Source organism: Carya illinoinensis, chromosome 12 (assembly GCF_018687715.1).
Source record: "Carya illinoinensis cultivar Pawnee chromosome 12, C.illinoinensisPawnee_v1, whole genome shotgun sequence".
NCBI lineage: Eukaryota > Viridiplantae > Streptophyta > Magnoliopsida > Fagales > Juglandaceae > Carya > Carya illinoinensis.
This window is the reverse complement of record NC_056763.1, coordinates 23,990,865-24,062,953: the sequence shown is the minus strand read 5'-3', so window position 1 is coordinate 24,062,953 and position 72,089 is coordinate 23,990,865. Positions and strand designations below refer to the sequence as shown.

The window sequence follows — 72,089 nt, the reverse complement described above, 5'->3', positions numbered from 1 at the left end:
TTTGAGAAAATTCGTTTTGGTTTTCTTTGATGATATATTGATCTATAGCAAGTCTTTGGAAGAACATGTGAAGCATTTGCAAACTGTTTTAAACACACTGAGATCCCAACAGCTTTAAGCAAAGGAGTCTAAGTGCAAGTTTGGCTGCTGTGATGCGGAATATTTAGGTCACCTAATCTCTAAGGATGGAGTTAAAGCTTATCCCCATAAGATATCAGCTATGCAACAGTGGCAACTGCCTAGGAACTTGAAGGCCGTAAGGGGATTTATAGGTCTCATAGGGTATTACAGGAAATTTGTGAAAAATTATGGAGCCATTGCAGCCCCCTTAATGGCTCTTTTAAGGAAAAATGCTTTTGTGTGGACCGATAAGGCACAAGAAGCCTTTGAAAGGCTGAAGGCATCAATTGTAAGCCCCTCAGTGTTAAATTTATCTGGTTTTTCTAAAAAATGTGTTGTTGAGTGTAATGCATCAAGAAAATTGTTGGAAGCTGTGTTAATGTAAGAAGGGAAACCAATAGCTTATCTTAGCCAAAGACTAAAGGGGAGGAGCCTATCACTGTCTACTTATGAAAACGAGATCTTGGCCCTAATAATGGCCATCAGAAAATGGATGCATTATTTATTGGGGTAACATTTCAAAGTTCGTACGGATCAACAAACTTTGAAATATTTATTAGAGTAAAGAGTGGGAACCCCTAAACATCATAAATGGGTTTCCAAGCTGTTGGGGTATGACTTTGTAGTAGAGTACAAAAGCGGGAAGACCAATTAGGTGGCTGATGCACTATCCAGGTTACCCTTCACTGATAAACTCAAGACACTTAACCAATTCCCCACCCTAGAACCCCATCCAGATAAACAAAACCCAACCAAACAATCCAATTCTATTACCAACTAGATATAGTCCAACCCAGCACACATCCAAGCCATAAGTCTTCTTCAAACAAACTGGATAGAGGAGTTAAAGAGAGCTTACCTGTAGGATTCCCAATTATAGGAGCTAATTAGCCACTACCATTAGGAAACCCTGGAATCCCAATCTCTGTATCAAGTCGGAGATGGCCTGCTCTTCTACAAAGACAGGTTGCACCTTGAAAACCTGGTGGCCTTCCAGCGTGAGATCCTGCAAAAGTTCCATAGTAGCCCATTAGCAGGTCACACAGGGGTATACAAAACATATGTAAGAGTGAAAAAAGAGTTTTTCTGGTCTGATTTGAGAAAAGATGTAAGAACTTTGTTCGGGAATGCGATGTTTGCCAAAGAAATAAATTGGAAAATATTCACCTAGCAGGCTTGCTCCAGCCTTTACCCATACCTACGAGGAATTGCGTTGATATCAGTATGGATTTCATTGAATGATTGCTGCCTTCAGGAGGGTGAACTGTAATACTGGTGGTAGTAGACAGATTGAGCAAATACACTCACTTCATATCTCTATCACACCCATACACAACAGCCACGGTGGCAAGGGTATTCATTGACAATGTTTTTAAATTAAACGGTTTTCCTTTAACAATTGTGAGTGACAGATATCCAGTGTTCACAAGCCAATTCTGAAGAGAACTTTTCAAGACGAGTGGCACTAACTTCATGCTTAGCTCAGCTTATCATCCCCAAATAGATAGCCAAATAGAGATAGTCAACAAAGGGTTAAAAGGCTACCTCAAGAGTTTCATGGAGACAGATCCCGTGACTGGGCACGATGGTTGCCCTTGGCCGAATACGCTTACATTACCTCAGAACATACTTCCACAAAGATTTCGCCTTATGAAGTGATCTACAAACAACCACCTTTGAGGATGATGCCATTTGAACCAAGAACAACTAAGGTTCAAGTTGTTGAGGAAGAACTAAGAAGCAGAGAACTCATCAACAGGTTAGTTCGACAAAATTCAAAGGAAGCTCAAAAAAAGACGAAACTTTATGTGGATAAGCACATGACAGATCACGAGTTCCTAGTTAGAGACAAAGTTTACCTTCGTCTTCATCCCTACCATCAAATGCCAGTAGTTATGAGGAGGAATCTCAAGTTAGCAATGTGATATTATGGACTGTACGCCATAACTCAGAGGATCGGTAAAGTATCATACTGGTTAGATCTACCACTAGATTCACATATCTTTCCAACATTCCATGTTTCGTGTCTCAAAAAGACTTTGGGAGAACAAATGCAACCATCTATGAAGTTGCCGAGGCTTACCTCTGAGGGACATCTCGAACCCAAACCAGAAATCATTCTCAGTAAATGCATCATTAAAAAGGGGCAGAAAGCTGGTGTTAAAATGTTAGTGAAATGGAAAGGCTTGGAGGAAGATGATGCGATGTGAGTGGAGCACGATGATCTCAGGCAGCAATTCCCTGGCCTTAAGGGCAAGGTCTTCTGAAGAGGGGGCATGTGTCATGAGCTGCCGAACAAGAAACCCTAATATTAGGGTTAATGTTTGAAACATATTGGGCCGAGTCTGGGCCTAAGCATTCGGGCCTTATCTTAATTGTTGTGGGTCTTATTATTGTTGCTTTGAGTCTCTTGTTTTAACAGTTTTGAGTCCAGGTATTAAGTCCAGAAGAAATCTCACAGGCCATGTTATTTGGTGGTTCCAACTTGTATTTTCATGGGCCATGTTTTATTCAATTATCTATTATTTAGTCCATGCTTGAGTCCGTGTGTAAGTGGGTCAGTTAAGTTCTTACAGTCAGTTTGTTATTTGACTAAGTCCATATAAAGCTTTATTTATGTGGCAAGTTATTAATGCATAAGGTATCGATTTCCATAAATATTGTGTTTACACATTTAGAGGTTACGCAAGTCGAATTGCCTACCAAAATTCTCTAATCTTCAAATACAAAAATTACAAAAAGTATAACATTAAAATACTCCTAAAAACTTAAATTGCATTTTTTTCATTATCATTCAAAGAGACTTATAAGCCGTACATTATAACTAGATACAATTTTAGGGATTGCGCACATTCTTTTTTAGAAAAAAATAAGATTTTTTTCTTTTCTATTTTTTATTACAAGAAAAGAGTATGCAAAACTTGCACGCATACGATTGCAAGTACCATTTTTTAAGATTATAAATAAATGATGCCACGCAACCAATAGATTGTTTGAAATTAACGCGAGTTTGACCGAAGATTCTAAAATTAAAATAAAAACTAGAGAACTGATATAAATTTAATTCATTAGTGGAGTAGGATCAAGATCAGTTAATCCATTATGATTTGAACATCCTTTTAAGGTTTTAAAAAGAGTTTGCTACATATAATCACTTTTGCATACTCTTTGCATATTCTATTAATGTGATTGGATAAATTAGTTATTTTATATTATAAAAATGATGCAGCCAATCGCATTAATAAAGTGCGCAAGGAGTATGTAAAAGTAACTGCACATAAAGTTTTTGTTTTAAAATAATCAGATTTTAACATATTACAAACTTATATCCTCCATACTAACTTACAAATGTAATTTCTTTATAAAAATGATCACTTCTAATACATCTCATACATTATATCAAATTAAAATAACAAAATAACGAAAATATTTCATCCTTTTTAATCTCTATATAAATAGTCCACTAAAATTAGTAATCAAAGGAGAAAGAGGCTAAAATAACTCCACAATCAAGTTAATATCATAGAATTAATAATTAATAACTTCACGCTAGGTAATAACACCCTCTTTTTTCAGTAGCAAGCATATATTCTTGACACTAAAGTGTACGATCAGCATGCATGATCTTGTCGCGTAGGAATATCCTGCACAGCTTATGGCACTATCCTTGGAAAGGGCTTTCTTACAAGCTGCAAAGCCATTGGAGAATGGAGAGGATCCGCATCCATACATCAGAAAGAATCATATATCCGAGAAATTCAATTCATCTTGCTAAAAGTACGAAGCTCCAATATCTGTAGGACTAGGCTATTCTACGAATCATGCATAAGGAAAATTCTATTCATAAGCCGATGTATAGTACACACACTGCATTCTGCTGATGTGGCTTGATTTAATTTGCAAGAAAAATTTACAGATTTAATTAAATCATGCCACATTAATAATATGGATGGTGTATTCTATACATTGGCTTGTGAATAGAATGGCTCCATGCAGAAATTTTCCAATGTCTGATTGCACTTTGAACAGTACCTTCCTGTCAAATTTTAGGCATGGGTAAAGTCCGATTCTATGTTCAGTTAACCTTTGACAACGTTTTCTAACCTAAAGCTTCCAAATTTAATCACCCACAGGTTTCAGTAGAAGTATCATTTCCACAAATATCATTTAAAGTTGAAGATGGATTTTACTTGGACTGCTTATGACTATCCATATTAGGTCCCTATGACCCTAAAGATATCAGACATACATGTGCTCCCTTTAGGATAATTGTTTCAACAATTGTCCCTCAACCAAATAACTCCAACCTCCAGTAGTATGTTCCAGAATGTACATCCACCAGGTCAAATTTTAGAAGGAGCATATATTTACTGCCAATGTTTAAGATAACTATGAACATGAATGTGTATTTTACAGAAGGGAAATGTACTCCAGTAAAATAATCTGAAAGTGGATTATAAGACTCAATTATTATTTTTTTGGGCAAAGCATCCATTACCATTCATTCTTTCAAACAAAGGCCATGCCTAGCTAGAGCAGGACATCAACTCGTATAAAGGAACATAAAATCAGAGCTATAGCCAGTTACACTACTTATCCCATCGAGTCACTCGAGTCACTGCACACACCATCAACATGAGGCAAAGGAGGATTCAGAGAAAAGAACCAAAAAAAAAAAGTATCTCCATATGAGCAAAACAAAGCAGGGGTGAACAGAGACATGGGGCATTAGCTGCTCTTCCAAAGACCAAAACAAGAGGATTGCATGATTAAAAAGACGATTGGTGTTACCTCATCCGATGAGTGAAACTAATGTACATGTAGTAACCAATATCAGGCCTCTTTCATATCTGATGTAAGAAGGCCCATTTGTTTTGTAAGCTTGTCCAGATGCTGAACATTGTCCCATCCGTTCTCCATTGGCTGTGCTTCATTTTCCTTGGACATACCATGCACAGAATTTGATTCAATATCTTCCGGCACTGGACTTTGCACAAGGTCATCCCAAAAGTTGGGATCACTTAGAAAGAGATCAATGTCAGGATCTGGGGAGATATCATCCATTTCTATGGGAAGAGACCCATTAACTTCCAATGTGGGATCTAAAAATCCCCCATTGCCTGTCTCAGGTCCCATGTAATTTTCCTTGGGAATGTCCACAATACTTTCGGGCATCATTTCAGGTATTTGAGAAAGCTCAGGCATGATTACATTGGCCTCAGGAACAGAAATGGAAGGTGCATCTTGTGCTCCAACCAGTAGACTCATATCTGGGACTGGGAATGGAGTTGCAACTTTCTCAGAAGTTGGTGAGACCTCTTGCAGAGTCACTCCTGATACATGGCTTGTAGAGCTCCCACTGTCCATTGCACTGGTTGATGATGGACCATCGGCAATCAGTAAACCATCTTCATCATTAAAAGATTCCAGCCTGGAGGAAGCATCCATTTTCATAATCTGCCTGAGCATTGCCTTTGCTGCCTCATTCTTTAGTGGTTGATACTTAACAATCTGTCCATCAGGAGCAGGAGAATCTTCCCTCTCGGAAATATCTTCTTGCTTAAGCCTCCGTTTTTTGCTGCCTTCAGTTATGCGCTTGTTGCCCTCATTTTGCTGTTGCATAAACTGGGCCAAGAAGCCAGGACTCTGCACAGCCTTTGCCAGGAATGACATCACCTGTTGCTGCCTCTGCTCCATCCCCTGAAGACGCTGCACCATGGTTTGCAGCTGACTATCAGTTGCCTGTTGCTGCTGCCTCAACCTGACAAGTTCCTGCATAAGCACATTCTTGTCCCTCTTAAGCCTCTCAACCTCTTCCTCCAGGCCAAACTTCCCAACCTCTACACAAACTGCCGGTGATGAACTCTGTTCATGTGATTGCTGTGGCTGTTGATGACTATGTCCATGAGCAGGTTTTCGCCGACTAATACTCTTAAGCAGGTGTTTTTGGCCCCTCAAGAAGCCCTCATTTGCAAATTCCCAGCGGTCTGGATCAACCTTCCTGAAACCCTGTTCAACAAAAGGTGACAAAAAAATGAAAAACGAAACTGGGTGGGGGCAAAGCACGATTCAATCAGCAGAATAAACAACGATAAAAAAGTTAATATATCTCATTTTAGCAATTTAACGAAATATAAACAAGAGAAAGAAATTACCAGTAGAATCCATGAACATAAAAACATGTTCTATATCAAAATTAAAAAAATTAAAAAAGCAACTATAAAAAATGCACGTAGTTACATTAAAATAATAAAGCAGAAAATGTATGTAAACTTTTCCTAAATATCAAAATGTTATGGAGTAATTCAATTCCATACATAATAATCATCAAGTTCATAAACTAGAAGCAACGAACTCATTTGAAAAACCACATTCACTTGTTGTGGTGCCATAGAAACGGTCGAACTACTGCAATGTTCAAGTATGGGGACCAAATATGAGATACTTCAACAAAGACAAAATCAGCGCCACTCAGGGCAGTGCTTAAATAGCGTGAGATAAAATGCTGAATAAGAATCCCAATCCATCCCGGGGTTTTGCAAGCAGGAATAATCAAGGGGACATGACCCAAATGAAAGGAACAAAATCACATAGATCTTCCATAAAATTCTGAGTAACTACCATCAGTTATACACAATGGTAGTTTTTGAATGCTCAATTCAAACGTAAATTACATAACCTAGCTGCAAAAACAAAACAAAAAAATCATGGCTTGTATCAAATTCTACCCTTTTTGCATGGCCAAATTCCTGATATGCCCAAAAATCACTTTTAAGTTAAATGGAAAATCCATCACAACATTTCATCCCACAGGAACCAGCATGGCCTATGCTCTATTGATCTCTGATATTTGGTTGCACTCCTATTATATTGTTCCATTTTTTTTATCAATTATATTGTTCCATTTTTTTTATCGGTAAATAATATTATATTGATCAAAATAATAGGAAAAAGCCCAAGTATATGGGACATATAAAAGAGAAACGCCTAGGTGTGCTTAGTTTAGAGATACAAGGAATTCATGAAACAACAAGCCATGAAAATCAATTACAATCAGCCAATGGAGTAAAGTATTGAAATATAAACTTCTAAGCTCATCCATTGACCGCGCTTGATCTTCAAAACTTCTTTCGTTCCTCTCCCTCCAAATACACCACCATAAACATATTGGAACCATCTTTCAAATAGAGGTGATCTGAGAGTTACCCTGAATGGCTTTCCAAGAATCTAGGAGGTCCACCACCTGTCTTGGCATCACCCAAGTTAATCCCACCATAAGTATATGAACCTCATATCTTTAAGCCAATATCCCACAGAAATCTTATTGCTCTTAACTGATAAACCTTACAAAAATATGAATGCATTGTAAACTTCAAAAGTCAACATCTTCACATTCTTGTTTACAAGCTTTCTCCTTGTATTATGATATACTAAAGAAATCAACATTTCTCTTACCTTCATTGGTTTGAAATACATTTTTCAACACACTACCAATTTAAGCCACCTACTGAATCGGAATGCAAAGAACATGAATTTCTTCACAACTCAACTCACTTCCCAAAACATCTAAACTTTTTTTTTTTTTTTTTTTTTATATATATATATATAATTAAAACATCTAAACTTCAAGGGCCTCAGTCTTACGTAGAGGGTACAAGCCCCATCTAAGCTGGATGAAACAATATGCCAGGGCACCGATGATGACAACCAGTTTGAATGGAGAGCCAACATACTCCTTGGCATTTAAAAAGAAATGTATATCCACTGCATTATGATGGGCTTTGAACAAAAAGAAAAATCATACACCAAAATTTGTAACACTGTCCTTATGCCCTAGAAAGTGGCTTTGGAGAAAACATGCAACTTTACTCATTAAAAAATTAAGTAAAAAGAATGCTTTTATCATAAAAAGAAAAAAGAGTTTCCACAACCCATCTGTTAGTAATCTCTCTCAGGCTTTTTCAAATACTTCACGAGGTATATCTAAATCCTCTCCAATCGATTAATGTGTTTGCCTTGCATTCAGCTATACCTTGACTACAACTGAAACAACAAGATCATATGACAAGATTAAACCATTGTTAACCATGTGATCAGGTCGTGATCGACCTGAGACTCGCTTCCTTTTCCCTTTCTCCCACTTTTGCTCCATTTGATTGCTGATAAAAATGCAGGAAGACGAGATATCAAAACTCTAAATTAGACAAACTTTTCAATGTTTTGGAGACAAAGAAGCAATACTATCAAATCATCGACAAGATCTTTGCACTTTCTGCAAGTACATAAGTTTCTAAACAAGTCGTAGGAAAAACAAAAGACCATAATCCATTCATTCATTTTCTTATCTTCTCTTTTTTCATCAAATATTCAACAACACAACAGTGGGAATGACCATGTGTAATACCCCAAAGAAGGCACCGGTCACATCTAGGCCCACACTCCAAAAGTAATACTCAATTGTATAATTGGAGCCCTTTGGAACCATTGTAAAGAGCACGAATTTCTCTCTCACAAATAATGTGGGATCCCATTCATCACCTAGAAAAATTATAATCATCATCCCCACACCACACATCGCACATAATTTTTTAATTTTTAATTTTTTTTCCCTTACCAAATGTGTAGTGTATGGATTGTGAGTAGAAGAACTCAATTAATTTAAAAAGAAGGGCTTCAAAAAGAAATAGAAAGAATGAAACCAACAAAAATTAAAAAAAATAAATAAAAATTGTGGTGTGTGGGATGATGAGTAGCAAAACTCCACCACCTATACGTACTCGATATAGGGTATTGCAATCTCCACCGCTTAAATTCTTGACATCCTCATTGCATCATTCCATCATAGGTAGCACAACTCAAATCCCACATTTTTTGTTGGGACTGGCTCTAATACCATTTGTAATGACCCAAGTACTGCCCAAGTCACATATGGGGTCATACTCCAAAAGCACTAGTGAATGATACAATCGGAGTCCATTGGAATCACTGTAAAGAGCAAAAAGTTTTCCGACCCAAGCAAGCAGTGTGAGCCACTTATACTCGCTACCGGGGATCACAAGAATTCCTTGATTTTTATGAGATTCCAATGGGTTCCCATTGTACTGTTGACTTGTAACTTGAGCCTTCCTTAGGTCATTACAACGTGCAAAAAAACCTAGCCCTAAATCGTAGCTCAAATATACTTGGACTGAGCTTTTTAATGGAATTCTGGTTACCAAGTTACTTAGAAAAATATATCGCTGCTCCAGAACCTCAAACACCAAAAAGAAAACAAACCATTTTGAATTCAAAGCTCATGTTCCAGCCCCCAGCTCGCTCTCTCGTTTTTTGGATAAGTAGATCCATCGGCCTTCCCAGCAACCAAACAAAGGCTTCTATAATAGAGCTAATCGTTCTCATTTTAACCGGATGATCTCTACTCCACTGCTGAAACTAATTCTTAATTACACTAGTGTACTCATCACAATCAACATCGACACGGTAATCTTTAATCTATAAGAAACCAGAATTCTCAAACAAACCACACACACACACACACACCTTTCAAAGCAATAAAAAGAAGAGCAAGAAGAAGTTGAGGACAGCAATGGACATATAGGGAAAGGCATATACGTAGGTGTTGAGCTGCCTGACGAAGCTGGAGAAATTGTTGTGCTTGAAGTACTTGGGCAGGAGGTCCCTGGCGAACTCGGGCGGGTTCCACACCACGAAGCTGTTGTTCGTGGGGCTCCACGACACTATTGGGTCGGTTGCCGGGTCATCGACCATATCGTACGTCTTACTCAAGAACGGCGGCGGCGCATTTGCGCTCGGCATCGGAGCTGGGGCCGGATGATCACCGCCGCTAGAACCGGACGCCTCGCCTCCATTATCGACTCCGTCCATAATTTATTATTGAGAAACAGAGAGCGTATTGGGGAATTTGCTTTCTTTAGGGTTTGAGGAGGGTCAAAATGTACGCTGTCATCGGCGGGGTAAACTTAAACCCTAGATTGTAGAGAGAGAGAAAGAGAAGGGACAGGATACGGGTACGTTGGAAGCGGTGACGACGGTAGCATATGCCCTTTTCTGGGTACGGGTACGTTGGAAGCATATGCCCTTTTCTGGGTGATTGTTTGTGACGACGGGGTAAGGTTGTGAATTTACCAAATTAGGGCTACTTTGTTTTTCCGATGAGATGAGTTATTATAAAAATTAAAATTAAATAAAATATTATTATAATATTTTTTAAAAATATTATTTTTATTTTAAAATTTAAAAAAGTTAAATTATTTATTTTCTTTTATGTAAAAATTTAAAAAAACTATAATAATTTAATGAGATGAGAATAATTATAAAAATAATGAGACCGTCAGTCAATTTGTCTCAAGAGCATCCACATTGGTTTCATCAAAGTCATCTTCAAAATTTGATGAAAAATACAAAATTTTCATGTATTTTTCATCAAATCTAAAATCTTCCTATCCATAATCTCACATTAAATTAGTAATTAGATTTATTAAAATAATAATATAATATTATTTTTTTAATAATAATATAATTTTTTTTTTCATATTTTGCAATTAAACTAACTATATGTATATTAATAATTCAACAAACACACATATATATAATTTAAGGAACCAACAAATACATATACTCTGCTTCTATATATTTTTGCCTTTTATTAACTTATATGGATATATATATTTATTTTTATTGAGCTCGTTGCTCTAGAACGTATAATATGCAGTAAATGCTCGTTGCTCTAGTATGTATAATATGCAATAAAGCATTTGATGAATTAAAATGCAGTAAAACAGTTGATGAATTAAAATATAGTAAAATATTCAAATAATGAGTGTACAGTAGCCTTTCATATTTGAAAGAAACCAGACAAACACTGTAGGTCAAAACTTCCTATTATTTGGTTCGACTAATCCAATGCAGCTCTTTCCCATTCATATTCATCATTTTATGCATTTGACTTGACTTTTGATGAAGCCAATGCCAATACCAATGCTCTTACTTAATGATAAGGTATCATGCCATTGTTAATTTGTTTGAGTGAATCCCTATAAGATTATATAAATTTATTTTAACAATAATGTTATTCATCATTTCGATTTTTATTATTTATTTATCATCTTATGATGTGATATTGAATAATTAAAAATTATTTTTTATATTTTATTTATGAGTCTATAATTTAATACTACGTCATAAATTGTTAAGAATGATAACAAAATAGATAATAAATAAATTTGTTCTTATTTCATACGTGTCATAGTAATAAAAGTGCTTAAGGCTAACAAAATACAGAGATAAAGAGTATCACTTATTGTACAAAATTGATTTATGAATTTTTTTATTTGCAAAGAGTTTTTGAGTTTTGAATTTTTATGTATTGCTTATTTTGATTTTTTTTATTGATATCGATTTAGTCCTGACTAATTTTCAGAGTGCACAAACTTTCAACAAAAAATTTCATGCAAGTCCACGTCGATTAATTTAAAGCAAAAGTACTCTAACTCGATGGTCTATAAAAATTATTTACACCCAAAACGATTCGAATTTTATATTTAAAAAGAGCATACAACTAAAATCAAAACTTTTACCAATTAAGCCAACATAAGAGTTTATTTATTAGGTTTTCTGAAGCTAACAATACGAAAGAAACAAAAAAAAAAATAGTTCAATTTAATTATTTATTATTTTTAAAATTGTATTTTTATTAATTATAATGGATGATATTTATTGTCTTAAAATATATAAATTTTATATATTATTTTTAAAAAAATAATTAAATACGAGATTCACGTAAATAAATTAATTTTTTAATAATAAATTTTATATTTTTTAAATTGAATATTTAAAATTTACAAACTCTCAACTGTATCCTGTATCCGCCGTTCCTTTTATTATTTTCGTTAAACCGCGGCAAACGACATTGGGAGAAAGCAATGTCGAATGTTTTTTCAGGAATAACTCACTGAGAACATATTGGGCTCGCCAGCGGGAAAGGGCAGGGATGGATTTCTGGACACAGATGGCATTAAGTGATTGGACTAAAAAGTTTTGTCAAAAAAGTTGGGATTGCGGGGATTGAACCCGACGTGAATCGAACACGCAACCTTCTGATCTGGAGTCAGACGCGCTACCATTGCGCCACGGATCCCATCTGTTGAACCCCAACATTAATAAATCTATTTCTTTGTTGACTACCCATTCTTCACCGTTATAAGAGACCGACTTCACCGGTTAGAATTTTTTGCTCGAATAAACTGGGATTTACGAGAGTAAGATTCCCCCTTTTTGTACAAAGCAATACCCTTTTATATCTTAATTTTTGATATCATCAACATAAGGTAGATTTCAAGTAAGTGTTATGCTTGGATTACATATTTTATATAAGATGAGATATTTTGTTGAAAGTTAAATAAAATATTTTTATAATATTAGTTTTATTTTTAGATTTAAATAAATTGAATTGTTTATTATATTTTATGTGAAAATTTAAAAAATTTATGATAATTATAAAAGATGAGATGAGATAGTTTAATTTTATATAATCAAACCAATAACGACTGATAAAAGAAGTTTGAAATATGACACATGTCACATAGCCATGTGTAACTTTGAATGACAAGGTTTGTAATTTAGAGTATCATTAATCTTTTTTTAATTGAGGATTGCTTAATCTGTACAAGAATTCTGTAAGAGTAGTTTTACATGTTAATGTGTTAGATTTATTTTGAGTTGAATTTTTTAATTAACTTTTGTTGAGCCAAAATTGACGATCTCATTATGAAGCTTCAGTTTGGATTGAAATGGACTCTTAACCAATCTCATCTCATTATTATCCATTTTTTTTTAACAAAGCAATACCCTTTTATATCTTAATTTTTTATATCATCAACATAAAGTAGATTTCAAATAGGTGTTATGCTTAGATTACACAGTTCAGATAAGATGAGATATTTTATTGAAAGTTGAATAAAATATTTTTATAATATAATTTTATAATATTAGTTTTATTTTTAAATTTAAATAAATTAAATTGTTTATTATATTTTATGTGAAAATTTTAAAAAGTTATAATAATTATAAGAGATAAGGTAAGATAGTTTAATTTTATATAATCAAACCAACGACGACTGATAAAAGAAGTTTGAAATATGACAGATAGCCATGTGTAACTTTGAATGACAAGGTTTGTAATTTAGAGTATCATTAATCTTTTTTTAATTGAGGATTGCTTAATCTGTACAAGAATTCTGTAAGAGTGGTTTTACATGTTAATGCGTTAGATTTATTTTGAGTTGAATTTTTTAATCAACTTTTGTTGAGCCAAAATTGACGATCTCATTATGAAGGTTCGATTTGGATTGAAAGGGACTCTTAACCAATCTCATTTTATTATTACAACTTTTATAAATTTACATACAAAATATAATAAACAATTTAAAATTTTCAAATCTTAAAATAATAATATTAAAAAATAATCTTCTAATAATATTTTATTTAACTTTCAACTTTAATCTCAATTTATCCCATTTCAACTCACTGTCCAGACATAACTTAAGTGATCGTGAAAGTTATTTTTTGTAAAAATATTTGTGTAGATGTAATATTTCTTTTTTGAATTGCCATGAATTGGTACCTTCTATTTTAACGCTAAAATCTAATAAATAAATTTTATGAAATAAAAAATCACCAATTTTGGAGATACCTTTGGTTCATCAGGTGTAGGCAAATAAATCCACTTGTCATTTTCACCCGAATTGCAATCTCATTTATGTCATTCATGGAGGCTCGTGCAATCCTTACACATAAGTGATTACCAAGAGTGGCTGTCCTTCATCACGAGAATTTTCATTCTTCTCACGGTCTTGAGGGTTAGGCAAGATTTTTTTTTTTAAAGGAAATATCCTTATGCCATTCCATTATAAAAGTCATGAGATACAAGGAGGAGCTTCCTCCATAATTACAATTGAATCTGAAATGGTAAGAGCATCTTTTGCAAGTGAGCGAGCTATAAAATTGTCATTTCTCCTAACATGAGAAATATCTCACTCAGCAAAAAAAAAAAAAAAAAAAAATTAAGACATGACCTTGTTTCACTCATAAACATGCTTGAGCTACTTCATTTCCTTGTCTTCTCGTAACGCCTTTGTTACTTGCAGTGAGTCACCTTCAATAATAATCTAATGCAATCCAAGGTCCAATCTCATTTTAACAGTATGTAGAGCTCTATATGCTTCAGCTAATAAGGGGTCAAGAAAAAACTGTTTCCTCTGCCTCATTGTGGCAAGGATCTGACCAACACAGTCCCTAATGACAACTCTTATACCAATCAATCCATTGGCCTTATCCACTGCATCATCCTAGTTGATTTTAAACTAGGTCGATGAAGGTGCCTTCCAAACAGCCTCTGATGAGCATACTTGGATGGCTCTGCTATTGCTTTGAGGATCAATGTCCCCCTCAGACATCATGTCTACTAGAATTCTAGTCTCTCTAACAATGGAGTTAGGATGAGCAAACTCATTGTTAAAGATGAAAGTATTCATTCTCTACCACAATTTCCTTGTCACCACTACTAACTCATGCAAATCTTCTGCATTTAGGGCCATATATAATGACTCGAAAAACAAAAGCATAGGGGTCTGAGGTATAGCACATTTCTGAAGCCTTTTGGAGCATTGATTCTATACATCCATTGCTGTTTCACAGCTCTACAATGCATGAAAGACACTTTCTTCATCTCTGCAACAAATGGGGCATAGTGGGTTATTCACCACTTTCTTTTTGAACGTATTGGATTGAGTGGGGAGGGCCTCCTAACAGGCTCTACATATGAAGACTTTATCACCAGGTGTGACATGAAGTTGCCATATTTTGTTCCAAACATCTTTTAACTTGCTGCTAGTAGAAGCTTGTCCTTGAGTTGCCACCTCCCTTAATTTCTCCATGTGGTATGCACTCTTTACTGAAAAGGAACCATTTGTAGTTCCATGCCATATGATTCTGTCCATAGTGTTCATAGTGCTAATAGGAGTTTGCAAGATTGAGTTAGCTTCCCCTTCATTAAAAATGTCTAGTACCAAGTCTACCTTCCACAACCTAGTCTCAGGATCAATCAGTTCTGCAACAGTTGCATTACCATCTAGAGTCTTGACTGGACTTGTGACCTTACTGGGATTTGAATGGTTTAGACATTTGTCATATGATAAAGATGTTGGATCCTGTCCCACCCTCCAGAAAGAGTCAACCTCTACAACATGTCTGACTGCAAGGAGACTTCTCCACACAAATGAGTATTTAGAGCAAACTTTAGCTGTCTGAAATGTTGAGTTAGGAAAGTATTTGGCTTTTAATATTTTAGCAACAAGAGAGTTAGGGTCTTGAATTAATCTCCAACACTACTTGGAAAGCATTGCCTTGTTGAAACATTCAAGGTCCCTAAAACCCAAACCCCCAGCTGACTTGGCTTGCTCTATTCTTTTCCAGGATATCCAGTGGATCTTATGCTCCTCCTTTTGTTGACACCATCAAAAATTCTAGATGGCTCTGTTTATGGATGCTTATAGTATAGGTTGGGAGGGTTTGGATCACTGCTTAGAAGTAGATTTCTTTCCCTGCCTAAGATAGAGTTTTAACTCTGTGATTACTGAGCCTCATTCTTTCCCTGCCTAAGATAAAGGGTTAGGCAAGATTAAAAGGTCACTAGAAGTGGCCATGCTTATATGACAAGGTGTTGTTGGATTGGTAAAAACCGAAGTTTCTTATTACTCGCTAACATTCCTACTTGTTGGTCCAAGCTAGCTAAGATACAAAGGGTGGTGTTGTCTTGATGCTGCACTAGAATGAAATTTTCTCTGGATACAAAACTGGTTGACGTGATAAAGATATATGCTAACAGATATTTCCCGCATACCCTTTTCATTTCCAGTGTAAATGACTTCAGTTCTTGAGTGTAACTCAGAATTGGAGCTTATCAACAACCTTTCAATAAATGCTTCTTGTTGATCAAACATGAGACCAGGTTCAGGTGGATCCTCTTGGCTTTTTCCTTGCAATGCCCTCAACCTTTGAGGCTTTTGAGTTAGTTTGCTCTTTACTGGTACAGTGCGCATGTAAGCAAAGACCTTGGTTAGGTAGAATTTTGTGAGATATCCACCTTTAACAGTTCACCTGCAAGAAGCAAGCAACTTCCTTCAGTTATAATTTAATAGATCTGGATCTTATCATATCGGGATATAAATCACCTTCCATGTTCCTTTAATCGATCTGAGCGTGTAGATGTACATGCATTGCTCATTTATTAGTGCACTTGTCCTAATGCTTGGGAACAAGAAGAATGCAACTTTGATTGGTCAGCATCAACAAAATGACTGAATACGCCCCCTTCCCTCGCTCCATTTAATTTGAAGATTGTGGTTTTTGCCGATTGAAGAGCACTGGCCTTGGCTGTACTCTAGGATTTCAGCAATAAGATAAACGAATACCAGATATAGTTCATGCTTAATAAAATTTATCCAATAATGTATTAAGAGCATAAATAATAAAAATAGAAAATTCTTCCAGGTATGTTGATCCAAGAGCAGGAACCTATCATGCAATTACAAACAAAAAAAAAAAAAAAAAAGAAGGAAAAAGGAAAAATATGAAAAAAAGAAAGAAAACAGAACCTCTCATACCAATGTAAAATATTGATTGGACAAATATGCTAAGAAAATCAACAAATTGTAGTTTCTTTTTGAAAGACAATAAAAACCAAAATGAAAAAGTATATCCTCCAAAAGATATTTTTTTTAAAGCCAAATCCTTGGACAGGAAAGACAGAATGGTCTTCATACTCACCAAAAGATTCTGATTTTCCCCAACCAAAGTATGAGAAATTTGATATTAAAAGATATTTCACAAATCCCAGACCTGACACATTTTCACCACTTGCTTGTATCCATTTATGGTTCCTAGATGATGCTAGGTGTAATCCATGTATAATCTTTGTGTATTTGGTCTATACCTCTTTCCAATCAATAAAACTTTATTCTTTCTAATAAAAAAGAATAATTTCCGACGAAAACATAATAAATAAAAAATACATAAAAGTTGTAAAACAATATTTCTTTTTATAGTGCTATGGCTATTGATATTATGCTTAATATTCGTCATACTCAAATTGGGAGCTTCAATTTCTAAGAGAGCTTGCTCCCATTCTTTTTAAGCATTTTTCTTCCTGAAAGGCAAGTGATAACTTCTTATCTTTTACTCTTATGTATTTTTTAATGTAAACCAATCCTGGGTCAGCATAATTATCTTCAAGAACAATTTTTTATTTATTTTTAATTATGTAAACCAGTAAAATAATTTGAAAGTCTTTATCTTTTAGATTTAATGGGAGTGAATGGCTAATTCAATAGTTCATATATATCGAATTGGTGTAATGTTGTGAATCGTAAGGGAGTTCAATGACCTAACTTCACAACTATAGTATGGAGGGACAAGATACTATTTGGTGCAAGAACCATTGGCATTTTCACCCCCCAAAATTTTTTCATACATCTAATTCACCTGCCAACTTATTCAGCAGCCTGAATTTATTTATTTTTTGATTGGTAAACAACAGCCTGAATTTATTACAAATTGTATACAAAGCAACAGCACATCAAACCATTCCAAAAGAAAGAACCACAGTTTTCTGCAAAGAATATAACTTGCATAATCATAGTTCATACGATGATTTGGCTTTCATTTAGCAGAAGAAAAATCCATCCATACTAATGAATCAAAAGCATTTGGTATATCACAATGTTTTGGCCAAATATAAAGCAAAAGTATAATTCACACATGCGTATTTGGCTTTCAAGATGATACATAAGTAATTTTTGTCATGCATATTATATTAAAAAAATAAGCAGATTAATAAGAAGCTTGCAAAAAATAAATTCAAAATTATTAGAAAACTTCTAAATGAGATGGTGTTCCTAGAGTCCTCACCCAATGTGGCTTTTGCAATGTTTTTTGACAACATGACCAATCTGATAGTACCCTCATTAAGTGGTATTAACCAGTGGTCAATCTGTCTCCAATCACCAAAACAGCTAGAATCATCAGCATTATCTGCTTCATGATTATGTGACAGTCAGTGAACGAAATAGGTTCCACCAGTGTTCATTGGATAACTCTATTTCAAGAACAAGTAAACTACCTAAACTATTTCAAGAACAAGTACCGTGAGGGAAACCACAGGCATAAGTGCAGAGATGCATTGAAACTATTTACTTCATGTTTCTAATTTCAGATTCAATAGTCAGCCCCCCATATAAAAAAAGTACGGCAAAACAAAAAGTCATAGGTTCCCTTTCTTGGATGTAACTGATATCTCACCCAAATTCTGGATCTTAAGCCAATTGTGCATCTACCAGTATGTGAGCAGAGGAATTGCTTATGGTATATACTATATATTTTCAAAAATGTAGATGAAGTGATGAAATCAGGATGTGGTAAGCTTCACAAGAAAGCTTTATGTATCAAACCAGTATATAAAGTTGGAAATACCAAACAATATAGAGAAAAGAGATCAGTAGCATACCATCTGGTCCTCATAACTCTATTCCCCCGGCTTCCTAGCCTTTGGAAACTACTCCAGCTTTATGCCCCAGCGCAAAGCAGTATCATCAGGAATAATACCACTTAACTTCATTTCATCAAATAACTCACGTGCTCTCTCAATATTTCCAAGTCTATGGTATCCAATGATGAGAACAGTGTAAGTTACCACATCTGGAGTCACTTTGTTTCTCTTCATTTCATCAATCAACAAGTCGGCCATATCCATGCGGTTCACCTTGCAGAACCCATCAATTAAACAGGTATAAGTAACGACACTGGGCATGTGGCCTTTATTCAACATTTCATTGAGTAATGCCCAAGCCTTGTTCATATCATTAGTTCTGCTAAATCCAGCTATCAAAGATGTGTAAGTAATCTTATCTGGAACCAAACCATTTTTTATCATTTCCTTGAAAAAATGATACGCTTCATTCATTTTGTTCCTACGGCAAAATATGTTAACAAGAATGGTATATGTAACTGTGTTCGGCATGACCCCAATTTTTAGCATTATTGTATACAACATCAAAGCCTTCTTAAAATTTGACTGTTTGGTAAAACCATCCATCAGCGTACTATAATTAACAACTCCAGGGAGTGTATTTCTCTTAAGCATTTGAGGAAAAAGTTCCCAAGCCTTTTCTGATTTTCTTTCCTTGCACAGTCTGTTAATAACTGCATTATAGGTGTATGTGTTAAGAAAGATCCCTAGGTCTTGCATTTCAGCCATAAGTTTCAAGGCTTCCTCCAAGTGCCCTTCCTTGCAATACCCATCAATTATAACATTGTAAGTGACAGTATTAGGCAAGACACCATGATGTAGCATGATATTGAAAACCTCCATGGCCTTATCTAAGAACCCTAACTTGCAGAAACCATGAATCAGACTGTGAAAATTGAAAGCATCAGGCACCAAATTATTGCCGATCATCTCCTCCAAAAGTTTATAGGCATAATGCATATCATCTTGCCTACATAATCCATTGATTAATATTTCATAAGCAATATGATCATAACTATAACCTGCATCCCCAAGATTATGGAACATATCTAGTGAGATGTTTGTCAGTCCACTCTTACATAGGCCATAGAAGAGTGAACTATAGGTAACTAGGGATGGTCTCAAATCAGAAAGATGCATTTCCTCAATCAAATTAAGACCTTTCTCAACATCCCCTTTCTTGCAAAACCCATCAATCAAAATGCTGTAACTGTAAATATCTGGTGGTATTCCATAGCTCTTCATTTCTTCCAAAACCTTCGAAGCTTCATATAAATCACCTTTTTGGGAAAATCCATAAATAATAGGATTATAACAATAGTTGTTGAGGGGCTGGTTTCTACATCTCAAATTCCGAATAAATTCAAAGGCAAACTCAACACAACCAACTTTACAAAGTCCATGGATATAGGTACTGTATGTCACAACAGTTGGGTTTTCACCACAACTCTCCATTTCTTCTAGAATCTCAGTCGCTCGTCCAATATCCACATCCTGACCAAGATGTCCTTTACAGTAAAAGCTCATGATAATTGTGTATGTGTAAACATTGGGCGATGGCCCAGATTGTTTTATATCTTCATATAAACTTGTAACAAATTCCACTTTATTTGCTTCCACCAAACACTTCAACAAGAAATTACAAGAACGAATATCTGGCTTAAGCCCAATACTCTTAGTCCGCACATACACATCCACGGCATTCTCAAGCATTGAATTGGCTGCAAATACTTTTATAAGTACATCAAATACCACAACTGATCTCGCCACATGCTGAGATGAATCCAGCAAAGTTGGGAACAATTCAAATACATCCCGATCACCTTCTTTATAATATCCAATGATATCTCTAAGCAAAGCATGTACCTCCATCTGCATCCCAGCTAATGCAAATATATGAATAATAGTTCTGAATGCATTGACGGAATGAGAAAATCCACACTTTCTCACGGCCGTTGAAAATCTTATTTCCCTTGCAACCATCCAATTCAAAGACTTGAACACTCTGCCAACTAAAGGAAATAGCTTGCGCCTATTTTGGATGCTTGAGCTACTTCTCGGGACATTAACGTTATCAACTGTCTTATTTTCAAATTTAGGACTTTCATCAAACGAATGGTCTTCTAATAACAATTCCAAGGAAGCAGCATAATAAGTCCTTACAAGGCGTTTCAGGCCAAAAATGAGTTCCTTTCGAAGCAAACCAAACTTAGGTATACATATTCTTGGGCAAGAACACATACCCATTAACAGCCAATGCAAGTTTCTTCAAGCAATACCACAAGCAGCCTCATAACAACTCTTTGGAGTCAGCGAAACCACCAGTATTCCAATCTTGAAACTTCTGAAAAAAAAATATTTTTAGTTCAAAAGGAAAAATATATACTACCCAGAACACCATTCTTGATGAAGACAACATTATGCTAGAGAAAGACCCAATTGAAAGCAATCTAGATATGAAAAATTTACAGGAAGATACAGCAAAAGTGGCCGGAAATCATAGAAGTACCTCTATTGAGGCTTCTGTAATTATCACAGAAAGAGAGAGAGAGAGAGAGAGAGAGAGAGAGAGAGATAGATAGAGAGAGAGAGAGAGAGAGAGAGAGAGAGAGGGAAAATCGGGAAAAAAGATGGGCAGTAGTCTCTCAGAAATTGTCTGTGCCCGAATGTATTGTAGAGAAGCATCGCTCTCCATAGCATAGGGTTATGTTTAGAGCATTGGTATCGAATTAACTAAAAAAATTGGCAAATTTGGCTAACAATGGTCACTGTTTTGACTATGGCTAAGCTATATATCTTACTCTTCACATTGAGTAGCTTCTTTTTCCATTGTACTATTAAAATACTAATTTTTTTCTTTTATGATTTATCTTTACCAACGGCTGTCAAGAGCAAGCCCAGAACCAGAGTTCTTCAACCCTTTCACAACCCCCTTCCTGCTCCAGGAAAGCAAAAAATGAAGAAGAATTTAAAAATTGAAAAGGAAGCAGCTAACTGCTGGATTTATTTTGTTGGCAAAAACGGAGACAAGCGACGGATGGCGCGAAAGGAAAGAAGAAGGAGATGAAGATAAATATGGGGGGCTCTCCGTCTATGTGGTGCGGGCGAAACATAGAAGAAAAAAAAAAGGATAATAATTCAAGCTTGAAATTAAGAAAAGGTAAGTTTTTGAGTGAGAGAGATAAACCTCGATATGGCAGAGAGCGAGGGGTGGTTGAAATTGTCGGAGAAGGAGGCCATGGCGCACGTGAGTACGAGGATGGTCACCGCGAAGGTTAGCAAAGCGTTGGCTCTGTACTAGAAGGATGCATTTGCTTATGCTGCAGTGGGTTTTGGGACTTTTGAAGTTTCTCTGTTGGTTCCCGAAAGTTCTTGAAATTGTTTTGAACATATACGCGGCGACGGCGAGGGAGAGGGTTTTCTTTCGGGAGAGGACTTGTAGGAGGCGAAGGGGAGAGAAAATGCGAGGAAAATAATGTTAGCTACGTCTTCTTTTGAAACAGAGTATACTTCGTTATTAAAAATCTAATTTTTTTTAATAAAATAATAAAATCAAATATAATTATAATATAAGAATGATGAGTTAATTTTTTTTTTTTTAAAAACTGATGAGTTAATTTAAAAAAAAAAAAAAAGGCCAAAAACGTACAAGAATTTTTGTTCCTTCAATTTCAGAAGAGTGAAAAAGCCCTAAGAGCAGCCAACGCAACTGTACATGGAATGGTCTTCTGATGACAATGCCAACTGCCAAGGAAGCAGCATAACAAGCTCTAACAAGGCGTTTCGGGCCAAAAATGAGTTCGTTTCGAAGTAAACCAAACTTAGGTGTACATATTCTTGGGCACGAACAGTCGAACACATACCCATTAACGGCCGAAGTAAGCTTCTTCAGGCAATACCACAAGCAGCCTCGTAGCAACTCTTTGGGATCAGCGAAACCAACGGTATTCCAATGTTGAAACTTCTCAAAAACAAATCTTTTTAGTTCAAAACTTCTCAAGAACACTATCCTCGACGAAGACGAGATTATGCTAGAGAAAGACCCAGTTGAAAGCAATCTAGATATGAAAAAATCACAGGTACATACAGCAAAAGTGGCTGGAAATCATAAAAGTACCTCAACTCAGGCGTCTGTAAGAATTTTGCTACGTACAGTCGAGTACATGCAGTCCTGAGAGACTAATCTGACATGGCGTGATGCCACTTGGTATATGTTTAAAAAAAAAGAAAAAATATTTATAATCATAAATTATGCAGTAATTATTTCGGAAAAAGTAAATAAAACATATGATTTATATGAAAAAATTAATTAATTTTTTAATAGAAAATCTTACTCTTTTTCAAAACGATTATGCAGCTTTTACGTACTTTACAGTTGTATATAGAATGACTCTATTGTTGATAGCATTCTTGTTGTTCCTCAGGAGAGGCTTGAAGGTGTAATTTGTAAAATCTATAATCACTATTATAGGAAGTCGATCGAGCTCACTACAGAAAAGACAAATGGTTACATTTATTTGCTATGAACATATTTGCTGAATTTGATAAGTTCATGAAAGTTTCAGCAAATAAATTCTATATCCTTCTCTCTCTCTCTCTCTCTCTCTCTCTCTCTGTTTTCTTTCTCACTTCTGCATCCACTTTTAGCACAAATATTGACGTGGCATGATGCACGTCACATTAGCCCCCCCCTCTCTTCTTGCACATACTCGACTCTACGTACGCAGCAGAATCCTTAGTTGATTGAACCGATCCACATTGGATTAGTGCACGACGACTACATAAATTTGAATGCATCCAGAGCTTTTCTTTTAATAATAATAAGGTAAGATACTATAAAGTTAGATAAAGAATATCCACTCTCCCTCTTGACTCTCTCTTTCACCTTTTAGTGAATTCCACTACTTCATGGAGTAATCAACCATTGACCTAAAAAAAAAACAACCCAAGACTACTTGGAACAGTTCTCCACTTATAGGAATGGACCCACTAATCAAATAGAAGCTCTACCCTAAAAAGATCTCAACCTGGCACCAACTATAGAAACAACAAAGAAAACCATAAATCTTACATTGGTTGGATGGATTGTGGCTGCTCGTCCCTTGAACAAAACTGCACTACATACAAACATCAAAGCAGCATGGTGAACAAAATTTTCACATTAAAGATCTAGAAGTTAATCTCTTCTTCTTCACATTTCAATTGATCCATGATAAACAAAGGATCCCCAACCAAGCTCCACGGAACTTTTAGGGGGATTTGCTCGTCCTCAAATCGTGGCCTCCAAGATCTACATGGCATGAGATAAGTTTAAATTCTCCAGTCTTTCATGTGCAAATAGATAGACTTACATTGGGCCATATGATTATAGAAAATGCTATAAACATTGGCAAAGCTATGGGAAACTTACTAAAGCTGGAAGTAGATCACAATTTGAAATAGCTTGGAGAAAATTTAAAAGGATAAAGGTTGAAATAGACATTACAAAACTACTGAAACAAGATTTTTGGCTTATCAGAGATTACAACATAGATACATCGATTTCATTCAAATATAAGAGAGTGACTGATTTTTGCTATGCTTGTGGGAGAATAGGTCACTCACAGATATTCTACACATTCCTAAAAATCATCCCTCCCCAACTACTTTTCGGTTCTTGGCTAAGAGCTGACCTCCACAACTCAGCAACAAGTCAATCTCCACAACAAGCCAAAGCCATTGAATAGACAAACCCGTAGTTGGACAAGCTAGTAGGAAGGGAAATTTTACAGACAAACACTCAAATTGGAATCTATATTATGAAAGAGCAGCAAAGATCAAACTAGTTCAAAGAGATCTATTCCCACAGTGCAAAGGGCAAAGAAAAAAATGGAAGAAATTATAAATGCAGAAAATGAAATGTTTGTAAAGATTCCTTTAGCACTCACCAGTGGCTTCGTCTGTGTAGGTACTCTCCAAAAATGGCAACCAATAAGCACGGAGCTTGCTTTCACCACTAAAATACATCCTCAAAGTTAGGTGTCAACACTGCCTCTTAACCAGTGAACTCTCCAACCCAGTGCAGACCTCACCTTCAAATGGCTCTCGATCCCTAAGTTTGGCGTCAACGAAGATATTCCCTTCGAGCCTCTAAGATCTGCAAGCCTCGTTGGATTTCCAACCCAGCCAGTTCCATACCCAACAAGCTTCCATCCCATTGAACTACTGTTCAACAACATTCATCTATCTACAGTAGATTGAATCGTCCTCACCAATTGCTTTTAAGCAATCAAAGTTGGATTTAATTTGTACTCAATGACCCTGTTTGTAACTTAAGTTCATTCTAATTTTAAATAGAATCTAACATCTAAATACCCAACTTTCAAATCACAAAACTCATCTCAACTCAAAATCTTTTTTCACATGAAACCCACAATCTTTTTCAACTCAATGCCTATTTACATGTGGAACCCACAACTTTTTTCAACTTCCTATAATTACATATAAATTCATTTTAACATCTAAACACATTTATACTCACCTTAAGTGGGCTTCATAAAACTCACTCTACCATCTCAACTCACTACTATTCATAAAAATCTTAACCCCTCTCAACTCAACTTGGCATTCAAACGGAAAAATCCCTTCCCGTTAGTCAATCCAAGTTTTTAGACTTCTCAAATGGGGGCAAATCACATCTCTTACAACACATTGTCTGATTTGGCACTATAAATATTTTCATATCCCTCTATACAAAAACGAAAGTGTATGGCACTCTCAGTGGAAGCAGATGCAAGCTGCCTTGGTTGGCTACAAAGCACAGCATGCAAAGCACTATAAAAAAGACCTCTCGGCCCATGTAAGTGAGCCCACTATTGCCTATCCAGATTAGCCATCCCAAGGTTTCTTTTTTAAAAATCAAGCCTAATTATTCAACCATAGCCCAAAAAGCTCTAACACTTTGAGCCCACTGAGGACACAAGCAAAAGGCCCATATTGAATGAACAACTCACGAGCAGTCCACTTAAACCCATTGAAGTTCCTAAATTTTCAAGAGGAATACCCCTTTTGTGCAGGAAGAAAGTCAGCCATCGAAAAAAAGATTCCAAAAAGTTTTTACACAAAGTCCCTCCATCTCCTATCCCAATTGGTGATATTGACCAAAATCCTACCAATGAGGAGGAAAATCTAACAAATATGTTTCTTCAAATGCACTCTAGTGCTGCAGGGAAAATCACAAATGAGCATATTCGAACAAAATTATATCACAGGACAACACCACATGCAACAATCGAGAAATCCAAAATAGCTGACGAGATGGACTCAACCATGCCTCCACCTGCTCCATGAAGACAATGATATGGAATTGCATGGGACTAGCCTGTCCCAAGATAATAAGAAGTTTAAGGGCTAATATTAGAAAATATAACCCAGACATCATATTTTTTTCAGAGACCATGGTGCTAGCTAAACGTATCCTAACCATTATGAATAGTCTAGGTTTTCATTGTTTTGTAAACTTCCCAATCTTGAAAATAAAATGAGGCATTTTGCTACTATGGCGTCTACGTGTAAATATTGAACTTGTATATATTAATATGAATGCGTTATTTATTTTAATTTACTTTGATCCTCCTAATCATCATTAGCTTGCAACATATATGCCCCAGCACAATGGCATAAAAAAAGCAAGATTTTGGAACTAATTGTACTCAACCTTCAATTCATTCTCGGGTCCATGGGTTTGCATAGGAGATTTCAATGATCTCTTAAACCAATAAGAAAAATTTGGAGGGTGACCTGTTACGTCTTCTTCAATTAGTGGACTAAAAAATTTGATGGGCACATATGGCTTAATTGACATTGGCTTCACTGATTCTACTTTTACTTGCCAACAACAGACAGAGAAATGCTTTGATTAGAGAAGGATTAGATCATGGAATAGCAAATCCTCAATGGAGATTATTATTCCTAGATGCTACTTTGCAGCATCTAACATCTTTAGTATTGGACCACCATTTGTTTCTACTCAATACAACAAAGCACTTTTGATGTGCTTTATCATTCAAATTTGAAGAATTGTAGATCCATGAGGCATTAAGTCAGATAATAATTCTATAAGTCTGGTGCAAGCATTTTATTGGAAACTTGGCATTTATACTTTGCAGGAAAATCAACGCCACCAAAAAGGCTCTCAAACACTGGAATAAAGTTCACTTTGGAAAAATCCAAGCCAATATCCACCAAATAGAAAACGAGCTTCTTAATATTCATTGCAACCCTCCAAATCCATAGTTTCCGTCAAGAGAGAAGTAACTTCAACAAAACATTCACGAACAATTGAAGCATCAAGAAACTTTGTGGCAATAAAAAATCCTGACTCACTTTGCTAACTACTTTGGACTTAAATTCTAAATTCTACCATCTTTTAACTACCATAAGAAGATCTTGGAAATATGGACATAAAAAAATCAGTTTACCATTCTTGTCATTGCAGAAGGCTCTTCAGCCCTACTCATTATAAATATAGCTGAACACTTGCAAAAGGGTCCCATTATCCTGGAAGGAGATGCCCAGTTGGTAATATTAGCCATAAATGATGATGCTCCAATATGGCATATAACTTCAATTATTGAAGACATTGATCATGCATTACAAAATCGGTATGATTGGAGCATTAAAAAATTCATTGATTTCAAAATCAATGTGTGCACTTTGGGGTACAGTGGATCGTAAGCAATTTAGTTTTTGGTCATATACCCTTAAATAATATACCTAGTTGCATTTTGTATATTGATAGTCTCCTTCTATATGTTTGCAATATTTTTATATCTATGATAAGCATGCTTGATTAGGGGGAAAAAAAAAGACGAAGAAGTAGATGCAAACAATTATATATGCCTTCAAAATTAGTCTAATCTCATCTCATCATTACAAATTTTTTAAATTTCCATACGAAATATAATAAATAATTTAACTTTTTCAAATTTTAAAATAATAATAATAATAATAAATAATATTTTAAACCTTCATCCAAACTAAAAATTCTTATCTTATTTACTAAACCTAACGTTAAAAAAAAGGATAGTCCAAACAGATGGATTGTGCATGTCTAGATGTCGATAGATGATGAGAACAAAGAACAATCATCATAGCTTTAGTTTACTAAACATAGTTTATATATGCCGTTTAAAGGGATAGATTTTCAAGCTCATTGTCATATTTACAGGCTAATTAGAAAGTACGGATAATGTATTACTCCCAGTTTATGATAATCAAAATAGCTTGATAATCACTAATATTATGAGAATGTTTTCGTATTCCGAGACACTGCTCGCTGCACAACAGCTCACTGTATAAACAGAACACGCAACAAAAGGAGAAGTCACACCCAACATCACCGAAAAGAAAAATAATGTGATCTCAAGCCCGCCGAAGCAAAATTCAAAAACATATACGTTACAACACTCTGGAGAATATTGTATGGTCGAGATGTCTCAACTAATCAGGAACGAGGCAAAAGATAATAGTGTAAGAGTTTTATTTAAACTCTATGTCCCACACACCCATCTTAATAAAATTTGAAATAGCTCAAGTTTATCAGATTAAAGATGAGTGATAACGGGATAACAGAAATCCTAAGAGATAAGATTAAAACTCTATCTCTAATTATAGTCAGATATAAACTCTTAGATTTCTTGATGGTCAGAAATCTATAAATAGCACTGAGGGATTAAAGGGTTCTCACCTACAATATTAGAGTGCCTTTTGTCATCGTGAGACACTTGTGAGGCGAAATTGCTAGGGTGATCCTTCTCTCATAGCCAGATTTAATTCTTCATCAAACTGATGGAGAAAGGTACGCATTTATTTATTACTGTTTATTATTGTGGATCATATGAAATCGAAGATCCGTTTATTAATGTTCATGTTAAAATATCTAACATGTGGTATCAGAGCCAGGTTATAGATTTTTTATGATCTTAATAAGATATTCAGTAAATATATATTGTCGTGTATTGTGATTTCATTATATCGAAAAAGATTAAAAAATAATATATTTACTATTTGAGAAAGAACGATACACTCACATTAATGAAAAGCAATTCGGTTTTCATTATTCCGTACTGAACATCTCCTTCTTTGGTTTTATTTTCACTTCCTCGTGTATTGTTTAAAGTATTACATATTTTAGATTTCATGAACTGTACTTATTGTATCTGAAATGAGTGGGTTGAGGAAAGGCCACCGTGTGGCTTCGGCAGTGTGCAACATGAGGGGCTGTGAGTCTGTGAAGCCCCGAATGGTTGCTGCCCTGAGGTCGGCACTGGGAGGAGGAGTGGAAGTCCTCCGCGGTGCCTCTGTAACAGCGGCAGAGGGTTGTCAAGCCCACTGGCCGCGGCAGCAAGAACAGGTTTAATAAAAAAAAAAAAAAAAATTCCGAATTTTATTTATTTATTTATACATGTCATTATTGTTATTTACATGTATGAAAAGTTTGATTAAATGTTATACGCACGTTATTATTGTTACATACATGCATTAAATTTTATTAAATGTTATTTGCGTGATATTATTGTTAAATACATGTATTACATTTTATTAAATGTCATATGCATATTATTATTACATACATAAAATACATGTATGAATTGGCTCTTATTATCATGCTATATATAATTATTTATCCAATATGGACAAGTGATTTTCATCAAAATTAAAGAAAAACTTGGTTGCCCAAAGGTACAAGATTTTCTTTAATTTAGGTGAACAATCATTAAATTCCATAGTAAGGTGGATATGATAGAGTGAACAATTTTGTGTGTCAAGATCTACTCCCAAAGGAGAATCTTGACGATACTACTAGTTCATCTATCAAATTAAGGTTGGAGTGAACACTTTGTGTATCAAGATCTACTCCCAAAGGAGGGTTTTGATGACACTACTAGTTCATCCATCAAAAGAAAAGTTGGAGGGAACAATTTGTATGTCAGAGTTTACTCCCAAAGGAGAATTCTGATGATACACTTAGTTCATCCACAGAATTTAATATTGGTGAGAACACTTTGTGTATTAAGATCTACTCCCAAAGGAGGGTTTTGATGACACTACTAGTTCATCCATAATTATTTAAATTCTGATTATTGTTTATAAGTGTCTAACTCAAAGCATTATGTGACGAATATTTTCTTGCAGTAAATGTACCGACATCATTACATTCACAAACTTCATCAGTTCCTATTTTGAATGGCTCTAATTTTTCTGAGTGGGTTGAGCGAGTCAGATTCACCTTAGGGGTCCTTAACCTGGACTCATCCCTTACAAGTCCAAAACCACCACCCATCACTGAAGAGAGTAACAGTGATGAGAAAGAATCATTTAAACAGTGGGAGAGATCAAACAGGCTGAGTCTAATGTTCATGAAAATGACCATATCTGAAAATATTAAAAATTCACTCCCTAGTGTTGAGGATGCCCAAAGTTTTTTGAAAAATACTCAGGAGAGATTTAAGTCTGCAGATAAGTCTTTAGCAGGAACACTGATGGCTAGACTTACCACCATGAAATATGATGGAGCCATATCCTTGAAATGACAAATCTTGCTGCTAGATTACAAACCCTGGGAATGAAGGTAGAGGAGTCCTTTATTGTTCAGTTTGTTCTGAACTCATTGCCACCTCAGTATGGTCCATTCCAGATGCATTATAATTCTATTAAGGATAAATGGAATGTGAATGAGCTGGCAAGTATGGTAGTTCAGGAGGAAGTAAGACTGAAACAACAAGGGCATTACTCTGCTAATTTTGTGACCAAAGAAGCTGGAAAGAAAAAGCACCATTATAGTAAAAAGAAACGAATTGGACCACCAAGAGGAAAGGAGCCTGGAAATGTTAATCAGGTTCAACATAGTAGTACCAAATGCTACTGGTGTGGGAAAAATAGACACATGAAATCTGAGTGTCAGAAACGTAAGGCTTGGTTTGAAAAGAAGGGTAAGCCTCTTGCCCTTGTATGTTTTGAATCAAACCTTGTAAATGTTCCTACTAATTCTTGGTGGCTAGATTCAGGTGCTAATGTTCATGTTTCTATAACCATGCAGGGATACCTTACAAGCCAAACACCAAGCCCCAGTGAGCGATTCATTTTTATGGGAAATGAGAATAAGGCTGAAGTTTTGGCCATAGGGACTTTTCGTTTAGTTTTGAGTACTGGTCATTTTTTAGACCTTCATAACACAGTTTTTGTGCCTTCTGTGAGGCGTAATTTAATTTCCCTTTCTAGACTGGACTCTGATGGTTATTCCTTTTCATTTCACAATGGTAGTTTCAATTTGTCCAGAGACTCTTTATCTATTGGTTCTGGGTTTCTTTCCGATGGTCTTTATCGACTTTGTCTCGATAATACATTTATTCATAATACCTATACCCATAACCATGAAATGTGTATTGGAACTAAAAGAAACATGATGAATGAACATTCTTATGACTTGTACATAAGAGATTGGGGCACATCTCCAAAGAAAGGTTAGAGAGATTAGTGAAAGAATGGATACTTCCGCATTTAGATTTTACTAATCTTGAAGTATGTGTGGATTGCATTAAAGGAAAGCAAACCAAACATACTAAGAAAGGTGCCACAAGAAGTAAAGAGCTTCTTGAAATAATTCACACAGATATATGTGGACCATTCTCCACTGAATGTTTTGGTGGAGAAAAGTATTTTATCACTTTTATAGATGATTTTTCACGGTTTGGATATATCTATCTGCTACATAAGAAATCTCAAGCTGTTTCAGTACTTGAGGTATTTCTCATGGAGGTGGAAAGACAGTTAGATAGAAAGGTGAAAATCATCAGGTCGGATCGAGGTGGAGAATACTATGGAAAGTATGACGAATCGGGTCGTAACCCTGGCCCATTCGCCAAACTTCTAGACTAACGTGGCATTGTTGCACAGTACACGATGCCAGGGACGCCACAGCAGAACGGTGTTGCTGAAAGGCGTAATCGGACTTTATTGGATATGGTCAGAAGTATGGTAAGCAATTCTACCTTACCCAAATCATTGTGGGGTGAAGCCATTAAAACGGCAACTTATATCTTAAACCGGGTTCCTAATAAGTCAGTTCCAAAAACTCCTTTCGAGCTATGGACTGGTAGGACACCAAGTTTAAGACACATGCATGTCTGGGGTTGCCCAGCAGAAGCGAGACTTTACAACCCACATGAAAAGAAATTGGATCCCAGAACAGTAAGTGGGTACTTTATTGGCTACCCAGAGAGATCCAAAGGATATAGGTTTTACTGTCCTAATCACAGTCCGAGAATAGTGGAAACAGGGAATGCCAAATTCATTGAACTTGACGAAATCAGTGGGAAAATAGAACCTAGAGATGTGATCATTGAGGAAGTACGAGTAGATGTCCTCATACCTACATCCTCAGAAAAGATAATGGTTCCTCTAATTGATCATCACAATGATACATTGGAATAAGAAAATGATCACCCATCTCAGAATGATAATATCACTGATGAACCAAGTTCGGAGTTACCAGAACAGATAGTCTTACGCAGATCTCAGAGAGATCGGAGACCTGCTATTTCAGCAGACTATGTGGTATATCTCCAAGAATCTGAATTTGACATTGGGACAAGTGAAGATCCACTAACGTTTTCACAAGCTATAGAGAGATGTGATTCTAGTAAATGGATCGATGCCATGAAAGAAGAGTTGAAATCCATGGATCGAAATCAAGTTTGGGATCTCGTTGAGTTGCCTAAAGGGTGTAAAAGAGTCGGGTGTAAATGGGTCTTTAAGACCAAACGCGACTCTAAAGGCAACGTCGAACGACATAAGGCCAGACTTGTTGCTAAGGGTTTCACCCAGAAAGAAGGCATTGATTACAAAGAGACATTTTCTCCAGTATCTAAAAAGGACTAATTCAGAATCATTATGGCATTGGTGGCTCATTTTGATTTAGAGTTACACCAGATGGATGTGAAAACAGCTTTTCTAAATGGAAGTTTGGATGAAGTGGTCTACATGGAGCAGCCAGAGGGCTACTCAGAAAAGGGCAAAGATCACCTAGTATGTAAGCTTAAGAAATCAATATACGGGCTTAAACAAGCTTCCCGACAGTGGTACTTAAAGTTCAATGATACCATTACTGCCTTTGGATTTAAAGAAAACATCGTTGATCGATGTATATACCTAAAGGTCAGTGGGAGCAAGTTTATATTTTTGATCCTGTATGTTGATGATATCTTGTTGGCTAGTAGTGATCTTGGCTTACTTTATGAAACCAAGAGTTTTCTATCTAAGAACTTTGAAATGAAAGATATGGGTGAGGCATCCTTTGTGATTGGAATTGAAATCCTCCGAGATCGAAAACAAGGACTGTTGGGATTGTCTCAGAAAAATTACATAGAAAGAGTTCTTGAGAGATTTGGCATGAAAAGTTACTCATCACTTGATACTCCGATATCAAAAGGTGATAAGTTTAGCCTATCACAATGTCCTAAAACTGAGTGGGAGCGTAAAGAGATGGCAAAAATCCCCTATGCTTCGATTGTGGGGAGCTTGATATATGCACAGATTTGCACGAGGCCAGACATCAGTTTTGCAGTTGGCATGCTTGGGCGTTACCAGAGTAACCCAGGGATGTCTCATTAAAAAGCAGCAAAGAGAGTATTGCGATATTTGCAAGGAACTAAGGATTACCAGCTTACCTTTAGAAGAACTGACAACTTAGAGGTAACTGGATACTCAGACTCTGATTTTGCCGGTTGTTCTGATAGTAGGAAATCTACTTCTGGATATGTTTTCCTACTAGCCGGTGGAGCGATCTCATGGAAAAGTATGAAACAAACTATCACTGCTTCATCAACAATGGAGGCTGAGTTTGTGGCATGCTTTGAGGCCACAGTGCATGGTTTATGGCTGAGGAACTTTATCTCAGGGCTTGGAGTTGTTGACTCTATAGAAAGGCCGCTGAGAATTTATTGTGATAATTCCTCTGCAGTATTTTTCTCCAAAAATGATAGGTATTCTAAAGGTGCTAAACACATGGAGCTCAAATACTTAAGTGTCAAGGAGGAAGTACAGAAACAGACAATGTCCATAGAACATATTAGTACTACGCTTATGATAGCAGACCCATTAACAAAGGGTCTAGTAGCGAAACAGTTTAAAGAACATGTTGACAGAATGGGTCTTATGATGTAAACATGTTAATTGAGCTCGTAGATCTTTTATTTTGTTTTGGACACTTAATGATATCTATTATGGTTGTTTTGTTTCTGTTTTCTTGTCTTTCCAATTCTTTGTACATTGAATGGTTTGGAAGAATGGTGACAAGATAATGTCTGCAACAGACATGAATTGGAACCCAAGGCATTACGGTATTAGCCTTAATTATCCCAATTAAAGATCATGTAAAATTGGTTGCTGGTGTTGTGGTACATGGAAGGGAATTTGTTGATTATATAACAAAGGACCGTCATGACTCGCATTAGTAGTTGATTTAACATTGATATTACAGAACTCATGTAACATACTTTGAGCTATGAAAGGTTCAGGAAATGAAGTTGCGCAGTATGGTTAATTTCCTGTAATAAACCCATAAACGGAAAATATTATTTTATGGGCGTATGGGCCAAGTGGGAGAATATAAGAGTTTTATTTAAACTCTATGTCCCACACACCCATCTTAATAAAATTTAAAATAGCTCAAGTTTATCAGATTAAAGATAAGTGATAACGGGATAACAGAAATCCTAAGAGATAAGATTAAAACTCTATCTCTAATTATAGTCAGATACAAACTCTTAGATTTCTTGATGGTCAGAAATCTATAAATAGTACTGAGGAATTAAAGGGTTCTCACCTACAATATTAGAGTGCCTTTTGCCATCGTGAGACACTTGTGAGGCGAAATTGCTAGGGTGATCCTTCTCTCATAGCCAGATTTAATTCTTCATCAAACTGATGGAGAAAGGTACGCATTTATTTATTACTGTTTATTATTGTGGATCATATGAAATTGAAGATCCGTTTATTAATGTTCATGTTAAAATATCTAACAAATAGAAGAACCTTCCACTGGAACTTGATACAAATCACCACAATAGTCAAGCGGATTAATCCATTTCGTCCTAATGCATCAACACAACTGTTTACAGACCATGACAGGCTGCTCGGTTTGCTCATTCGAATATGCCAAGTACACGCCTGAGTGTTCAATGATAGTGTAGGAGGCTACCCAACCGTGTGCTGTTTGCAACCCCGAGGTCCATAATGCTGAGAGCTACGTCTCACAATCTTTTTGCATAGATAGCAATAATGAACTTGGCACGCCCAGCAAAAGATATGATTGTTGTTGCCAATCTGTTAGTATAGCCAAGAAAAGCATAAAACAGAGAGCCATATCAATCAAACTAGTGCAAGTCTGTAGTTCAAACCAAAGACATTTAAAATGCCTGTCAACAGAATTGATCAAGAAACCAATGAAGGAGAAACAGTTTCTAGTCCAGTATTTTGTCAGATTCGATTTTTATACAATAGACATGCTTCTTGGCCCAGGCGACATTCGACTCAGGCTTCATATGGCCGGATTTCCTAGGTCAGTGTCATGAAATATAAGAATATCTTCTCTTCAATTGAGAAACACAACTAATATGTCAGTAACAATGTGGGCTATCTCTTTCCTTTTTTGGTCTTATTATTGACTCTTAAAGCATGGAGGTTTGGGCAGCATTGCTATGAATGTCAATAATTGTCTTCTTATAAGCAATAAATGTGGTGATTCCCCAATAAAAGAAAAACTTGATAATCAAGAGGATTTCAATTCACTAAAAACTTTTATCCACTTGATTGTTTCAGGAGCCTTTCTTCCTCAATTCCCCTCCTTTTATATATATATATATACACATATACATATAAGCAAGTCATTTCAATAATCTTGTATCACTTGTAATGCATTTATTAGTGTGTTTGAAGATACAATGCGTAAGATGTACCAAGACATTTTCATAAACTTATCTAAATCAAAGAAAATAATTTATAGGTGACAGCGTATAAAAGCAAGTTGGACATAACTACGGGTCTTGATATCCAAACTTTTAAGACGCCCGATTTCAACTCACCTTTGCATTGAATTGACCACAATTAGGGCATGCCTGACCACGTGCGGCAAAGAGTTCAGCTCGAATCTGACCCAACACTTGGTGAGGATTCATGCGCTCTTCCCACTCCTGAATTTCTTCTTGTGGGAACAGATTGCATGTCCCACTCCTTGAACAATTACAAGTAATTAAGTTGATAGAAATTCATTAGTCATACATTCAGGCAGAAACAAAAAGAGCATAATTAGTAAAATCTAAACTACATGTAAATTAATTACCCGAAATGATCATATCCATCAATTGCCTGGTTACAGCGGTAGCAGAAATACTGCCCACAGTTATCACACACCATCTTGTTGCAACCTTCAGTTCTGGAAATTGCCATCTTACACGATGGACACTGCTTAGCATCTCGAAGTATTTCCTTGACACTAAGAATCTCATTGATCATCTCACGTTCTCTATGCTTTTGGTCCTCCTTTAGTTGGGATGAATTCTGGCGTTCCTGCAGTCAAAAAGCAAAGAATCTGAGTGTCTAGTAATATGGAAGTTTACTACAATATGGTGGATGTTAATTAGAAAGGCAAGGAAATGCTTAGAAGAAACTTAAACGGGGGTCAGAAAGAACCCAAATGCAGAAGATATCATTATGGGATAGCGAGACTGACATAATATCAAGAGACAAGCCCCAATCACAGTGTACAATCCTTTTTATAAATGAGTAAATAGAAAAAAGAAGGTCCAGAACATTGTGGGACACCTTTTTACTGAGAGGAAAAATATTTGAAGACATCATGAGGTTTCTTACACACTGGACCATTGGGAAATCTTGAATGTGAAATAACAACGAAGTACTCTCACTCTGTCATACAGGACATGGAAAAAAACAATGCTATAAAACTCACAGATTAAATGGACAATATAATGCTATGGTACCATGTGGGTTGAATCCTCCTCTAAATATTGATGTATTGGACTCTTCAGTAAAACTCACTCTGAAGCCATCATGAAAGAGTTCAATTTACCGAAACTACACAAATTAATGGATCATAAAGAACATGTATGTGTATCTTTTATTTTTTCCTTGTTGGGTTTGGGGCAGCCTGCTAGATATGTGTAGATCCTCTGCTTAAGAGTGAAGCTACCGAGCTATGTTTTGTTGAAATGAAAGATGGAAAGAACCTAAGCGAGACTTCAAACTCAAAAGTGAAAGCAAAAAACCAGAATCCAAGGGTTAGCCATACGCAGGGCCAAGTCCTTGAATCACATTTGGAATAGAACTTTTTTTTGTATACCACCACCATCATACAAGGTATGTGACTATATTTCCACCAAAAAGGAGTTGACAGACTCAAGTATTCTCAATCGATGGAAATGATACACACACCCCAGTAATACAGAAGGGACTAAAAAATAGCAAAAAAAGAGATGCCAGAGAGGAATCTAAAAAATTTACCTGCAAAATAAGAAGCTTCTGTTCTGGTGTCATACAGGCTATGCCTACATGGCGCCGCTCCCTGCACAATGTACAAAAGCTAAACAAGCACTTTGAGCATTGAGCATGCTGGTCCTCATCTTCTATGCAAGGTGTTTCACATCTCGGGCAATAAGCAACATCAGACATCGAATCAAGTGTTTTTTGTAACATCAAGGACTCCCACCGTTCATACTCCTCATCACTAAGCAATCGTTTCAACAAAGCAGGAGGGACCATACCTCCACATTTTGTATCAGGACATTGAAGCTTGCTTATGGTGCCTTCCTTGATATGCATGTCAGAATAAGTCCTCATACATTTGCAGCAGAAGAAATGCTGGCATGGCAATCTGATGAACTCAGTACCTAATACATTTTACAAGGAGAAAATAGGGTCATAAGAATTGGGTTTTTAGTTGATGAAAATTCACTGATGGACGATTGTTAAATCCACACAGATACAGCAAACTAAAGAAATCTGTTCAGACAAGAAATCAATGCAATCAAGAAACCCTATCCTGGAACCTCTGCTACAGAATGCAAATCCTGACACAGGATTCAAGGGAAATATAAAATTATGCCTAAATCACTGCACGGTGCACACTGAGTTCTAATAATGATAACAATAATAATAATGATGAGAGATATGTACTTTGAAAAATAATAACTCACTGTAGCTTGTCAAGTAAAGGCTGAAAATTACCTGCATACTCACTAAAACAGATGCAGCATTCATGCAAGTTTGTGCAGAAGTTCTCAAGGCGTCTCTCATCATTGTAGCTTTTTATTAGAGGAATATCCACATCTGGGGAAGAAATTCCAGAAACTGCACGTCTATCTCCTGTAAGTTTTTTTCCATACGTACCAAGCATAATTTCTTTATCAAACCCAAGGTGAGAAAGAGAAGAACTTTGTAGCCATTCCACCCACTGGTATATGACTTCCTGCCCTAGCTGTTCCCTCCATATTGAGTCCAGCTTAGAGCAAAGATTGGAAATCTTACTTGAATCCAACCACTGGACAGAGAGAGCAAAATAAGGCGGTAGGTGGCTAGGGTATGGTTTAGGTAATAAACAAGTCAACAAAATTGGTGGAAGATATTCAACTCTGAAAGAGTATGAGAAATCATCTAAACTTTCAATTTTGGTTTTAAGTTCATCAGATGATTTTAGTATTGCAGTAACAGCAATTCCACTTGGTGCTTCAATGTGTATATGAATCTGCAAAAGAAAATTTTTCATTCAATTCCTTATGGATGATCAAATTTGATTTTTAGTTACTAGTTTATTGCAAAACCTGAAAAGATCTTAAGCCATCGTGCCTGTCAAGGATGAAAACATTGTCTCCATAAATGGATTCCATAGCAAGTAACTGCAAAAGAAAAACACAAATGATTAAAGGTAATACTAAGCAATCATAAAGTTCCTACCTTGCAAAGCAACCGTTCTTGACTTCTTTCATCCATGAGATCGTTTTAATGTCAAGCTCGATCTCTTTTCAAATCCTCATATGTGTTCTACTTTTGAAAAATGATTTGATTGCTTGGCACCTCAAAGTGTCAACCATCTCTCAAAAAGAGTACTATCTAGTTCAACAAAATCCTTGTAATGAGTCTTAAAGTTGTCAAATCCAATACCAATTTCAACCAGACTTTAATTTGAAAGACAATAAAACTTGTATAGATGGATGAACGCACTCCAAATAGGCCACAACACTTGCATGGATGGAATCCCGACAAAGGGTAAGATATAATCGCTGAACTATATGACAGTAAGGAAACCTCTCTAGTAAATTGAGCTGCACATCTTATAAAAGGCATCTCAGAAAATGGCGGTGAGAGATCTTTCTAAGGTTTTGACACATTCAAAGAACTCTACTCAGAAAATGGCCAAAGCAACATATAAGCCATCATCAATCACCAAAAACCTCAAAACGATGTTATCGTGTTGGTAAATATTTTGAAATGCTTTTTAAACTAGAGAATATATAAAATAACAAGAACAAATTAGAAATAAAGAACCCGGTATTGAGGCACATTGTGATGGACCATTTCCTTACAATAGATTCTGCCGCCTCCAAATTTAAACATGCTCTAGGCTTCTTGACAGTAGTCTACTCTCAAGATACAACAACATCAATTTTCGTTAAACTCCTTGTTGGTGCACACAAAATGAGATCCTCGAACTCAATATAAAATAGCCAAAGCCCAAAGAAAGAAAAACAAATGAGGAAGTGTTTCTCTAAGTTTTTGTAGAGAATTTGCAGTGAAAGAATTTGTGGTTAGGGTTTCCTATTTATAGAAAATTAAAAGGCACTTGTGAAAAGTCACAAATAAAATAAAGAAACACTTTTGAGAAGTTATAACTTTTCAAATATTAGAGAATATATTTAAAAAGTTTCTCATTCCCCAAAGTACATAACTTTTATTTGGTTGGCATGCGGTTAAAACTCCCATCCCAAGAAACATTCACTGGTTAAAGTTACTATAATACATTTTTATTTAAATTTAGATAACCGTACCGACACATGAATATTGGTAATAGTTCACATTATTTTTTACTCTGCATCAAATTTTTTAATCATTTCCAAGATTAAAAACTAACACATCGTACCATAGGTAAGCTCGCTAAATTAGTTACCTCGTCCCCCTGCAGCTGATCGTTGATCTTCAGCTGCTCCTCCGACAACTCGGGCTCTTCCACGCCCAGCTGAAACTCTTCCAATCTACTGAAAATACCATCCACATCCTCAACTGATTCGGACATCTTAATTGTCTCTCTCCAATCCCTTTCCTGCCCTTCTCCTTCTTCTTCATCCCCGCCTTTCTCTTGCTTCGTGTTGACTTTCTGCTCAATATTCAACGACCCTATGTCAGAATCCAAAGAATTCAGAGAACCCACTTCACTATTCGGAGAACCCAGCTGAGATACTTTCACAAACTTGGGTTTGACTGCATGGGCACGCCGATTCTTAGACACCCACTTGGAGTTTTGACCGGTTCTAGGGGTGCGATTTGAGATGGGTAAACTGGCGGTAATTGGTTCGATTCTGCTTTCTGTTGCGGAAGGGGAGGACGGCGGTGAGAGATCGGTCTGAATAAGATTGTGTTCCTGATCAACAGGGGGCCTAAGGACCCAGTTCTCATCGATTTCATTAAGACGGTCGTGATGTTGGCGCTGGTCCTGTCTTCCTCCAGTTCTGCCGGTCTTTCTCATGGCGGATTCAAAGATCTTTGGACCCGAACGTCCCTCTTCTTAAGCAAACAAAAAATAAACTAATTATTTCTAGAATTAATTTGATTCATTAAAATACAATTCAGAGGAAAACAAATAATTATGTTGCGTTCCCTAAAAGCAGATATTTATGAATCGCGTCAGCTGCTAGCGAATCTCTTCCAATGGAAGGTTCTTCATTTTCTTGATCACCACGGTCTTGACGTGCAAACAGTAAACGCAAGCCATATATGTAGCTCAGTTTCTTTACCCAAAGCTAGCTAATCTCATCCATTTTATCATTATTATTTTTTTAAATTTTTACATAAAATATAATAAATAATTTAATATAAAATATAATAAATAATTCAATTTTTTTAATTTTTAAAATAAAATTAATATTAAAAATTATATTATAATAATAATTTATTTAATTTTTAACAAAACATCTCATCTAAACTATTTAATCCTACGTGACACTACTAAACAAAAATGCTAATGTGACATCTTATTTTGACACTTCATTTTAATATTTTTGATATTTTATTTTAATTTTAATCAATAGTTAAAGTAATTATTAATATATTAATATATTTTTATATTTTTTAAAAATATTTTAAAATAATAAAAAATATGACTAAAAATTTAAAAAAATAAAAAGCTGATTTTAGCCGAGCGGTAACTTGCAGCGAGCATCTACAAGCCGTATAGTAGCACCGCTTTTTACTAATACTAGTTGAGGACCAATGTGCGATGCATGTTTGCTTCGTTTTACTGTTAACTGTTTAGTTAAGTTACAAAAAATTGTCAGCAAAAATATTACACAGATATAAACAGCAAAATGAGTTATGGATTTGTTTTTTTTGTCTATGTGTCATTCAAGCTTAGGTCCATATTGGACAGGACTGATGGAGATAACATTGAAGTTTTTGTGTTTTTGTTGGTTGAATATTTCTGGGTCCACAGCAAGTTGAATCATCCATTGATTTTCTGAAGCTTCAGATGCCATTTTTTGTATAAATGATAAATGTTCCTGTGTAGTAAATAGTTAGTGAGTTTAGATAATTAGTCAATGTAAAAATAATTTATATATAATTTTATTTGAAAATTTTGTGAAAAAGAATAAAGTTACATCTCCAGTATGATTCATGAAATCAATGGCTGAATGACCCAATACTTGTTCTGCAAGTTCACCGAACATAACAGCTGCTAATTTTCCTGTCCCGTCATCAACTTCAACATATGCTCGACAACTGTAAATAATAAAAGTATTATTTTTTGTTAGTATTGGTAAAATTAATATGTGAATAATTTTGAAATGAATTGTTAATTATTGAAGTAAAAAAAATGTGTACCGTGGTTCAGCAACACTTTGATGTTTGCAGTGGTAACAGAGAAAGCTTTCATTATGGTCATGCCCAGTTCCTTTGTTACAATTGATGCATGACATATAGAAGAAGATTTGGTGCAAATTTATGATATTTATCTTTGCCTTGATCCAGAATTTTGCTTTCTATATTATATTAAGAACAATATTTTGTTTAATGAGAAGGAATATAAATATAAATATGATGTTAAGAAAAATAATTTACCTCCATTGGTTGCAAACTTTTTAGTAATGCAGCAACATCACAATTTTTTGTTATTTGTCGAATACCAACTGACGATAAAGATGTAGATGGGTATTTTAATGATTTTGCAATCATGACTTCAAGTCTTGAATCATTGATTGCAATCCTAAAAAAGAAAAAAAGAAATTATAATTGGAACATTTTTAATAGATATGTTAATAAAAAATATTGTAATTAATATGAATTACCATCTTTGCAGCAGTTTTGCTTCACGGATAAGAGGATTGATTGTAAATGCACTTGCTGGTCGAGATGAAAGAGATAGTCCTGTTTCGTTAATATAAATAATTGTTAGTTAAAAAATGTAAGATTTAAAATAAGAATTAAGAATTTGAATTATTAGAATTACCATTGTAAAAACGAACTTTGAGCTTTGTTGCAAGTAGAATTGGTTTTGTTTCGATTATTTCAGAAATTTTTTTGCATTCGTCTTGAACAAAACGTCCCCACATAGTCAACAAGATAGGATTGAAGCTACATGATATGAAAGGAGAAAATTAAAAAGAATTTAAAAAGTAAAGATTATAAAAAAATTTTCAAAAATTAAAAAGGGGAAAAAAAATTTACCTTTGATCTATAACATAGATTTCTTGAAGAGTAGCTGGTCCATTTGTTAATGTTATTTCTTTTGGAGGTTTGATGTGAAGAGCAACTGCTAAGAGATCTGATTAAAAATATTGAAATGATTAGTTGTTTAGGAAAAAAAAATTAAAAAATGATAATAATTTACCTATTTCTGCAATTGAATCCTTATAAGCATCCAACTCGTTAATGGGAATGAGGTTGTACTTTGGTATTTCTACTTGTTGTTCATTTTCTGGAATCTCTTCGATGATTGTTTTTGCATTTATAATCCATTGGTATTCATGCGACTCAGTTTTATATTTAGGATCCAGTAGTTTGACATATGCATTTATAATATAGTAGGATCGAAACATCTGGAGAGAGTCTTCTCTTGAATCAATATCATTTCTGAACATTGTTGCTTGCAGACGATTTCCCTATATTATATAAGAAAGTATTGGTTGTTAGTTTTTATAATAAGTAAGGAATTTGTTTTAAAAAAAAAAAGGTAAAAAAATTTTACAAGTAAATATAATTACATAGAATGTATAAGATATGTTATATAAAGTATATATATATGAGTATATTTGTAGAATAAATTGTAAGTAGAGAAAAAAATATTGTACCTGTTCATCTACCAACATTAAATTTTGGTATTTTATTGATGAGTGTTGCCCAATTCGTTTGGGGGATTTTTCAACCACGAGCATCTTGATTTTCCAGTCCCTTGTCTTTGGAGTAATATCTTTAATTGATGTATAAGTGATCCGCATTTTGAAAACTGATAAGCCAAAAAGAAATGAAATCTATAAACATAAAAGGAAAGAAATGGAATTAATTAAACTGTAAAATAAAAACTAATAGAAACTTATATGTATTAATTAGTTAACAAGAATAAATTAATAGAATATTGGAAATATAAAAAAAAAAATTGTAGGAAATTTTTAATCTATTTATAGCAGTTAAAATTAAATATAAAAAAAAAAGTTGTTACCTGCATAACATCAGTCAGAGGAGGCCAATGTTAATAAGTCTGTGTAGACAATATTTTTTGTGCAGTTTTTTTCTGGTTCATCAGTTGAGATTGGTCGTATCAGAATCTTGATTGCAGAAATAGTCTTAGCTCTTGATAAAGCTACATATAATTGTCCATGTGAAAAAACTGAATGTGGCAAGTATATCCCAACAAAATCTAATGTCTGTCCTTGTGACTTGTTTATACTCATTGCAAAGCTTAGTTTAACAGGGAATTGAGTTCGTTTGAATGGGAAACCACTGTTTTCATCAGGATTTGGTAAAAATGGAATTCTCGGAATAAAAACCTTTTTGCCACCGTGATGACCAACTGCAATTTCTGCATGAATAACGTTACGATCAAAATTGCGACAGATTAGTCGTGTTCCATTGCATAGTCCTTCTGAAGGATTGATGTTTCTCAATAACATGATTGGACAGTTTTGTTTCAACAATAATTCATGTGGAGGAAATCCATTTGGTGTTAAAGTATGTAAGAAATCTTCCATGACTGCCTGTTCAGATGCGTCGATTGTTTCATCAAAACTGTAATACTGTTTTAACTCTCCAGGAAATCTTTGAATCAACAAAGTGTTTATTTCATCAACATAACTATTTTTTGGTGTCAATATAGCTCGATTCATCATGCTTGAAATATTTGTTGAATAATCAGAAATATTATGAAAAACAGTATCCACCAAATGATCCAAAGAAGCAGCATCATTTTCATATGGAATTAACATGACTGCAGGAATTCTAACGTATTCATTAATTGTGATTGGTGGTAACCCATTCCCTAAATCCAATATGTATTTTGAGAAGTCTGGATCTAATCTTGCACGCATATTTTCAGTTAAACGAATTTTTGTCAATTTTGGCCATAGGTAGGAAGCAACTAAGCTGGCATCAATCTGTTGTTGTCTTGTTCCTTTTGGGACCACAGGTAGAATCTAACGAAAGTCTCCACCAAATACAATAACTTTTCCACCAAAAGATAATTCTGAATCATTAATATCCTTTAGCATTTTATCCAATGCTTCTATAGATTCTTTTCTTGACATAGGAGCTTCATCCCATATGATTAACTTTACTTTTTGTAGTAATCTTGCAAGTCCACTTTGTTTACTGACACTACATGTGAGATTTTTGTTGGTATCTAGTGGAATTTTGAATCGTGAATGTGCAGTTCGACCTCCAGGTAAGATTGATGCAGCTACACCAGATGAAGCAGTTGCAAGAGCAATTAATTGCTTTGTTCTTGTTGTAGCAAGGAGTGCTTTGTATAAAAATGTTTTTCCTGTACCACCAGGACCATCAATAAAGAACATCGCAGGTTCATTTGACAAAACTTTTTGTAAGATAGAATTATAAGCATTTTGTTGTTCGCAATTAAGCAGTGTTGATGCATGAAGATCTTCTTCTGGAATTGGAACAGCTAATTCATCATCAATTTCTCTAAACAAAAACTCATCTTGATCAAAATCAATGTTTTGGTCTATAAGATGGAACGAATTGATGTTTCTACCCATTGATTCAAATATTGTGGAGATGGAGCGTAAAGTTTCAGTTCTAACAGTTGATGAAGAACTTTCAACTAATTGAAAATCAGCAGACATATCTTGTTCAAAGCGTTCCCAGAGATCTCTTGGATTTGTAGGATTACAGTAAACCAAAATTGTTGCAAATAGTCTTCTTAAACTGAAAGGCATTTGGTAAAGAGAGGCTTCGTATAAGCATTCTTCTAAACTGTCATCTCTCTGTAATAAACCATACATAGTTGCAGCTTCACGAAATGTGGGGGCCAAGATACCATTGACAGTTTTGAGATGATCAAATGATAAAGGACCTCTTATATGATTTAATAACATCCGCAGATAATACTTTTCTCCTTCAAAAGGATTTGCTGTAACAATTCGACCTATCACAACCTGTTTTTTTCGAATAGTCCACATTTTGTATTGTTGGCTCCAAACATAAAATTCAGGAAATTCTTTATACAACAATTTTCTGGCATTCTGATCAACTTGATTTGTTGCGAAAAATTCAGTCAGCATTGACTTTGCTGAAAAGTCAGAGTGTATCACATTTGTTAAGTTTTCATGTGCACGGAAAGTAACCTGGTGCTGATTTTCAAGATGTAAATGTAAGTTATAGACTGCTGGATGAACCTCATTGATAATAAAGCCAAATACTCTCCACATAGCCTCTGGTGGAGTAATCCATCGAGCTGATTGAAATCTTTCAATTTCATCAATCTGTTGAGTGCTTTGTTCAGAAACCAGATTGAAGGCAACACGATCGTGGCCTTTATAAATGTATTTGTAAAGATACTTGACAGCTTTTATTGTAGAACATATCTCAACATTAATATGGCAGTCAAACTTTGCAAGTAAATAAGGGTTATATGGAACAACCCAATGATTATCTAAATCATGTCCTCTGATTTTGGTTGTTCTTCCATTGTTGCAGCGTTTGTATATTGGAAAGCAATCATTTCCAACAACAGTGTTTGAGACAAACTGTTTTGGGTAATTATTTTTGCAACAACCATTTTTTTTCATGCATACATTTGTTGGATTTAGAACTCCACATGGGCCATGCATCATATGCTTAACAACAGCTGTATAGAGATGTAAGTTGTTGTCTTTGTTAGGTAATTCAGCAGATACGATCTTATCAAAAGATTCTGGTGCGTATAATTTCCAATCTTGACACAATATAATCAGGAAATGGGCATGTGGAAGTCCTCTTTTTTGGTGCTCAATAACATAAACATATGCTGAGATTTTTCCAAATATTTCTCGTTTGAATAATTCATACTTCAGATCCTCTAATTTTGCTCTAAAAATTCGAGCAATTAAGTCAGGTCGATTTTGGGTTTCCTCATGTGGTAACAATTGAGTTGAGATCTCTTTCCAATTTGGATTGCATGTCATTGTCAAAAAAATATCTGGTTTGCCATATCGTTGAACTAAAACCATTGCTTCTAAATATCTTTTTTGCATATCTCTTGGGCCTCCAATAAAAGATGAAGGCAAAATTATACGTTTGCCAATTCTTGAAGCATTTGTTTCTCCAAGATTAATGCTATCAACAATGCCTTGATATAATTCAGATCGAATATGTTGTTGATTGCAACGAAAATAATCTAACCTTGAAGTCTCTATCTTGATATACATGTCAACAACAAATTGTTGAAGAAGTCGGCCAGAGATTAGAAGGATAGATTTCAGATTTTCTCTAATTTGCAACTTGTAACAGTAATATTCACGGCAAGAAACAATGAGATCTTTTCTCTTTTTCTTTAAAACTACAAAAGTAATAAAAAATTATTTAAAAAAATACATACCAAATATATTAATAATAAGTTGTATAAAAAAGATAGGTTAGAAAATTTAACCTTGTTCTTCTCTTCTGAGTAATTCTTCTGCTGATGTTGATTGATGAGGATCAATTAATTGAGTTGTGCAGTTATTGGCAGATACAGATGCAATTCTTTTGTTAATTCTTTGTATGTCTTGGTGCCATCCAATATCTCCAAGAGGAAACAACAGAGGATATTGAAGCGGATCATAGCATCCAAAATAATATTGAGCTAAATGACTCCCGCCAATATGATTAAATACGAAAATATCACGAGGTATTAAATGTTCTGAATCATCATTTTCAACCCAAATAGTTGCAACTTCTGATGATGTTGGGGCATTAAACACCCGTTGATCTAAACCAGGATCTGATTTTATACAGATTTTTTGATATTCTAAATTTGGCAAATCACCAATAGATCGAAAAAATGTTGAATATGGATTTACACGAAGGAGATCCATAAGTTGGGCAATAATAGAAGGATCCATTCTGATTGAGTCAACAATGCGATTCTCGAATTCATGTTCAATGTCATAGAAATATAGCTGCAAATTAGAAGGTTGACCATCTGAAGGAATCAAATCAGGGAGACAGTGATAAATTTGACCTTGAGCTCGAAATGTATATATTCCTCTGTTTCTTCGACATAAATTTCTGTCAAATTTAACTCCAAAAGATGTGAAAGCAAATTTGTTGTTGTACGTTCGAACATATGTCCGAAATTGTGTAGATTCAGCAGTATTTGAAACAAACAGATTATAGAGTTGATCTGGAACATCATTTGTAACCAAAGAGATTGATCCATCAGCACAACAGAAATTGTTTGTTTCATGAAAGAATCTTTTTGCTTTGCAATGCTGACAATGTGGCATATTTGGTAAATAATTTGCTTCAACTGGAACATTTTGTAATATTTGTCTATGTACAACATTATGACGACGTAATGTGCCTATTGAGTTGGGGTAAAGGAAAAACAAATATAAGAAATTTCATTAGAAATAATTAAATAATTTTTTTCAATCAATATTTTAAATATAAATAACAATAAAATATAATGTTATTAAAGAATTCATTTTATTTTTAGTTCTTACCAAAAGTACATCTTCGCAGATTTTTTTGAGCACTTGATTGTGATTGATCAACAAGAGGAACCTATTTTAGAGAAAAAATAATTATTGAAAGAGAGTAAATAAATAAAATATATGATGACAAAAAAGAAAAGTTACTAAACCTGTTGGACCATAAGTTGTTCAGAAAGTTGACTTGTCTCTGTTGGTGCATTTGTTGACTTTCCTTTCAACAAATTTACAGAATAACTTGAGCCAGCAGAAGAACTGTATGAAATATTTAATTGTGTAAATTCTTCTGAATTTTTAGCAAGGAGATGAACATTTGGGCATATGCTATTCTCTTCTGAGGAGGTCATTCCAAGAATGTTAAAATTACAGCGAGAAATTCTGGACCTCTTTCCATGGTATTGTTGAATATTAGAATTTTCAATATTGCCAATAGGTTCGAGATGATCATCTGATATATCATCGATTGATATAATCATTTGATCAATATCAGATGGCGTTGAATCTTGAAAATCAAGCATATCTCTTTTCGAAACTTGTTTCTGACAATGTCTTTTTGTTGTTCTTTGCTGCAATTGATCTTTTTTGTTTTGTAGAAGATCTTTAGATGACATTTTTTTGTTGATTGTTTTTGAAGCAGAATTTTATTTAATTATTTCTTGAAATAAAGATTTTGGAAATAAATAATAAAATTTTATCATTTGATATGTCAATAAAGTAAATTAAAAGTTCAAAATTTTAAATTGACAGTAAATAAAAAGTTCAAAAAGTTTATTGATTGGAACAAAAAAGAACATATAATAAATATATTTATTTATATTATATAATTTATTGAATAAAATATTACGTGCTAAATAAAGATATAATTTTAAGCATGGATTGAATAAATGAAATAATTTGTAATATACAAGGAAAAAAAATACTTACAGTTTTTGTAGCTAGCAGGATATTTGTTGACTTCAGATCTTTTAGTTGAAAATATAATCCCTATTTTTAGAAAAGAAAAATGTATGTTATTTTTAACAAGAAATATATTTTTTTAAATTTTTAAAGAGATAAAAATGTTTTAATTTGTTGCAATTAATTTTGATTAGAGATATTATAATAATTATTTGTAAATACAAAAATAATACAATTGATAAACGAAATTGCAAGAACTTGATCTTTAGTTGATATATAATAGTAAGAATAGTCATTTGTTATTATAATATCAAATTTAAAACATTAATAACATTCAAATGTTTTTTTAAGAATTTATTTTGGAATTTTTAATTAATGAATTATATAAAAGAAGTGATAAAAATTTATATTATATAATAAGTTTGTATTTATTTTATTTTTTTTATTTATACATTTATTTTAAATGGTTAAATTTAATTAAAATAAAATCTAAATAGTTTAAATCAGAAAGAACATAAAATTAGGATGTTTTATTTTATAAATATTTATAGTTAAAGAATTGGTCATAAATGTCTTTTTTGAATTTATAGCTATAAATTTTATAGCTTGATAAATTCAAATTTACATAGAATCAATGTCTAAATATGGTATTATTTTTAAAATCACTATGTTTTATAGTGATTTTGAGATTAAAATTTGATGCAAACACCATTATTTAGATTAAAATCTATATTAAAATTTTTACTGACCATATGTTAATTAAGAAATATTTACAAAAAATAACATTTATATAATAACTATCATGAAATATGTTTGAAGAAATGAAATTGCTGTTAAAAAAACAAAATATTAAAGTATCGATGGACAAATAGAATGCAAATATTTTGAAAGAAAAAAAAATTTAAGACATTTATAATTGTAATTGTATAATTAATATCTAAGAATAATTTGAGATTTATATATAGTATTGTGACAAAACAATATTTTATAACTGTTGGTATTTAATTCTATTACATAGAGGAACAAAATATTCATCCTTAAACAAAAATCCATCCAGAACATTAAAATTTATATGCAAAGATTTTATATTTAAATATTAAAGTTTAAAGAACATATTTATAAAATTAAAAATTTTTAAGAACTGGAAAGAAGAAAAATAATAAATAGAAGTTTTTATTTTATTTTATTTTTTTATGTTAATAAATGTTTTAAAGATATAAATTATTAATAAAGTTCTGGATGGATTGATGTTCAAGGACAAATAAATGTTTAAGAAAATACAAACAGTTAATAAGTGAAATAATTTTAAAAGAAATGTATGAATTTACTTTTGTTAGGAAATAAATTTCACATCAAAGAGATGATGTGTAAATTTATGAACTAACAACATATAAAAGACAATTGTAAATATATACAAAGATTTTAAATAAAAGAACAATACATTAATACGTAGTAAATTTGTTATTTTTGAAAAAATTTCATAGCATTTGTTTATTAAAAAATTAAAACACAAATATGATAAATAGATTTTTGCATCATTTTAGCAAAAGCTAAAATAAAAAATATTTAAGACTAAATATGTACTATTAAATATATATTTATACAAAAAATAAATATTTAATATAATATTTAGAAATTTTATGTCAAAAGATTATAATGTTATTTAAATTTTGAATTTTTTGTTAATAAAAAAGGCCATATTTTTTACAACAAATAATGCATTAGATTTTTTTTTTCTTTTAAAGAAATATGTACCAATAAATATATAATTGAACAAAAGATAAATGTTTAATATTAATAAAACAAATAAATACTTACAAATTTCTTACCAAATGATTATAATGTTATCTGAATTTTGATCTTCCTGTTGACAAGATAGTCCCTATTTTTAACAACAAATAATACATTAGAATTTATTTAATAAGAAAATATTTTTTTTAAATCTAAAGTAATGTAAATTTCATTTATAGAAATGAAACCACCAAAATAAATGTGATAAATTTTATCTGAAATATAATCTAACTTTTTAAGCAAATAAATTAACAATTTATTGTTACAGTCAAAATAATAAATTTTTGAAAATAAATTTTTTATAGTTTTATAAAGATATAGTTTTAAGCATGAATTGAATAAAGCAAAGAATTTGTAGTATATAAAGAAAAATAATACTTACAGTTTCTTTAGCTAGCACGATATTTGTTAACTGCAGATCTTTTACTTGAGAATGTAATACCTATTAAAAAGTTATGTATGTTATTTTCAAAAATAAATATTTATTTTTAAAATTTTTAAAGAGATGAAAAAATTTTAATTTGTTGCAATTAATTTTGATAAGGGATACAATTGATAACATTCAAATGTTTTTTTAAAAATTTCTTTTGAATTTTTGAATTAATGAATTATATAAAAGAAGTTATAAAAATTTATATTATATATTAAGTTTGTATTTAATTTAAATTTTTTTAATTCATACATTTATTTAAATGGTTAAATTTAATAAAAATAAAATTTAAATAGTTTAAATCAGAAATAACAAAAAATTAAAATGTTTTATTTTGCAAATATTTACAGTTAAAGAATTGGTCATAAAATGTTTTTTTGAATTTATAGGTATAAATTTTATAGTTTGATAAAATCAAATTTACATACAAATCATTGTCTAAATATGGTATTATTTTTAAAATCACTATGTTCTATAGTGATTCTGAGATTAAAACTTGATGGAAACACCATTATTTAGATTGAAATCTATATTAAAATTTTTATTGACCATATTTGGATCAATAAATATTTGCAAAAAATAACATTTATATAATAAGTCTCATGAAATATGTTTAAAGAAATGAAACTGTTGTTAAAAAAACAAATTATTGAAGTATGAATGGATAAATAAAATGCAAATATTGTAAAAGAACAAGAAAAATTAAGACATTTATAATTGTGTAATTAACATGTAAGAATAAATTGAGATTTGTATATAATATATACAATGATTTTACATAAAAGAAACATATAGTAATATGTAGTAAATTTTTTATTTTTTAAAAAGTTTCATAGCATTTGTTTATTAAAAAATAAAAGTAAAAATATGATAAACAGATTTTTGCAATATTTTAGCAAAAGGTAAAATAAAAAATATTTAAGATTAAATATGTATTATTAAATATATATATTTATACAAAAAATAAATATTTACTGTATTATTTCAAAATTTCTTTTCTAAAGATTATAATGTGATTTGAATTTTGATTTCTTTATTAACAAGAAAGGCCTAATTTTGACAACAAATAAGACATTAGTTTTTTATTTTTTATTTTTTTTAATTTTGAAGAAATATGTACAATTAAATATGTAATAGAACAAAAAATAAATGTTTAATATTTACAAAACAAATGAACACTTACAAATTTCTTACCAAATAATTATAATGTCATCTGAATTTTGATACTCCTGTTGACAAGATAGCCCCTATTTTTGACAACAAATAATATATTAGAATTTTTTTAACAAGAATATATTTCTTTAAAGATGTAAAATAATGTAAAATTCATTTATACAAATGAAATCAGCAAAACAAAATAGTTTAATAACTTTAGATACATCAATTTGAAACATTGAATCAATTTGATTTTTTGAAATATTTTTCATTTTCTTTTATTTTATTTATTTTATTTATTATTTCTATTTATTAATATTTCTTATTTCTATATATTTATATATATGGATATATTATAAGATTTATATATTATATATTTGTATATTACATTATATATATTATATAAAATGAGAATTCCAATATTATATTTGTTGCCAATATAATATATTATTAGATGAATTTTAATCCTTTTGATGACAAAATAGCCACTATTTTTAACAACAAAAAATACAACAAATAAAAAAAAAAAAAAAAAAAAGAAGATGTTATTAGTTAAAAGAAGCATATTAATTTTTAAAAAATTAAAGCATATATATTTTTTTAAATGTTATATTTTTAGAGATAAAAAAATTTAGTCGTTATTTTTATTGTTATGTTTTTATATATTTTTTCTTCATTGAAATTGTTTTTTTGCAGAATATAACATATGTTTAAAAATTTGAACAATTTATTCTTAACTTGAATCAATTTTGTTTTAGTTTAATTTTTTTACAGCAATATAATATTTTTTTCTAAATAATTTGTTGGTTGTTGAAGTGTTTTTTTAATAAATATGTATATTTTAATTTGATTTGTTCCCCCTTTTTTTTTTGTGTACAAAAATAAAATAATAAGTTGTCATTTATTGGTATGAATTTTTTATATATTTTAAAATATATTTTTCTTAAGTTACATGTAAAATTTTTACTCTATTTTATATTACTCAATATGATTGATCATCTTTAAGCTAATCAATGTTAATACTTATATAAATTGACCATATTGACTATTTTTATAGATTATTGACATATATAAAAATGAAATGTTATGTTCTTATTTATTATTCAATTTTATATGTATATTAAATTATATTTGTATTTTTAGCTACATCTACAATTTTTTTCCTTTATATTACTCAATATTATTGTTTTATTATGTGTAAGACTTTTAGATTGAGTTTATTCATGTTTCAAAGATTTTTTGAATATTGAAATAAATGGCTACTCTAATAATTGATTACATCTGTGTTGAAATAAATAAAAAGTAAAACATAAAGAAGACAAAAATAGTACAACAATTGAAAATGGAAAGCATGAATAGATTTACTTACCCATCCTACAAGTGAATTTACTTTTATAAATTTAGTTTATATTTAGATTTATAACTATTCTTTTAAAAAGTTATAAAAATAAAGGAAAATAATTTTACTTAATAGTAAAATCTACAAAATAAAGAAAATAAATATGAAATCAATCTTATACTAATGTATAGGTGGTGCAAATGATGAGGAAAAAAAACCAGAATCTGAAAAAAAAAAAAAAAAAGACAAATTTGAGAGAATAACATAAAAGTAATATTAAAAAATTATTAAAATTAAATTTCCCATAAAATTATCTTTAATTTAGAAAAATATGACATTTTCTAATTTGTTTTTTAAATTTAACTTATTTTTTTAAAACCTCTAAGATTCAATTGCTTATTCTTTATTTATTTTACTCTATTATTGTTTTATTATTAATTTTTTACCTCTATTTATAAATTTAAGAACTCAATATTTTTTCTTATTTTTTAAATTGTTACTTTAGTGAATATTTTAAACAAAAAATTAGATATTATAAATTTTTTATATTTCCATAATTATTTAAAATATTTTTAAAATTATAATGAATATGAGTATAATAAAAACTGTAGATAATTCGAAGTAAATAAATATAATAAAAAGGTTAAATGATTAGAAGGAAATATTAATATGAAAATAATATTTAAAATTAATCTTATACTAATCTATAAATGGTGTAAACGAAAAAAAAAAACCAAAATCTAATAGAAAGCAAAATAGACAAATTTGAGAAAATACGGAAAAAGTAATTTTATAAGGACATTAACATTAAAATTCCCATAAACTTGTTTATAATTTAGTTAAAAATGAGATTTTCTAAATTTGTTTTTCAAATTTTACTTAGTTTTTAAAAACCTATAACATTTGATTTGCTATTGTTTATCTAATATATTAAAATAATATTTTTCTATTCGTTTTTTTTTATTATCTTAGTTTGTTTATCTAATCTATTAAAATAATAATTTTCTATTTTTTTTATTATTATCTTAGTTGTATTTAGAATTTTAACAACTCAATATATTTTTGTATGTTTTGAAATGTTACTTTATTGAATATTTTAAACAAAAAATTCAATCATTTTTATTGTGTATGATAATACTTTTATAATTAAATTTTTATATTTCCATAATTATTTTTAAAATTATTATTTAAAAAGATAATAAATATAATTATGATAAAAAGTGTAGATAATTGGAAGTAAATAAATATAATAAAAAGTTTACATGATTAGAAAAAAATATTAATAAAAAAATAATATTCAAAATTAATTTTATACTAATATATAAACTGTGTAAGTAATGGAAAAAAAAACAAAAATCCAATATATCAATCTTTACGATTTCTTTATTATATTAAAATAATATTTTTGTATTTTTTTAGTGAATATTTTAAACAAAAATTTAAATAATTTTTTTGTGAGTATGATAATATTTATATAATTAAATTTTTTATATTTCCATAACTATTTAAATTATTTTTAAAATCATTATTTAAATTTATATTAAATATGAGTAAGATTAAAAGTGTAAATAATTAAAAGTAAATAAATATAATATAAAGTTTAAATGATTATAAATATATAAATATTTATATATATAATTGAAAGGTCCGTCTATAGCTAGATATATATCTATGTAAATATATATATAGAAATGGGCAGAAAAGTAATTTGGCTCTAACCTACAAAGCCCTATATAATCATCTCTAAACCTAATCCTAACATTTTGGCTGCCTCCTTTCATCTCTCTCTCTCTCTCTCTCTCCCTCTCTCTCTTTCTCTTTCTCTCTCGGGCGTTTCATCTTCCGTTTCCTCTCTCTCTCACAGCTTTCATCTTCTTGTTTGATTTATGTTTGTATTTTGTTCTTCTTTTAATGTTTTGGAGTTTCGTTTGCATCACTCATCTATTCCGTTTATTTGGGTTTTTTTTTTTTGTGCGTTTAGATCTAGATTGTTCTTTAGAGTATAATCTAAAACTGTTTATTTGGTATATTTTTTGTTGTTTTTTCATACTTTCAGATGAACATTATTTTTTACGATTTTTCATTTCTTTTTTTCCTTTTAGATCTGAACATATTTGTTTTTGTTTGATTTTTTTTGTCGTGTTTTGTTCTTGTTTTTGTCTCGTTTTATCTTGTTCTTATTGTCTCCAATTTTGTTGTTTGAAGTTTGAAATTTTGAGATCTGTACAACAACTATTTGGTTTTTCACTTATTTGGTTTTTCGGTTTTTTTTTTTTAATTTTTTTATCTGATCGAAATTTTTGGTTTTGTTGCCAAGATGACTAACACAAGAGGGGGGGTGAATTGAGTTGTATAAAAAAAATAACAATTATAAATCAAATATATAATATAAAATATAAACAAAATATAAAATAGCAATAAATATAAAGAGTAAGGGTAAGAGAGAAGCAAACTCAGTATGTTAACGAGGTTCGGCCCCACTGCCTACGTCCTTGCCTCAAGCTACCCCTTGAGGATTCCCAAATTCACTATTCAACCTCCTTCAGGTGGAGATAGAAACCTATTACACATTTGAACAATACCGCTACAAAGGATCCGTGTAGAACACCCTCTACACTTGCAATCACCTTACACGTGGTGATTCAACTATTCCCCGTGTAGAATACTTTCTACACACACAAGGGTTATACACACCCTTTTTTTTATACAAGAGCTGATAGTGGGTAGGTTATCAGAAAACACTCCTCAATGAGTGAAATAAGAACAATACAGCGCAAACTATATCTCTCAAAATGAACAAGGATTAAGGCTCAATACTTAGAGAAGAGAGAATGAAAGCTTTGAATGAATGTTGTATGCTCTTGGTGTTGTAAATGTGAAGCTCTCAATTGATCTATTTATAGGCATATGAGACTTCATATTCAAATTTAAAAAGATTCACATGTCAAAGACAACATCATTCACTTTTTCAAAAAATTCAAATAAAAGGTTCTTCTTTTTCAATTGTCAAAGACAACATCATTCATTTTTTCAAAGAATTCAAATAAAAGGTTCTTCTTTTTCAATTGTCAAAGACAACATCATTCACTTTTTCAAAAAAATCAAACTTAATCTTTTACTTTTGGCATATGACAAAATGAGCACACTTTCATTTTCAAAAAATTCAAATCTAATCTTTTACTTTTTGTATAAGTCTAAAAAAGCATCAACCACTTTTGAAAATATTCAAATAAAACATGCACATGTGAAAGATGATAATCAATCATCTTTAATATTTTCAAAGTTCAACCCTTTAATCAAGGCATGCACATGCAAAAGATGACAATCAATCATCTTTCAAAATTTTCAAATTTAATTTTCAAAAATATTCATGCACATGTGGAAAATGTATTTTAATGCTTTATGATAAAATATTAATTTTGAGCATTAATCCTAATTTCGAATTTTGAAGAGATTTACAACATTACTCTATAATTTTAATGTAAACTTGTTCCCTTCTTGCTCATGCTTGTTTCCTTGATGTGCTTGACTCCATTGTGTAGACAACTTGAGCTTGAGACTTCTTTATTCTTTGAATTCATTTGTTATCATCAAAATCCATGTGTAGATTTATAATCACATGAAACTTGAAACCTTGAGTTCAACAATCTCCCCCTTTTTGATGATGACAAATATTTGATAGAACTTGAAACCTGTATTAATACTTAAGCTCCCCCTGAAAATATGCGTTAGTTTTTCAAGCAAAAGTATAAATATAATTCCAAGCATATATAACAAGTTTAGCAATTTAAACAATGTTAATGTTCTAGTCTAAAACTTCTCCCCCTTTTGGCATCATTAAAAAGGATCGGCAGCAAATAAATGGACTAAAGAAAACGATGCGTTTAATAGTCACTGTAGATAGTTGAAAAATGGAGCCGTCCGTGACCCGACAAGTGCTGCAAAGCCTCGAGGCCTAACTCTATGAATTTAATACGGCTGAAGATTTAAACAATCGCCTGATGTTGTTGACAAACGGGATTGAAGGCTGCGAGTTTCTATAAAAAAATGATCATTTTCATCTATCGGATGCCAAAAAAATAATCACTTCTTGACCTGAGTTCTGTTTTTCCACAACGATAGAATGGCTGAGCAATTCTCTTCCACTAATGTTCCAGACTTGAATCAGGAACCCTTGACGCATCAATCATCAATCTTCTCTCCTGAGGTCGTCAATACCATGATAGGAGCAGTGAACCGTTTTTCTAGTAAGGCTGATTCTGAGATTATTGCAGAATCAAGAATGCTCAGTAATCAATATGCTGCCTCTGTTACGATCATGTCTCGAAGGTTAATGGCGAGGGTGAGTGAGATTAATCATCTTAACATGCAAATATCTGAGTTACGACAGAAGCTTGCTAATAAGGATAGTGAGAATAAAAGGCTAAAGCAAGAAAACCAAGAGTTGAAAAAATTTGCAGATTGGTATGCTCATGATCTGCAACCACGAATAGAGGAGCTGGAACGAGAAAGGGTTCAGATACAAGGTCAACATCGGCAGATAACAGCAGAGGTTCATCGTTTACTAGAAGAATAGGGACAATCTACTGTTAATCTCGCTGGCTTAGTAAGAAAACTTTTGACAATGTGTGTCCAGCATATCTTGTATTTCTTTTGACTAAATAAGATTTGAAGAGAAAATAGTTTGTCTTATTCTTTATCCTATCTCTATAAAATCAATCCTGAAGTTCATCCAATCCGCATCAAGTTTTCATCTCATCTCTATAACTCATCTGCATTCCTTCAGCATTCTCGTTTTAAGCCTTCTATTCTTTTCTCAATGGCTCATTCTTCTAACATTTCTCTAGATCCATCCATGAGGCATTCTGCATCTCAACCTCCTGTTCTTTCTGCAGCTACCATTGGTGCCATGTTGCAGCAAAAAAATAATAATCTGACTAATAAGTCAGATTCTGATGCTATTTATGACTTGGTGAGTCTTGGGACTCGCTACTCTTCCTCTATTGTGGCTTTTTCTCAGCGGCTACAAGCCAAAAATCACGAAGTTGAAAAGCTCAAAGAATAAATTGTTGTACTTAAACAAATTGTTCAAGAGTCTCACACAAGGGAAGGAATCATTCGGCAGAAGAATAAACAGTTGAAATCTTTATTAGATTCTTCATTCCGCTTGCCGGTTCCCATGAATAAGAATGACATGATATTGTATGAAGAGAATGAACGTCTCAAACATGAGGCTAAGAATCTCAAATTTATGTAAAAGTATTAAAAAAAATCTATCTCTATTTTTATTGATTCTGGTCTATCTTTTAAGAGATATTCATAGCATGCATCATACCTATTTCTCTTCTGATCATACATAATCTATCTTCTGGTAAAGGTTTTGTGAAAATATCTGCTAACTGATCGTGTGTGTTTGTGAACTCTAACATTATATCACCTTTTTGCACATGATTTCGAAGAAAATGATACCTTATTTCAATATGCTTAGTTCTAGAATGTTGTATTGGGTTCTTTGAAAGATTTATAGCACTTGTATTATCACATTTGATTGGAATGTGATTATACATGAGTTTAAAATCTTCAAGTTGTTGCTTCATGTAGAGAACTTGAGCACAACAACTACCCGCAGCAACATATTCTGCCTCAGCAGTAGATAGTGCAACAGAATTTTATTTTTTACTAAACCAGGAAACTAATGCATGACCTAAGAAATGACATGCTCCACTAGTGCTTTTTCGATCTATTTTACAGCCAGCATAATCTGCATCTGTGTAGCTGATTAGATCGAAAGATGTATGCTTAGGGTACCATAACCCTAGGTTAATTGTACCACTAAGATATCTAAGAATACGCTTAACTGCAATTAAATGTGATTCTTTTGGAGATGATTGAAAACGTGCACATAAGCACACACTAAACATAATATCTGGTCTACTGGCTGTTAAATATAATAAGCTACCAATCATACCTCGATATATCTTCGAGTCAACTGGCTTACCGGATTCATCTTTATCAAGTTTAGTTGATGGGCTCATTGGTGTTCCAATTTCCTTAGCATTTTCCATCCCAAACTTCTTTAGTAATTCCTTAATATATTTTGATTGATTGATGAATGTACCACTTTTTGCTTGCTTAATTTGCAATCCGAGAAAGAATGTAAGTTCACCCATCATGCTCATCTCAAATTCTTCCTGCATAGTCTTAGCAAAAACTTGACACATATTTTCATTAGTAGCACCGAATATTATATCATCAACATAAATCTGAATCAAAAGAATATCATCATTTTCATATTTAATGAAAAGAGTTGTGTCGATTTTTCCTCTTGAAAAACCTTTTTCAATTAAGAAACCACTGAGTCTCTTGTACCAAGCTCTAGGAGCTTGTTTAAGTTCATATAGTGCTTTTGTGAGTTTGAAAACATGATTTGGGGAAATATGATTTTCAAAACCTGGAGGTTGCTCAACATATACCTCTTCATTTATAAAACCATTTAAGAAAGCACTTTTAACATCCATTTGAAAAAGTTTGAAATCTTTATAACAAGCATATGCAAGTAGCATTCGAATAGCTTCTAATCTTGCGACAGGTGCATATGTCTCATCATAATCGATTCCTTCTTCTTGATTAAAACCTTGGACTACAAGTCGAGCCTTATTTCTAGTAATGACTCCAGACTCATCTTTCTTGTTTCTAAAAACCCATTTTGTTCCAATAATAGTATAATTTTTGGGTCTAGGAACAAGTGTCCAAACATCATTTCTTTCAAATTGATCCAACTCTTCTTGCATAGCTAGAATCCAAGATTCATCAAGAAGTGCGTCATCAATATTTTTGGGTTCAATTTGAGATAGAAAAGCAGTATGATTACAAATATTTCTAAGAGATGATCGAGTACTTACACCTTGTGAAGGTTCTCCCAAAATTTGTTTCACTGGATGATCTTTCACAAATTTTCATTGTTTGGTTGCATCTTGTATTAAATTTTGATGATCTTTCCTGATGGCTCCATGTTGAACTTCCTCTATTGCTTTCTCTTTGTTGAGATTGAGACTTTCTGTGTTATTTATACCTTCTGTTTCTTCATCAATAGATTTCTTGGAGAGTGGAGAATTAGATTCATCAAATACTACATGCATAGATTCTTGTACAGTCAAAGTCTTTTTGTTGAATACTCTATAAGCTTTCCTATTAGTAGAATACCCGATAAAAATACCTTCATCAGATTTTGCATCAAACTTGCCTAAATTATCTCTGTCATTCAAAATAAAACATTTGCATCCAAATACATGAAAGTAACCAATGTTGGGCTTTTTCTCATTCCAAAGCTCATAGGGGGTTTTATCTAATTTAGACCTTAACATAACTCTATTTATAACATAACATGCAGTACTTACCGCTTCGGCCCAAAAATAACTAGGCAAGTTGTTCTCATTGAGCATTGTTCTTGCCATCTCTTGAAGAGATCTATTTTTCCTCTCTACTACCCCATTTTGTTGAAGAGTTCGAGGAGCAGAAAAATTATGAATAAAACCGTTTTCATCACAAAATGTTTCAATATTTTTATTAACAAACTCCTTTCCCCTATCACTTCGGATACTTGAAATAGTATAGCCCTTTTCATTTTGAATTCTCTTGCATAACTTGGTAAAGGCATTATGTGCCTCATCTTTATGAGCAAAAAAGATGACCCAAGTATATCTAGAGAAATCATCAACAATAACAAATGCATAATATTTTCCTCCTAGACTTGCAACTCTATTTGGTCCAAAAAGATCCATGTGTATCAGTTGCAATGGTCTAGTAGTGGAAATATGTTTCTTAGTTTTAAAAGAAGTTTTTGTTTGTTTACCAAATTGACATGCATCACAAATTTTGTCTTTAAGAAAATATGTTTTTGGTAAACCTCTCACAAGATCATTTTTTGAAAGTTTGGAAATAAGTTCCATGTTGGCATGACCTAATCTTCTATGCCATAACCAACTAGTTTCATTTTGAGCTGACAAGCAAATAACATCTTGTGAGGTAATTTCTTCAAAATCAATTGTATAAACATTATTGTTTCTAAAAGCAATAAAACAAATATTACAATCATGATCATTCAAAATAATGCATTTATCCATTTTAAAAGTAACTGTAAATCCTTTATCACATAATTGACTTATGCTCAAAAGATTATGTTTTAAACCTTCAACAAGTAGAACATCTTCAATTATGAGAGAAGATTCATTACCAATTTTACTTATTCCCACGATCTTCCCTTTCGAGTTGTCTCCAAATGTCACGTGTCCTTCTTCTTTAGATCTAAGATCAAAGAACTTAGTCTTGTCTCCCGTCATGTGTCTTGAACATCCACTATCTAAAAACCACTTATTTTTGCTTGTGGATGACTTCATGCATACCTATAAAAACAATTAAAATGATTTTTCTTGATACCCAAGTTCTTTGGGTCCTTTATTTATTAGTATTAGAAGAAACAAGATTTTTAGGTACCCATATGGCCCTAATAGTCATTGTATGATTTCTTCTAATAGGACAAGTATGATAATTATGACCATTTCTATTACAAAAATTACAAATAGCATGTGACATATATGAAAAACTTGAATGATTATAATAATATCCTCTTTTGACAAAATTATTTTTATGAAAAGAATTTTGAATATTAGTCTTTGAGGTAGAATGATTATCAAAGAAATTTTTATAAGGTTTGTATTTTTGTTTTGGCATATATCCCAAACCTGCCTTGTTAAAAACACATCTTTGACTACCAAGAAGTTTTTCAAAATTTCTTTTTCCATTCGTAAAGTTTTCAACAATATTTTCTAAATCGGTTTTCTTCTTATTCAATTCAAGATTTTCATCTTTCAAAATGATACTTTCTTTTCTTAAAATTTCAATTTCGTTTGTTAAAAAAGAATTTTCCTTTTTCAAAGCAGTATACTTGATACCCAATTTTTCAAATTCCTCATAAATCTCTTCTAAAACATTTTGCAATTCTTCATATGAAGGATTTTCAATATTATCAAGATTTGTTACCTCAATGTCATCTTTAGCCATAAGACAAAGATTTGCTGATTCTTCATTGCTTGCTTCACTATCTGAGCTACTTGAATCATCATCCCATGTAGCTTTCATTGCTTTCTTGCCCTTGTTTCGATCTTTCTTTAGCAGAGGACAATCTGGCTTGATATGACCAGGTTTATTGCATTTATAACAAATTAAAGTGTCGTTTTTACCTGAATTTTTCTTGGAAAACTTTTTGAAAGATTTCCTCGGAGGAGTTCTATTTTTCTTCAAGAACCTCTGAATTCTTCTTGTTATCATCGCAACTTCTTCATCTTTATCGTCATTTTCCTCATCTTCATCACTTTCACTTTCATGAGGAACAGCTTTAAGTGCTAAGCTCTTCTTTGGCTTTCCTTCTTCTTCTCCTCTTTTCAATGTGTACTCATGGGTGATAAGTGACCCGATGAGTTCATTGACTTCGAGCTTCTTGAGGTCTCTAGCTTCAAGAATCGCTGTAACTTTTGATTCCCAACGTTTTGGTAAAGAGTTAAGAATTTTTCTTACTATCTCCACCTTGGAATAAACTTTGCCAAGAGCTGTCAAGCTGTTTATGATGTTAGTAAAACGAGTGTGCATACTAGAAATAGATTCATCATCATTCATCTTAAACATTTCATATTCATGAGTAAGAATATAAATTTTTGATTCCTTTACTTGCGAAGTTCCTTCATAAGTTACTTCCAAGTTATCCCAAATTTCCTTTGCCGTAGCGCAATTCATTATTCTATTAAACTCATTTCCATTAAGAGCATTATATAATAAATTCATAGCAGTTAAATTTAAAGTATAAAGTCTATCGTCTTCACGATCAAACTCTTCTTCTTCCTTTTTGACCTTTACTCCATCAACCACTTTTGTTGGAATATAAGGTCCATTTACAATACATTTCCAGATTTTTCTACCTTGAGCTTGAAGAAATATTCTCATTCTAACTTTCCAGAATGAGTAATTATCTCCACAAAAGAGTGGAGGCCGACTGCTAGATTGACCTTCACCAAATGAAGCTGCAATGTTAGCCATAAGATCTTAACTCAAAAGATAGTTAATCTTATAATAGAGCTCTTAGCTCTGATACCAATTGTTACTGATCATAGGCCGCACCTATGTCACCTAACAATTGTACCTATCAGACTAGCCGGCCACCGTCTCTACCGGTGCACCGTCACTCATGGTCGGAGAGTCTTGCTTCGGTGACACAGTCACAAGAGAGAGTTCCCATGAGTGATCTGCCTGTATGAACAGTACAGGTCAACTAGCTCTGATACCAATTGTTGCCCAGATGACTAACACAAGAGGGGGGGTGAATTGAGTTGTATAAAAAAAATAACAATTATAAATCAAATATATAATATAAAATATAAACAAAATATAAAATAACAATAAATATAAAGAGTAAGGGTAAGAGAGAAGCAAACTCAGTATGTTAACGAGGTTCGGCCCCACTGCCTACGTCCTCGCCTCAAGCTACCCCTTGAGGATTCCCAAATTCACTATTCAACCTCCTTCAGGTGGAGATAGAAACCTATTACACATTTGAACAATACCGCTACAAAGGATCCGTGTAGAACACCCTCTACACTTGCAATCACCTTACACGTGGTGATTCAACTATTCCCCGTGTAGAATACTTTCTACACACACAAGGGTTATACACACCTTTTTTTTGATACAAGAGCTGATAGTGGGTAGGTTATCAGAAAACACTCCTCAATGAGTGAAATAAGAACAATACAGCACAAACTATATCTCTCAAAATGAACAAGGATTAAGGCTCAATACTTAGAGAAGAGAGAATGAAAGCTTTGAATGAATGTTGTATGCTCTTGGTGTTGTAAATGTGAAGCTCTCAATTGATCTATTTATAGGCATATGAGACTTCATATTCAAATTTAAAAAGATTCACATGTCAAAGACAACATCATTCACTTTTTCAAAAAATTCAAATAAAAAGTTCTTCTTTTTCAATTGTCAAAGACAACATCATTCATTTTTTCAAAGAATTCAAATAAAAGGTTCTTCTTTTTCAATTGTCAAAGACAACATCATTCACTTTTTTAAAAAAATCAAACTTAATCTTTTACTTTTGGCATATGACAAAATGAGCACACTTTCATTTTCAAAAAATTCAAATCTAATCTTTTACTTTTTGTATAAGTCTAAAAAAGCATCAACCACTTTTGAAAATATTCAAATAAAACATGCACATGTGAAAGATGATAATCAATCATCTTTAATATTTTCAAAGTTCAACCCTTTAATCAAGGCATGCACATGCAAAAGATGACAATCAATCATCTTTCAAAATTTTCAAATTTAATTTTCAAAAATATTCATGCACATGTGGAAAATGTATTTTAATGCTTTATGATAAAATATTAATTTTGAGCATTAATCCTAATTTCGAATTTTGAAGAGATTTACAACATTACTCTATAATTTTAATGTGAACTTGTTCCCTTCTTGCTCATGCTTGTTTCCTTGATGTGCTTGACTCCATTGTGTAGACAACTTGAGCTTGAGACTTCTTTATTCTTTGAATTCATTTGTTATCATCAAAATCCATGTGTAGATTTATAATCACATGAAACTTGAAACCTTGAGTTCAACAGGTTTGTTATTTGGATCTGTGAGTTTCTCGGTTGAATCTATTGTTTGTTGGGTGTCCCTCACATCGCCGCTCACATCCGCAGCAAATGGCCACTCGTGGGAGCGCACGGCCACGCCGGAAGGTGAAATTTTTTTCATTTGTGCAATTTTTTGGTGTATTGATGTATATTATCACTATACATATACTTTACATGTAGAGTGAAATTCTTCAATCCGATAGTTTTTTTTTTTCAAAAATTTAGGAACTGGGTTTCGTTTTTTTGATTAACTGCAGTTTTGTTTTCCTATTCTCAGCACACAACAACAAAGCAGAAGATGAAATTTCAGAAGATTGAATTTGTATATGATGCGTTAAATTTTTTTGTTCGGTGTACTCTCTGTAAATAAAGATGTAAATATGCAAACATAGTTTTTTTCTTTCGATTTTTTTTTTTGCTGTAATACATATACATATCATCTAATTACATAATGTAACAAATTCATTCATTCATACAAGACAGTTAATTTTTACAATATACTGAGGAAAACAATAAAAACGTACTTACAATTCAATTGCTGACAGAGTGTAGAACACAGTAGAGAGCCACAACGAAATGAAATGAAAGAAATTTGAATATTTAAACTGCAGTTCAATTCAATTTATCAGATGAAGAGATCAGAAATAACTGTAAAAATACAATATAACCAAACCGGCAAAGCAAAACGACACTGAGGACAACGAAGCAAATAATAAAAATAAGGGCAAAATCGAAAAAAAAAAAAAAAGAGAAAAAGAAATCTGTCGGTGGGAAGTTAAAATGACAAAAATAGCTGTCGGTGGAATACAACTAAAACATAAACTACCGTAATTGCCAAATAAAGTGAAGGGTAAAATGGGAAAAAAATGTTGGAGCAAAAAAAAAAAGGGGGGGGGGGGAAATATTTACTGTTCCTAACACTGTACATCGCGGATTCTCGCTTATATTATCACTATAGATAATAAAAATGGCTTTTCTCGCTTATTTAGTGAAGTCAAGTTTTTGGCCTTCTCTGGCAGGTGGCAAAGCCGTTGAGTTGGCAATTGAGAAAGACTCATCATTCAGGGTGTCTGATCTCATCTCATATTATTATTTAAATATTATTTAAATATAAATATTTTTTAATTTCTTTTATAATTTTTTATCTAATTATTATAATTTTTTTAAATATTCATATAAAATATAAAAAATAATTTAATATTTTCAAGTCTCAAAAACAAAATTATATTTTAATAAAATTTTAATTTTATAATATTTTTATTCAATTTTTTTCTTTCTTTTATAAAAATTCAATAAAAATTTTAATTCAAATTATTTCACAAGTATTTATAAATTAATTTATCACTACTTACAGATTTATTATTTCATCTCATGGACTATCCAAACGAAGCCTAAAGCTTATAAATGAGTCTCAATTGTAACTGCAAAAACTGTTACCTCAAACTAAAAAAAAAAAAGCTCTATTGACAACCAGTCTTGAGTAATTGCAGGGAAACCGCATCCCACATGACAGAATTAAACGACACCGATTATTGAATATGTCCAAAACGAGTCATTTTTCCTATTTGTAGAGCTCTCCCTATTTCTATCTTTCACATTTGTCTTTATTTCCCCCAAATTTCCAGAGATCTTCCCATTTCCATGTTTCATCTTTATCTTCATTTCCCTCCATTTCCAGAGCTCCCCCCATTTCCACCTTTGTCTTGGTCTTGTAGAGCTTATATAATTAGGATTGATCATGAAAAAAATGTCTTTGTGGGTAGCGCTCTTGTCTACATGTATTGCAAGTGTAAAAGCATAAAATATGTAGAAGCAGTTTTCGTGAGAATGAGTAGTAGGAATGTTGTATCATGGACTGCAATGAAGCCAACTACAGTATCCATGCAAGCAGGTTGTCGAAGAAAGTAATTCCTACAGCTCTAATGATACGATGGTCGTGGATGAGGAAACCAACTAAATTGAAGGGGAGATGAAGTTGAAGAGGTAGCAAGGTCCGATGGCAAATCGGCCAACTAAGTTTTGAGCAAAAGCCAGACTACTAATCATTTCTAAAAGCAAAACCCAAATGGCTTAACACTTGTCCATGGCATTGCTGGCATACCAAAAAATAAGAGTTTTACTATATATAAATATAGTCGCGTACTAATCTGTATATTAATATTGATTTATTCATACTTAAAATTTAAATTAATATTATTTTCAATAAAATTTACTTTTTGACAAATCATATTATATTAATGCACATATTAGTACATAATTATACTTATAACTATATTTTTTTAAATAAATAAAATAAAAATAATCGATTGTACTGCGATTCCCATTGCCAGTTGTACTTAGAAGCTGAAGTGAAAAATAGAAAAATATAGTTGCAAGCATAGTTGTGCACTAATCTGTGCACCAATGTGATGTGATTGGTCAAAATTTAGATTTGATTAAAAACAGTGTTAATTTAAATTTTAAGTATGAGTAAATCAATATTAATACACAGATTAATATGTAACTGTATTTATATGTAGCAAAATTCGTAAAAAATTACCTATTGAAAGTACTGCAGGCCAATAGGGAGTGCAAACGCAATACGTGACGTCCTTGACCAATCCCCAGGCCCTATGGGTTTGTGTCAAAGTTTTAGGTACTTTTAACTATTTGAATTTTTTATCTTTTATTATTATAAGTTTTTTAAATTTTTATATAAAATATAATAAATAATTTAATTTTTTCTTAAAATTTTTAAATCTTAAAATAATAATAATATTAAAATATAATATTTTAATATTTAATTATAAAACTCTAAATTCTCATATGAAAATTCTCAGTGACCAAATAGAACTCGAAGAAAAAAGTTAAGAATTCTGCAGAGATCCTACTTGGAGCTTTTGTTCTTTTTTTTTTTAATTTATTTAGTGATTAAGAAATATTATTTAATAGTATTTTGAAATTTTTTTAAAGATTATTTAAAAATATTAAAAAATGATGTGAGAAAAAAAATATAACGCCTAATGAGAGCTCTTAGCAGTGGGCGTAGACCGATCCATGTTTTAAATTTCTCTTTCATAAAATATTTTAAATTTTGTTTGGATCATTTCGATTGAAGTAGAATAAAATATTTCAATAGAATTTTGTTACATACAAGCACAGTCGCGCACTAATTTGTATATCAATACTGATTTATTTATACTTAAAATTTAAATTAATACTATTTTTAATAAAATCTATTTTTTGACCAATTATATTACATTGGTGCACAGATTAGTGCATAATTATGTTTATAACTATATTTTTTCCATTTTGTATATGTATATAGAAGTATTGACTTTATATAAAACTAAGCATACATTGAAAACATTAGAAAGATTAGAGATATTAGTGTCAAACGATAATATTAAAAGAAATTAAAACTTGAGTCGAGACAATAAAAACAAAGTAAGAAAAAAAATAGAGAAATTATAAAAAAATAATATTTAAAAAAATAAGGAGACATATTTAAAGTTAGAGGAAAATTTTAAAATTATATAAAATTTAGAATTAATTAAATACCCTCTAAATTTAAAATTTACAAAAATACTATCAAAAGTCAAGAAAATCACTAAACTACCATTAAAACAGTCCAAAGCAAAATAGGGCACATAATGCCAATTCGGTCTGGAATGGGTTGAAATTTGAAACTAAATGGAATAAAAAAGTATAAAGAAAAGTCTAGTTGTAAGCACGTTTGTGCATTAATATGTGTACTAATTTATTATAATTAGTCAAAAAGTAGATTTTATTAAAAATAATATTAATTTAAATTTTAAATATGAAAGAATCAGTATTAATATACATATTAATACGTGATTTTATTTATATATAATAAAACTCAAAATATAAAATACCAAATACTACACCAAAATGAAACGGAATTGAGAATTACGGTTTATGTGCAAACCATCCTCTACTTTAACGAGAGAGGACAAAAAACTAAACTACACCGGGATCCGGGATCTGGGCTCAAACCTGGGACTTGGGTATTGTACCCGTATTCATAACCGGGTATATATATATCTAGTTATCGGATCGGGTAAAATTCACATCGAAACCCGCATCCAAAATCTGACTACTTGGGTTCCATAACGGGAAGAGTTGCACGGTGCATATTTGCAGAATTTGGAGTCGAAAAGAGCGAATAGGCAATCAAGGAAATAGTCAATAGGCCCAATATTTAATTTTGGGAATGCCTTAATGCTCTCTTAGATTGGCCCAATCCGTCATTCTGTTGTTATATATATCATTCGACACCGTTTTGGGAGAAAGAGTGACAGAATTTGAATGAAAGGAAAACCTGAAAGTAAGAAATAGAAGTTTAAAAAAAATTATAATTATTTTACTCTCCATTTTATATATTTTTCATTCTGATCATATTTATTAATTTTTCATATTTTAAATAATTATTCATTTAAACAAACCACTTAAAATATATCATGTTAAGATGCATACTAGAATAATAAAATTTGAGTCATGCCATGTGCGCATGAAAAAAATTTTTACAACCTTCCAACACTTTACTTTTTTTTTAATTTTTATTATTTTATCTTTTATCAAATATTTAATATATAAATAATGAATAAAATAATTAAATTAATTTAAAAAGAATAAATTCAAAAAAAAATTAAAAAAATATTAAAAAATTAAAAAAAAGTGAGATGTTGAGATGTTGGGAGGTTGTGTGGCAAAATCCTGTGCGCATATCTCCTTGTACGGACTGTGCACGGATTGATATTTCGATAAACGGTCAAATGTTTAATTATGGAGAATGCCTATGCCACTGCTGGTGCTACTGCTGACTTTTTTTTTTTGTTTTTTTAACTTTTTATTTTAATGATTAAGAAATTTTTTTAATATTATTATAAATTTTTTATATTTTTTAAAAATATTTAAAAATATTAAAAATGATTTTAAAAAAAAAAAGTTTTCTTAATCCTAGCGGTGGCTTGTTTAATTATTGACTAAACAACACTGATGCGACATAACATGCTGTGAAACCGCACCAACATATTCCTAATTATTATTGATAAAATTAATAAAATTATTATTAATCTAAAAATTTTTTTATGAAAAAATCTATTCATCATTTATTTTTTAATTATTTTTTTATCATCTTATAATCTGATATTAGATGATAAATTTATAAGTAAAATATATAAATAATTTTTATATCACGTTATAAAATAATAAAAAGATAATAAAAATTGAGATAATGAATAGCGTAGATATTTTATTGGCCCGACAATGAATTGGATATTTTGAGTTTGTGGTAGCTAGGGCAAGAGAGTGCATCGTATGCTCGCCACCACATGCTCGCTCACAAGAACCATTTTGTCCACAAACGATTTAATGCTTATCAATTAATGGTTTTCACACCAATAATTGGTGGGATCCCCTCCCATCTCCATCATGCTTACCTAACAACAGTTCAACTACAACAAAGGGAATCACCAAATCTTCCAGCCAGAAACAGCAAGTACTGCATCACCCAGCACATATATATGATCATTGCATTCCCTTTCTAAAGTAAGAAAGATCATCATTTTTCAAAATGCTCTGCACCTACTTCCTCATCTGCACCAGACTCAAGTTCCACTGATCTTGTCCAATCAATCCTGTTGGGACATTTTGGTATGATGATTGGGACCCTTCAGCAATTATTAAGATGAAACATACATATAATTCACTCCAGCTTCATTGTAAAGCTTGATTAACCTGAGATGCTTAGAGCAATAATGAGCTCAGCCACCATGGGTGGGATCTGTTTTAGTTGGAGTGTAACTTCATGGATTCATTTGTCACTAAAATAAGCAGCAGCAATGATGGGCTTCATGAATTATTCCAGCCATGGCTGTGTTTGTGGGCTTTTTGCACAAGGATGGCCCTCAGACTCTCAGCTTCTGCTTCCAAATTTCCAAGTGGTAGATTCCTTCCCTCATTTGCATATACAAGAAATCCATCATTTTCAAGAATAAGAGAAGAGTCTTGCCATGTTGGGTTAGCATATTACTTATTTTAATATCTATAATTATGGTTAAAAGAAAAATTAAACCATTAATACTTTTTTTTTCTTTTTTTTATTGTTATGAAATTGAGAAATGCTTCGGCCATAAAAAAAGATTTCACAAAAGTCATGCCTCATTGATGATATGCCAATGATTTATTTGATAAATAATTCTATTTGAAGATCTTTACATCACATATCATCTATGTGGCATAATTTAATTTGAAAAATAAATTTTAAAATTTAAATTTTACAAATCATATTATGTCATGTAAATAATATATGGTATAAAGATCCTCAAATAGCACTACTCTTTAGCTAATATATGTGATGTGGACGTATTATAAAAGTTTAAAATCTAATAATAAAAGATGTATTGTAATTAGATTGGGTTTAGACAGTGAGGTGATATTATATATTCTGTAAATAGTAGTAAAAAAATAATTATAAAATATACAGTGATTTTGTATTCCTTATTTACTTATTTAGTATATAACAAGGAATTAGTATTGATGCATCCACATGACATGACAAATTTTAAGTGGATCAAATGCTTGCAAGATGTTTGATAAAATAACGTCGAAAAAAATG

The 72,089-nt window shown here is 32.4% G+C and overlaps 6 protein-coding genes, 1 long non-coding RNA gene and 1 other non-coding gene across 17 annotated transcripts; 2 read left to right on the top strand and 6 right to left on the bottom strand.

Moving 5' to 3' along the window:
- Positions 1–3,524: 3,524 nt before the first annotated feature.
- LOC122289900 (heat shock factor protein HSF8-like) lies at positions 3,525–10,248 on the bottom strand. 5 transcript variants are annotated; one of them, XM_043097286.1, is made up of 3 exons: positions 9,733–10,248; positions 4,912–6,129; positions 3,525–3,809 (listed from the first exon to the last, which is right to left on the bottom strand). In XM_043097286.1, exons 1-2 carry the CDS (start codon positions 10,003–10,005, stop codon positions 4,954–4,956), a joined length of 1,449 nt encoding a protein of 482 aa, XP_042953220.1. In that variant the 5' UTR covers positions 10,006–10,248; the 3' UTR covers positions 3,525–3,809; positions 4,912–4,953. The 5 variants fall into 5 exon arrangements, with proteins under 5 accessions (XP_042953220.1, XP_042953222.1, XP_042953221.1 ...); XM_043097288.1 differs by lacking the exon at positions 3,525–3,809 and adding an exon at positions 4,547–4,738; XM_043097287.1 differs by lacking the exon at positions 3,525–3,809 and adding an exon at positions 4,547–4,729.
- Positions 10,249–12,205: 1,957 nt separating this feature from the next.
- Positions 12,206–12,277, bottom strand: TRNAW-CCA. Its single transcript has one exon. It is a non-coding gene; the product is annotated as a tRNA-Trp (tRNA).
- A 3,585-nt stretch (positions 12,278–15,862) lies between these two features.
- Positions 15,863–22,198, bottom strand: LOC122289924 (pentatricopeptide repeat-containing protein At3g22470, mitochondrial-like). Of its 6 annotated transcripts, none has more exons than XM_043097330.1 (5): positions 21,909–22,198; positions 18,701–21,065; positions 18,106–18,231; positions 16,371–16,579; positions 15,863–16,296 (listed from the first exon to the last, which is right to left on the bottom strand). In XM_043097330.1, exon 2 carries the CDS (start codon positions 20,966–20,968, stop codon positions 18,749–18,751), a length of 2,220 nt encoding a protein of 739 aa, XP_042953264.1. In that variant the 5' UTR covers positions 20,969–21,065; positions 21,909–22,198; the 3' UTR covers positions 15,863–16,296; positions 16,371–16,579; positions 18,106–18,231; positions 18,701–18,748. The 6 variants fall into 6 exon arrangements, with proteins under 6 accessions (XP_042953264.1, XP_042953261.1, XP_042953263.1 ...); XM_043097327.1 differs by having other exon boundaries at positions 18,106–18,228; XM_043097329.1 differs by having other exon boundaries at positions 16,371–16,572; positions 18,106–18,228.
- Positions 22,199–30,290: 8,092 nt separating this feature from the next.
- LOC122289355 lies at positions 30,291–31,183 on the top strand. Its single transcript, XM_043096334.1, has 2 exons — positions 30,291–30,693; positions 30,801–31,183. Exons 1-2 carry the CDS (start codon positions 30,291–30,293, stop codon positions 30,833–30,835), a joined length of 438 nt encoding a protein of 145 aa, XP_042952268.1. The 3' UTR covers positions 30,836–31,183.
- A 3,554-nt stretch (positions 31,184–34,737) lies between these two features.
- On the bottom strand, positions 34,738–40,763 carry LOC122289960 (E3 ubiquitin-protein ligase RNF14). The gene is made up of 7 exons (XM_043097424.1): positions 39,939–40,763; positions 38,596–38,670; positions 38,003–38,519; positions 37,280–37,665; positions 36,102–36,328; positions 35,845–35,992; positions 34,738–35,086 (listed from the first exon to the last, which is right to left on the bottom strand). The coding sequence occupies exons 1-7, from the start codon at positions 40,512–40,514 to the stop codon at positions 34,958–34,960; spliced, it is 2,058 nt and encodes a 685-aa protein (XP_042953358.1). The 5' UTR covers positions 40,515–40,763; the 3' UTR covers positions 34,738–34,957.
- Positions 40,764–43,710: 2,947 nt separating this feature from the next.
- Positions 43,711–44,565, bottom strand: LOC122289354 (ATP-dependent DNA helicase PIF1-like). Its single transcript, XM_043096333.1, has one exon. It carries the CDS (start codon positions 44,563–44,565, stop codon positions 43,711–43,713), a length of 855 nt encoding a protein of 284 aa, XP_042952267.1.
- Positions 44,566–44,670: 105 nt separating this feature from the next.
- LOC122289353 lies at positions 44,671–47,958 on the bottom strand. The gene is made up of 2 exons (XM_043096332.1): positions 47,121–47,958; positions 44,671–47,030 (listed from the first exon to the last, which is right to left on the bottom strand). The coding sequence occupies exons 1-2, from the start codon at positions 47,956–47,958 to the stop codon at positions 44,671–44,673; spliced, it is 3,198 nt and encodes a 1,065-aa protein (XP_042952266.1).
- Positions 47,959–55,563: 7,605 nt separating this feature from the next.
- LOC122290485 lies at positions 55,564–65,874 on the top strand. The gene is made up of 3 exons (XR_006236393.1): positions 55,564–56,080; positions 65,456–65,575; positions 65,748–65,874. It is a non-coding gene; the product is annotated as an uncharacterized LOC122290485 (long non-coding RNA).
- Positions 65,875–72,089: the final 6,215 nt, after the last annotated feature.

Excerpts from the sequence above, each read along its gene's own strand:
- LOC122289924 (XM_043097330.1), bottom strand. The coding sequence starts at position 20,968 with ATGGGTATGTGTTCTTGCCCAAGAATATGTATACCTAAGTTTGGTTTG.
- LOC122289960 (XM_043097424.1), bottom strand. The coding sequence starts at position 40,514 with ATGAGAAAGACCGGCAGAACTGGAGGAAGACAGGACCAGCGCCAACAT. Across the intron at positions 38,520-38,595 it reads ATGGCTTAAGATCTTTTCAG|ATTCATATACACATTGAAGC; the intron begins GTTTTGCAATAA and ends TTTCTTTTGCAG. Across the intron at positions 37,666-38,002 it reads CTGTTTTAGTGAGTATGCAG|GTACTGAGTTCATCAGATTG; the intron begins GTAATTTTCAGC and ends AAAATGTATTAG.
- LOC122289353 (XM_043096332.1), bottom strand. The coding sequence starts at position 47,958 with ATGCCACATTGTCAGCATTGCAAAGCAAAAAGATTCTTTCATGAAACA. Across the intron at positions 47,031-47,120 it reads ACTCAGAAGAGAAGAACAAG|TTTTAAAGAAAAAGAGAAAA; the intron begins GTTAAATTTTCT and ends TTACTTTTGTAG.
- LOC122289900 (XM_043097286.1), bottom strand. The coding sequence starts at position 10,005 with ATGGACGGAGTCGATAATGGAGGCGAGGCGTCCGGTTCTAGCGGCGGT. Across the intron at positions 6,130-9,732 it reads TCAGGCAGCTCAACACCTAC|GGTTTCAGGAAGGTTGATCC; the intron begins GTATATGCCTTT and ends TTTGTTGAACAG.
- LOC122289355 (XM_043096334.1), top strand. The coding sequence starts at position 30,291 with ATGACAAATCTTGCTGCTAGATTACAAACCCTGGGAATGAAGGTAGAG. Across the intron at positions 30,694-30,800 it reads GGCTTGGTTTGAAAAGAAGG|GGATACCTTACAAGCCAAAC; the intron begins GTAAGCCTCTTG and ends ATAACCATGCAG.
- LOC122289354 (XM_043096333.1), bottom strand. The coding sequence starts at position 44,565 with ATGCGTGCAAGATTAGATCCAGACTTCTCAAAATACATATTGGATTTA.